A 72,089-nucleotide genomic window follows, 5' to 3' on the forward strand; every position below is an offset into this window, starting at 1 on the left:
TGCGAAAAGTTCAAGGCACTATTACACGCTAAATATGGGATATATATGACTATTTTTTCATGACAGTGTATCAGTCAATGTCTATATTCTAGCACTGAAAAATAAAAATGAACATATTTGATGTTTAACATGTGATAATGTAGGCCTAATAAGCGGATATCAATAAACTGCGCGCCCAATAGTCATTAAACAAAATGACTATAACAGTAACAAAATTAGCTCAAATTCGATGAACAACCAGACCACACTGATCCAGAGCCATGTAGTTTCACATACCAGATGAAATAAGTACATATATTTGATGATATTGTAGAGAAAATCAAAAATTTTGTTTTATCAGATGCGAAATTTAGCGACCTGTGCGATTTTCTGCGGTTTGAAAATTCTGGTTGTCTTCATCTTTAGGCGCCGCCCTGTAAAGGTTAGTGACCAAAATGGGAAATTTTTTAATTAACTTTTCAGAAAACTAGCCTATTATAGATCATGGAACGTTGAAACATAGATTGGTTAATGTCAAATGGACGAAAATGAGGTTTGAAGTTGAAAAACACTTTCGCATTTTTTCCTGCCGCATACTGTACAACCCTGCACCACCTACTGGTGAGTTTTCTTACTTATAACACAGCGCAACATTTTTTTGTCTCAAGAGCAAACTTATGTGTCTCTGAAGGTTTTTGGGCCGCTGAATCCGAATCCGGGCTCAGATTTGCTCCAACACGTCACAATTTTGAGCTATACCTCAATTTATAGGGCAAAATATGCAATTTCGGGCTTTTTTGACTGCAAGCCATTAAGCATGGAAATATTTTTTTGAGCAATCAAAAGGTTAATTGGTCAATTAACATCTAAATTACAGACTTATGCAAAATATTTCGTTTTACCTAATCAAATTTGATAGATTTAAGCATTTTATGTTAGTATGAAAACTTGCATGCAACTTTTGGAGGGTGACTTGTATGGGGAATATCGTACCCCGCATAAATCGTTTAAAACTATCAAAATCGATTGGGTCAAACGAAATATTTTGCATGAGTTGTTAATTTAGATGTTAATTGACCATTTAACCTTTTGATTGCTCAAAAACAATATTTCCATGCTTAATGGCTTGCAGTCAAAAAAGCCCAAAATCTCATATTTTGCCCAATAAATTGAGGTATAGCTTAAAATTGTGACGTGTTGGAGCAAATCTGAGCCCGGATTCAGATTCAGCGGCCCAAAATCTGTCAGAGACACATAAGTTTGCTCTTGAGACAGACTAGAAGTTAATTTCTGTTACGCTGTGAATCACACCAACAGATAACGTTCGAAGTTCGACAAGTTCTAGATTAGGGTTGCCTACACTAGACAAAAAAATATTTTACCTCCTGAATCAGTTGTTTTGGACTCCCAGAAGTGTAGGGTGTGAATAATGATTGCGTTTCCTTCCCCTAGTAAGCATCGGTGACAGCAAGCATCACGACGAGACAGTCAGTGTGTGGCTACCTCATTGAAAAGTGAAGCTATGGCGGAGCAAGTCGTCTGCATTGCGAGGTTCCGTTCGTATCATGCCAAGTAATTCTGCTGAAAAAACTTGGCCAAATGTATGCAGAAATCTTAAGCTTTGTATTTTTGCCGCTAGGTGGCACTGTAAGCGTTAAATAATTCAAATCTTTGGTATTCGTGTAGGTGACTATTTGCCAAAGAACTTTGTCAAAAACCGCAAAGTGATCCGACTCCTGTGAAAAAAAAAAAATATATATATATATATCCTAGTTAAAGTGAGGCCACCCGAGCAGAGGAGATTATCAAACTAATAACTACGAAATCACATAACCTGTTTCTATATCTTGTTTTGTTATTATTTAATTATCAAGGCATAGCTTTTCCATAACAAATTTTGTTGGACAATCTCATTTAGTTATAATCAAGCTATTGATATACATTCACTCAATTACATTTCAATAACATGTTTTGTTGAAGTACAAGTTTTGTTATTGATGTACTATTGATCAACTTATCAACAATAGCACAACAGTAACTAGTATTGAAATCAAAGCGACAATTCGATAATAATGATCTGTCCTTTTGTTTTGTTCCACTTTTGTATTCAGTTAGGAAGGAAATTTCCGACCGAATTCTCTGAAAATTCTTTAAATAATATTCGGGAAAACATTTGGAAGTTCTGGAGGAACCTTTCGATACCCTGGAGAAGTCTTAAAAAGAACTCCTGGCGCAATCTTCTTAGAAATTCCAAGGTAATACTTCTGAGCAATTAGTAGAATTCTTGGCAAATTCTTTTGAAAAACTCCAGGAGAATTCTTCGGAAAAAACTGCTGGTGAAATTCTCAAAGAAATTTTCAGAGAAATCTCAAGATGAAATTCGAGACAAATAATCACGGGGAATTCTGAAGAAATCCTTGAAGGGATTCTATTCGTAATTCTGAAGGAATTTCTAGAGAAGTCTTTGAAAATCTGTGAATGATTTCGTGGAAGAACTCTCGGAGAAATTTCTGGAAGTAGTATTTTTCGATTATTTACAGTATTGTAACTCATGTTATTGGTGGGTTTGTGCGACAAAGTGAATAATTTTATATAATAAGTATCATAATTAACTTAGTTACGATTTTGATATAATAACAAATTCTGCTTTCCGATTATTATCAATAACAAATTAATATTAAAATTTGATATTGGAATATTCTATGCAATCAGCAATATTGATTCCAACACTTCATGTCTGAGTAATGAACGTTTTACTTTTCCCATCGTGCGAACCGTAACACGCAACCGTCAATCCCTGTTCCGATGTCTCTTTTGTTGGCAGCTCTTTATCAACAACGCTCATCAACCTTACCGAGCCAGTAGTGAGTGAAGAACCTAGGACAGCGCAGCATGTTTCTATTTTTGCTCCACATTCAAAAACAGGCTAAATGCGTCCAACGTCTCACACCGACAACTCCCCCCCCCCCCCTTCGCATTCGTTGGGAAAACAACCCACACCGCCACCGGCCGCCGCGCCACCGGGATGCGACGACGCTACTACAGAAAGATGATGTGTGGAAGGTCATGCAACCACGTGCGTGTAGCTATGCGGCGGGTGGGAAAAACGGAAAAACGATGACGAGAGCGCGGCTCGAAAATTGCTGTAAACAAAAACCCGATGTGAAGCCGAGAAGAGTTGCTCTCGCTCTCCTTTCTTTTTCTTTTGAATGCCGGAAAACCAGAGAGCAAGTTTTCCACCGCCTCCGGGATAACAATGTGGAGAAAACAGTGGAAAACTGCAAAGGTTCATCCACCTCCCAACTGTGGGAATGCGGAGGAATCCAGCAAACGCGGACTTCGGCCCTTCGGGCTACCATACCGGTCGGACGCCATGCGGTTGTTCGGCAAGTGGAAAACCCGAGTCAGCTGATTGCGCTCCTGCTTGATTGCTTCGTTATCACGTGCGGAGAGCGCGCGACGACCATCAGAGTCGCGAAGAAAGGGAGAGAGCCCAACAGCCGTACCTACCTACCCGGGAGAGTGAACTTTCGGAAAAACTGTTTAGCAGAGAATGAACCCAACCATGCGTCTCCATAGCTGAGGGGGTGAAATGAAGCCTCGCACGTTTGATATTTTAAAAGGGTGATTGTATTTAGCTACACTTCAATGTCAATGCTCCGTCGTACAGTTAGTGCCTACAATCAAAGTTGCACATCGTTGCTCAGTATACACAGACATACATATACAAACACACACGGCTACGTCATCGCTATAAACTATTTTCATAACGGCTATTGCTATCATCTTCGTTTCATGATTCTTTTTTTTTCTTTCTTTTCCTTACTCGCAAATCGTCTTAAATGCTATTGACTACAACACATGATTTCTTATCTTTTTTTAACGCCCTAGAGGTGTGCGATTCTACGTCATCGTAAAACCACTACTGCACCGTGGTCCAGAAAGCAAATTTATGAAGAAATATGTAATGAGCGCAGAATACGAAATGTAAGGCTAACCGTTCCTGTAGATGCATTTGTTCTACATTGCATGCGTGATAACTGTAAACAATAATAGAACGTCAGATCACCCTATACCTGTTAAACATATCTCTCCTTATTGTACGAACCGAATCTTTGGCGAACTCCAATTTACCAGGGTTTTATCCGTCCGTGAGTCCAAGTACACAAATTCATCAACCACCTCGATTTCATCTCCGTCGATAGAAATTCGGGATGGCGGCCGCAGTGATTCCTCCCTGGAGTACTTTGCCATCATGTACTTTGTCTTCGAGACAATAATGACTAATCCGATTCACCTGGCTTCATTCTTCAGACGGATGTACGTTTCCGCCATCGTATCAAATTTGCGAGCTATAATATATAATATAATAATATATAATATAATAATATATAATATAATATATTATCAAAATCATCAGCGAAACCAACGGACTTCGTGAAAATCGTTCCACTCGTGTTTATCTCCGCTCTCCTTATTACACCCTCTAAACCAATGTTAAACTGCAAGCACGAAAGACCACCACCTTGCCGTAACCCTCTGCGAGATTTGCCCATCTCTCGATCCATCGCATCGTGGGCACGTTGTATTCGTGGCATTTCTGAACATCTGGTCCGTTGTAGCACGTTCACCCATAAATCCAGCCTGATATTGATCCACGAACTCTCTTGTGATCGCTCGATAATTTCCGCAATCCAACTTGTCGCCCTTTTTGCAGATGGGATACACGATACTTTCCATCCATTCCTCCGGCAATACTGCCTCCTCCAAAATCTTGGTAATGACCATAGTAGTGCTTCTCCATCGTATTTTAGTTGATCTGCTCCAGCGTACCTGGTGATGCGAACCTGAATGATATAGTCGCGTATTCGGCTAACAATTTCGCTAATTGCAATGTTGAACGGAACGTACCTACGTATGAAATGCTTATTCGATTGCGTGAAAAACTCTACTCATTCAATCCTAGTCGTATTATCGATGAAGCGATTTCATTTCAAATTTATTATCTGATCGAAATAAGGGATTAAATAAGGACCCATGATTCTAGTCGATGATCCAGCAATATGTATCTTGTAAGAAATGCTTTCGCGAATTGATAGCCTAAGCTACATGTTACATATTATGTACTACAGTAGACGTTTGATAACTGCAAAATTTTTAAATTTTTAAATAAATAGGCTCTTAATAAATAGATAATTGCAACGTGTAAAAGATATCAACAAACCATCAATTGACGTTCAATTCAACACCATAAATTGAGCTCTATGTACATACACTGGCCTAGTAACTGGACACTGCCCGAGCAGGTATCACTTGAAAAATAGCGGCCAGATTCAGAGTGATATCTGTCGTTTCTGTAATACGGAATGTGAAACCTCGGAACTTCTGCTTTGCAGTTGTGGTGCTTTTTACACGCGCAGGCAAAAATTCATAAATTGCTTGCAATTTAGCGAGATCTGGTCTGCAGAACCTGGGAAGGTCTTGGAGTTTATAAATTCCATTGCACCTGACTGGGAGACGACGCGTCGTGGTAGAAGCTGATTGCTTGACACATGGTAATTAGCTGGCTAGATGCGATTATCAAAACGGGGCATGCCACAAAAGTTCAGCTTATTGGACGCAGTGGCTCAATTTCCCAAACAGGGGAGCAGAAAAAAATCAATTGACGTTAAACGAACGTGAAATTATTTCAAGTGTTTATATTTGATGGGCTACAACTCGTAGCGGTTAGGCAACGCCGAATGAAGCATACACCTCCACTGGTCTCGGTCCTGGGCCAATCGCTTCCAATCACCCTGAACGTTTAGCCCTATGTCCTCAACCGCAAAAAGCCAACGTGTGCGCAGCCTGCCACGAAGCCGACGGTCTCTTCCTAGTTCTCTGCTGAACATGGTTTTAGCTTGTCGTTCCTCCGGCATACGAGCTACGTGTCCAGCCCACCGTGTTTTATTCGCTTCACTATATCCATCTTTTTATATACTTGGTACAATTCGTGGTTCATGTGACGCCGCCAGATGCTATCCTTCAGTTTACCGCCGAGTATTGTTGGTAGTACTTTACGTCCGAAGACTACAAAGGCTCTCCGAGCAGCTTCTCTCAACGTCCACGATTCATGGCCGTATGAAGCGACCGCAAGAATCAAAGTCGTACAACGCGAGTTTTGTCTTCGTTTGCAGCCTACGAGACTTCATCTGGTTTCGCAGACCGAAAAAGGCCCGATTCGCAGCTGCAATCTATCTTTTAACCTCGCGGGTAACAACATTATCGCACGTTACTAGAGTACCAAGATAAACAAATTCGTCCACAACAACAAACTTTTCACCACTTCGTCACCACTACCACAAGCAATCATGTACTTGGTCTTTGTGGTGTTAATTGTTAGTCCAATCCTCGCAGTTTCCCTTTTGAAAGGTATGAACGTCTCTTCCACGGCCCGACGGTCGATCCCGATGATGCCGATATCATCCGCGAAGCCCAGAAGCGAGCTCGTGACAATGGTTCCGTTTCTGCACACCAACTCTCCTTATCACTCCTTCCAGCGTTATGTTGAACAGTAAGTTCGAAGACGCATCGCCCTGTTTCAGCCCGTCTAAGGTTACGAACGATGACGAAATTTCATCCGCAATCCGTACACTTGATTTCGAACCGTCAAGCGTTGCACGAATCAGTCTAACCAGCTTCGCCGGAAAATATTTGTCAAGTGTTTATTAGGACTTCAGCTAAATTGAGGAGGTACGTCCCGAGCGTCTGTTCACCAAGGAGGTGCGGCTCAAACAGCGTCTGTTCTGGCATCCAGCGGCTGAATATGAAACGCTGTATCGCGCCATCGATACCTAAGGTAGTAACCCCACCAACGCGATGTAGGCAGCGCGACCCCGGTAAGGTAGCCTGTCGAAGCCTTTCAACACTACGAAAAATGAAGAAAGAAATAGAATATGCGAACGATACTCTCGGAAACCGACCCGGCAACGAAATAAGGACTATGATTGGAAACTCGGTACCTTGAACGTCAGGACCTTAAATGAACCTGGACGAGTGAGCCTTTTGGCTCGTGAATTGCAGAAAGTTCGTGTGTGCGTGGCTGCAATACACTTACACGCACTTCGTTGGCCCAAAACTGGTGAACGTGAATTCAGGGCGGTGGATCCCGTCGCCAACACATCGTTCAAATATAACATTTACCACAGCGGCAGCGATAAGGCAGAACATGGGGTCGGATTCATAGTGATCGGGAAACAGATGAAGCGAGTTATGAGGTGGAAGCCGATCAACGAACGGATCTGCGTATTGAGAATCCGGGGCTTATTCTTTAACTACAGCCTGATCAATGTCTATGCGCCGACCAACGAGAAAACCGATGATGTGAAGGATACGTTTTATGAATGTCTTGACAAGACCTATGGAGAATGCCCAAAACACGACGCTAAGATTGTCATCGGTGACGCCCTAGCGCAGATCGGAAGAGAGGACTTTTTCCGTCCAATCATCGGTACGGAGAGCCTTCACTCCGTCACTAATGACAACGGCCTGAGATTAGACAACATTGCTGCGGCCAGGGGGATGGCCATCAGTAGCACCTACTTTGCACGCAAGGATATCCGCAACCACACCTGGAGATACCCAAACGGCGATATTTGCAATCAAATCGACCATGTGCTGGTAGATGGCCGACATTTCTCGGACGTAATTGATGTTAGAACTTTTAGAGGTCCCAACATCGACTCAGATCACTATCTCGTAGGGAACCGCGCTACTTTTTTTTTTTCTCTGTTCGGGCCATAACCACTGCGACCAATATTTTGATCTATTGTGGTATACCCCGTGTCCTTTGTATAGTGCATGTCGTATTACTTTATCACCATTGAGAAGTTATAAAGTATTCGGTTTTGTTACAGTACTGTACATTTGGTTTTCCCTAGTAGATACTGGATGAATTCAGAACCGAGTCAGACATTATTATACAGCTCACGGGTATAAATCATAGAATGCTGGGTAAAGACTGCTGGAAGATAGGTAGAGTTGAACGCTCAGGTATCGTCAGGTACGAGTTTGGAGAGTTGGAGCGAGGTAGATTTGCTGGCGTAGGTATATTGTTATTGAAGAAGATTGTAAATTGTATATACCTGGAATGAATAAAGAGTGCGGCGGTTGTTGATTGAGGTATCAGTCGGCAGCCGTCTAGTTTGATGGAAGGTGACTAATATTATACTAATATTATACCAATTTTAATCAAAATTGGCTGAAATCTTGCGAAAAGCTGGAATTATACTAATGTCATCGTGTCAGACTACGTTGATTTGATCCACTTTTTTGTTTATTGATCTTTGTTCTGCCGCTTGTGTTGCGTGTAAGAGGTAGCAGTCGCGTTCGAATGAAATAAAGCAAGCTGACACCCGACCGCGACAACGAAACGAAGGCAGTGAAAAGTGTCGAATGTTTACAAGCCTGGGCCAGCGTGGCCATGGTGGACTAGTTCCAACAAAGACCATGTTTACAATCACCAACTGTACGTAGTACAGCTAACTGGTATCTGATTACCTGTATCTAATACTTATTAGCACGTTTTCAGCAGAAGGCACCAAAAACCACTGGAAGAAATCATTGTTCTTGATAGTGGGATTTTGTAACTTGTTTCAAAATACTTTTAAGGCAGAGAATTTCACTCAAATCTTTAAGCTGTCAGTGTCATTTTAACTCAAAATTTTCCAATCTTTCCGAAAAAAATACTTTTGAAACTGGAGAAACACGGAGTACATCCGAAAAGGGCTAAAACTTATTAAGTTATCAAAAAAATCAATATTAAATTAGTAATATCTTCTAAACGGTGCATCTTAGAAAAATGTTACCGAAGTACTTTTTTCTTGCAAATTTGATGTACTTTCATAAAATTAGGGCGACAAACTTTTTTGACTTTACTTAATAGCTTTTTTTGAAAACCGTAATTTTTTAAAACATTTTTTTTTCATTGTAACCTATTTTTCTCCAGAACAACCCACTGTGCACTAGGTAGCATTTTCAGTCAGCTATAACATAAGGATAATAAAAAAAATATTGACATGTCACTTTTGAGGGAAAATCTATATTTTAGTTCAAATCACAAAAACCAAACATATTTTTTTACCGTGCATATTTTCTCCATATAGCACCAACAATTGTCTAAAACTTCGCCGAAGACACCAAACCGATCGGACAAACCGTTTTCGAGATACAATTTTTTGAAGATATCATGTGCATTTTTCATAGGCCCTTCTCATAAGTAAGGCTAGATTCAAAATGGCGAACCAAGTATGCAAAACGGCGTTTTTCTCCCCCAAAGACTTGTATGCAAGGTTTCATCCAAATAAAGATATATGAAAATTACTCGTTGCTGAAATGATATGGAACCGCTCAGTAGTCATTTTCAACATAATCGCAAGGAAGGATTCTGATTGATAGGTTCCGCTTTAAACACGCTCCTTTTTCAGTCAAAATCGGATCCCTTAACGAGAACGTCAAGAAACGATACCGATATTGACCATGCATCGGAACCCTAGTCCTTTCTGTTTCAAACCAGTGTACACCGAATAAAAGATTAGGAATACTAACCCATGTTTCCTAGTTTCAAGATCCATCTCGGCCACACCTAAAACCGAGACCTTTCACTTTCAACAAGGTATAAATGTAATAAGGACCAAAGTGTTTTCCTTTGATTACTAAAATATGCTGTTCCACTAGTTGGAAGCAGTTAGGACTAGGGTTCGATTTGGTAGATCTTTCACCGCAACGCAACCCAAAAAGGCGATCTACCCACGCTACGGGCTCCGTTAAAGATCGAGCATATTTTAAACCCCCTCAACCATTCATCCCTCAGCACGGGTCCGTAGTGCTATTCTAAGCCGGCAACTACAGTCAATTTTGAACCAATTGGCACAACTTTTGGAATGTGGTGAGATATGTATAGTATCTACCTGTGTACAACATTTCAAGTCAATTGGTTCAAAATTGACTGAGTTATAGTGGAAAACAGGCGAATGTAGAAGCCACCGCCCAAATGGCGCGATACCCTAGTTAGTAAGATTCGAGCTCGGTTATCAACCGTGTCGGACTCTAGGAACCGGCGATCGATGTGTTTCAACATCCAGCGGTTTTCAGCAGACGGTACGGTAGCTGACTATCACCAGAAGCTGGACGAGTGAATAAGTGAGATCAACGAGAGCGATAATCTCAACTCTCTGTAGGAGTCTATCCACGGAGCGATGAGTACAGCAGCGCGGGAGGTGATAGGTACTGCTCCGACCTAGGAACGGGTGGTTCGACGAGGAGTGCCAGAGGGTAACGGACGAGAAGAATGTTGCCAGAAGCCGGATGCTGGTGTCGGGGACCCGGCAGAGCAGGGAGCGATATAGGGATGCAAGAGTAGCCGAAAAACGAATCCACCGTAAAAAGAAAAAAGAGCACGAGGAAAATGTGATTGCTCAGGCGCAAGAGAGTATGGAACAGAATGATATGCGGAGATTTAACGAAACTGTCAATGGCGTGCGGAGAAAAACAGCGCCTTCTCCCGTCATGTGCAACGACCGTAATGGAAACTTGCTTAGAGACAAGATAATGGTGGCTGCCAGGTGGAGAGAGCACTTCGAGGTATTGTTGAACGGTGGGAGTGGAAGAGAGACGGACAGAATTCGAATCGACGACTACGGACAAGCTGTGGAACCTCCAACGCTAGACGAGGTCAAGACAGCTAGAACAACAAGGCTGCTGGGAAGGACGAACTCCCGGCCGAGCTTCTCAAGCACGGTAGTGAGCAGCTGTATCAACTCTTACACCGTATTATATTGAAGATAAGGGAGGAGGAAGAACTGCCTGCTAGTTGGTTGGATGGTCTCATTTGCCCTCTTATCAAGAAAGGGCATCGACTGGAGTGCGCGAATTACAGAGGAATAACACTCCTCAATTCAGCGTACAAAATTTTGTCCGGAGTTCTGTTCCACAGGCTGAGGCCGATTGAGGAGTCCTTCGTCGGCGAATATCAGGTAGGATTTCGTGAAGGCCGATCAACGACAGATCAGATGTTCACCCTGCGGAAGTTCTCGATAAATTTCGGGAATACAACTTGCAGACCCATCATCTGTTTATTGTTTTCAAGGCGGTATATGATTCAATAAAGAGAAGCGAGTTGGCAGATTATGATCGAACATGAATTTCCGACGAAGCTGATTAGACTGATTTGTGCGACGCTTGACGGCTCGAAATCAAGTGTATGGGTTGCGGATGAAATTTCGTCATCGTTTGTAACCTTTGACGGACTGAAGCAGGGCGATGCTTGTGGAGTATGAACAAAGCTGAGTAGCATTCCCCATGCGTGTATTTCCCCTAGCAAGCATCAGTGACAGCCAGCACCATGACGGGGTCGTCGTCAGTGTGATGCTGCCTCATTGACGAGTGGACTGTTGGCGGAGCAAGTCGCCATCACAGTGAGGTTCCGAATTATGCCAAGTGATTCTACTGCAGTTTGCTAAGATGGCTGGGAACGGATTGTTCCAGTGAGTTGCCCGGCATTCACAATGCTCTTTCGAACTTACTGTTCAACATAGCACTGGAAGGAGCGATAAGGAGAGCTGGTGTGCACAAGAGCGGGACCATTGTTACGAAGTCGCATATGCTCCTGGGCTTCGCGGACGATATCGACATCATCGGAATCGACCGTCGGGCCGTGGAAGAGGAGTGGAGAAAAGTTTGAAGTTGTGGGTGAATTGGTTTATCTTGGTACTCTAGTGACGTGCGATAATGATGTTATCCGCGTGGTGAAAAGACGTATTGCGGCTGCGAATCGGTCTTTTTTCGGTCTGTCCAGATGAAGTCCCGCAAATGCTTAATCTATCAAATTTGATTTGATAAAACTAAATATTTTGCATGAGTCGTTAATTTACATGTTACCAATTTACCCTTTGATTGCTTAAAAGAAATTTCCATGCTTGCAATCAAAAAAGCCCAAAATCGCATATTTTGCCCTATAAATTGAAGTATAGCTCAAAATGGTTACGTGCTGGAGCAAATCTGAGCTCGGATTTGGATTTAGCAGCAGAGACACTTAAGTTTGCTCTTGAGACAGACCAATAGTTAATTTTTGTTTCGCTTAATTACTGGGAATAGATAACAATTGAAAGAAAAGATTTTAAAAGAACATAAAACATAATGTTCAAGCTCAAACACTTTTCCCCGTAAATCTACTCACTGGACCACAGTGCACTGTCAGTTGTACAAAGTTCAGATTCTCTCTCTCTCTATTCTCTCCCCACCCACCCTACACCTACTGCCACAAGGCCTTGAACAGCATCTGCCAAAAGACCTTGGTCAGCAGAATAAACACAAACAGCGTCCCAACGATGTTGATGCACAGTGCAATCACGTCCCGTTTGCTTTTCTGTGGCACCCGGCTAACGACCAGCCCGTTCGTCAGCAGCGCACTGACGATGTGCTGCCCGTCGAAGCCGAAGCAGGGTATCACATTGATGACCGAGAGACCGAGGGCAAACACCGTCACGTACTTGAGCAGCAGTTGGATGTCGTCGGCGAAACCGGGCCGAAAGATGGACGTCTTCGGAACGAATTGTGATATTCGGATCGTTCGGGTCAGGTCCGCCGGATGGCCAATGTAGATTACGTCCGGTTTGCGGTCCCTCCGGATTTGCAGAATGGTCGTGAAATTGTTGATCATCGGTTTAAAACAATGGCCTTCGGAGCAGATGGGCTTCTGATGGCAGTACCCAAAAGAGTTTTCAACCACCTTTCGGATGTTGAGACACATGTGCTGCGGAAGGGCCACGTCCTCTTCGTTCACATCGACCATGTACTCGAAGCAGTTGGAGGCCGTGTTGTCCACGCTGCAGCACTCAATGAGGCCATCGTTTTTGTGTGATATAGGGACCGATTCGTCATTCAGGTGGACAAAGTCTGGGGAAATGCAGTACGATGGCTGGGAATGGAGTGATTCCAGCAGGCAGTCGTACCAGGATGCCTCGTTGCGGACTTCGCAACTGTTGATTGCGGTAATGATGTCTCCTGGAAAGGTAGAAACGAACACACACAAAAAAGTACAGATAAAATGACTCACCCCAATCTATCTAAAAATGAGAAATGTAATGGGATATGTTTGCACTGATCGATAGCATTTTTTATTTTCTATGTTTTTAAACTTATTTTTAATCATTCTTGTGCAAAGCATGTGGCCTATTTTGGTACCCCAAGACAGCCCGGAATAACTCCGGAACCATGTGGACCAGGCACCCATGTCCCCAGAATACTAAACTAGAAGAATTTTCGGGAAGTTGTGAAAATTTTCATCAATATCTATGGAAAATCAAAAAAGTTATGACCATTCTTGTGCTTTTCCGATGGTGAAAAATGTACGTTGGCTGGATGAAGGGTCCTTCCCACGACTTTGAACGACTATTTCTATACCACGAAAGCGTTTCCGAAAAAAGATCTAGAACAAAAGTTGTTCCAAATTGGCCAAATTTTTCGAAATCAACAAAAATGTTTTTAGTTGTAAATCAATAATATTTTGATTGTTTATCAATAGTTCACTATTGAAACAAGTAGTTGGTAGTTGGGTTTACCTAATGAGATTAAGATTATATTCTGAAAAGTATTGCATCATATTCATCTAATTCCGTTTGTCTTGAGTTCGTCGAAAATCGATGGTGCTCTAGAGCAATCATGGGAAGTAGAGGGTTAACACCTCTGAAGGTGTCTTACTGCATCACTGATTCTAACGAATCATTGACTTTTTGCCTTTCAATGATTGTTTGCCTCCCATTTTTAAAGTGATAAAAAACTGTCAATGCTACAGAAACGCAGCAGAAAAAGTATCATCGCAATCACTGCGAGTGAGCATATATAGAATGATACTTTTTCATACGAATATTCGCTTTGGTGGCAGAGAATTATCACTTTGAAATTTTGAGGCTCATATCCAACATGGCTACCGATGCTGATGATGCCGTAAAAAGCCTTAATCTAGGTATTTTGTGTCTTATTACTCCCTATCATCACGGAACGGAAGTACAACTTAGTGCAAATCGTATATTCAAAAAGCGGAAATTTTTATCCTTGAAACCCCCTTATGATTTTTTTCGTACTTGAGCATTAAATTTCAACCGTGTAATTAGACGACTAGTCAAGTGGTATATATGTTTTGAATCGTCAGTTGGTCACAGTCAACTTTTTCTTAAGCGATAGTCTTGATTTTTTAAATATTGAATAAAAATGTATGGAATATTTTCACTAATGTTGATGGAAATCTCTTTTAAAAATAGAAGTAATCATTCATTAAATGCATTGCCTCTGGAGCAGTGAAGCCGACCTTCTGAAAGCTATGATTCCTGTAGCCAAACCTCCTTTTTCCGCAAGTAATTTTGATAAGTGATCCAGTATGAGGAGAAACGTTACTTTTCCTTACGGAATAATTTTGTGCGCGGATTTGCTAACTGTACACGACGAATCGGAACCGTCGTTCCCGAAATCGTAGTTCGATTGAAAAGCGAGACAGCAGTCAAGCTGATTGGTTTGACAAAGGAGCAACAACAACCAAATTGAATCTAAGTAATAAAAGAATAATTATTCCAGTTAAATTTACGCTAATGACTGTGTTCAGATTCAAATGGATTCCATAATCAAGAACACCTATAATGAAACATTTCATGTGTATTATGAAAGTGATAAAAAACGTTCATGTCCACAAAATCAGTGTGCATTGGGGACTTCGAAAGTGATTATTCTATTTGCAGTTCTCTGTAGGACAGTGAAGCAGAGAATTTTTGATTCTTTCCACTCATACCCCCAAAAGAAACCCCGTAAGAAGAAAGAGTGTTTTCCCGCTCATTAGCCTTCGTAGTCGCGACTTTCAAACAGTCTTCTCGGTTTCGGACCGCATTATTGGAGATTACCTGTTATTACTCTTTGCTTCAAAGCTATACCACTTTCAAAACGTCGACAACAACAACCACCAATGAAAACATCAACAAGGTAGACACAATGGAGTAACAATATTGTGTTGGTGAGAAGCGAAAATATTATTGGTTAAACCACCACCTATAATAAAGCAAATGGCCCCGTCTTCAGCAAGAGGCTACAGTGACTTAACCTTACTAGCACTAGACAACGAACAGCCGGGCGCGATGACGTCATTTTTTTTTAATCCAGCTTGCCTTATCAATGTTTAGGGAATTGATCCTGACTCCAAACAATCCCATTGACCAATCCAAATTCCTGTGTGGTAGTGGTTTGTGTTCAGATTTCCCGTGTTAATCTATCTGTAAGAACTTTGTAAACATCTTTTGTTCTCACGTATATGGATAGGCTTGCATTAGGTTTCGTGAGACATTTTTTGGACAACTCAATTAAAAATAGAAAGCGATACCATCTACGCGACAACTGACAACTAGACACTGAACCGATGGTCCACTGGAGATTTCCCGTTCGTCGACAATGAGCCATTTTACGAGACGTTTCGGATCAGCTGATCGCTCATTTCATGAATGAAAATTTGACAGGAGGTTGCGCCCAAGCCCGTGAGTGTTAATATCAATATCAACACTGTTGTCGTTTCGTAAAATAGACTATTCTCCGACATTAGCGGGAATTGAGCTCACATCGCACTGACGCTATAATGTCCACGTAGGTCACAAAACCAAAACTATTACATCATAGCTATTTTCCATTTTGACTGGTTTTCATTAGTCCTCAATAAAAACAATAAAAATTTTGTGACGAGAACAATTTTAAACGAATGACCAATCCATTTTTTTTACCAGTGCTGATAGGTTGTAGTGTATTTTGTTTCTATTTATTAGCGCATTTGCCCTAAAGAAGGCTCCACCTATCCTTGAGGAAAGGAACAGCTGCGTTTTTTTGCTCCTTTCCAAGAATAACATGAAAAATCATACATTGCGGCGTTTCCTCAAGTGCGGCTATTCCTTTCCAAGAGGATTTGCCGCGTGGAGTTTCGTGTAAATGCGCTTTAGTATACATTAAAAACAACGACCGCCCTGTGTTTCATATTCAGCACACCAGCAAACCAGTCAATATGTAATGCATGCTCCCGTTGATGACGTCACGCAAAAATGCGTTGTACTCTATCTACAGTAGACGTTAGCTCGGTGCAAACGCTTTAATTGCAATGCTTTTTAACTGAAAGTCCGCTAAGTGTAACAAATTTGCAGTTATTGCACCGCTATCCGTCAAAATGAAATGTCAACAGCGATGCGATGTGTTTCGCATACACTTTTGCTGCAATGCGATGATTTTCAAATGCACATTGGCTACAATCTGCAGCAACTGACAGTTCTTTGACGTCTGTCAGTTGTTGCAGTTGTCGAATTTCATTCGGTAAGTGAAACGTAAACATGTTGCAGTTATCGAACGTCTGCTGTATTATTTTGTTTTCGTTCGCATATGCGTTTTCATATAAATTTGCCTAATGTTTTATTTTGAAAATCATACTGGAGTTTTGATAGAAAGCTTACCATGAATTTTCCTCTGCGAGAGAAAATATCGCCAGCAAATCTGGCGTTCGATTCGAATAGGTCGTAAGTTTGCTGTGATTCCAATGCAGATTCGACCTATTCAAAGCGAACGCCAGAAATAGAAAATAGAACAAAAATGAACCGAACGTTCACTTGTGACGTCATCTTGCAAATCCAAAAATTATTTTTTACATCTTTACGCACCTTTATTTTAGTACCTTGTTTTTGTATACCAGCTGGACTAAAATGGTGTATAAAAATTCAAAATTTTCCGTGTAAAATGCGTGATTTCAACCGCTAGGAGGCGCTTCGATCAGCGTTGAAAATTTGCCACTTTCTGATACTGAACATGTACTTCCTTTCTTTGATCGCAGCTTTCGCAAATACAATCGTCTGCCAGTTTCATTTTAAATAACCAGTAGCGTGAAAAATCGTGACCAGAGAGTAGCCTATTGAGAGTGCGTACTTCCTTGTTATTTAGATCTAACTTAAAGTGCCAGGGTCTATGAGGGATAGTGTTCTGTATCTGAAAGTACTTGCGGCCCTTTCCAAGCTCTGACGAGTAGTCCAGATACCATTGCTGAGCATCCTCCTCGCTGCGACGTTGGAAGTACCAAACCGCGTCATGAAGCAGTATTTTGTTGATGCAGATGATGTCTCCTTCCAGGGCCTGTTTGGCCAGTTGATCCGCCATTTCATTACCTCGCACTCCCGTGTGTCCTGGTATCCATTGGATAGACGTCATCGTTGCGGCCGCCAGGACCAAGATTTGGTTGATCAGGTAATCTCGCACTTTTTTGTCCATTTGATCCAGAATGAACTCGCAGCCAACCCTGGAATCCGTCATTATGACTCCGTTGGATATACCATTACGATTGATGTACTGTAGCGCTATGAAGATTGCTTGGATCTCCGCCGACATGATACAGACGAAGTTAGACAGTTTCAAGCTGAGTCTGGTGTTGCTTGGCTCATGCTGGCTCATGGAAAACCCCAATTCCGCATTCCATACCATTGCTTGACGCATCTGTATAAATAATAGGACGATTTCGATATTTTCCGTGGATCAGAGACAGTGTAAGCTGCCTCAGCACCCTGATGTTGGTCTGTTTTTTGGGCCACAGTTCCTCATTCAGTGTTGTTGAGATGTCCACTGATCCTGATAACGGAGTCGCTGAAACTGCACATGTCATGTCCTGGAATATTTCTGCATGTTGTGCTGCTATTTGCTCGATGTAGGTGTACCTCTTCGATTCGTCCAACACGTCGCAGTTGTTGATCTGCTTCCATACAGGAGTTTTCCGGTAATAGTGCTTGACCACCTGCTTCCCAACTACCTTCAGCCGCCTGAATTGAAGCGGAGGCTGTGCAGCTATGGCCTGTAAAGTGTTTCTAGGTGTTGTTTTGGTGCAACCTGTGATTCTTCGTAGGCAGGCGTTATTGATAACATCAATTCGCTCCAAATTAGTTTTGCACGCAGAGCTGTATATACTAGAACCATATTCGATGAAGCCCCGAAAGAAAGCATTGTAGGCCATACCAAGTGTCGCTGGGTGACTGCCATACTTGGTACCGCTAATGACCTTGAGCATATTTAGGCGATCGGCCGCCTGCTTGGAGAGGTCCCTTAAGTGGGCGCCGAACCTTAGCGATCTATCTATCAATAGACCCAAGTATTTATGGAAGTTGACTGTTTCTATCACATCCGTGCCAATATGGATATTCAGAACCTTCGGAGAGTTCAAGAACAATATAGCCTTAGTCTTCTGCGCGTTGATGGTGAAATTCAGCTCATCTGCTGCCTCCACAAAACGTTCCATGAACTGGTTACCTCGTTCGTTGATTTCTTCTAGGTCTCGTCCCTCAATCATCACGGCGAAGTCGTCCGCATACTGAACGAGTTCGACACCTTCTACCCGGATACTATGGAGATTGGCAGTATAAATATTAAAGAGCGTCGGTGACAGTATGTCTCCTTGTGGAAGGCCTTGGCTAACATGTCGTGTTAGCGTATCAGCTCCGACCTGCAACTGTATTTTCCTGTCTGCCAGAAAAACTAGCACCCAACTAGGAAATTCTGGTGGAAGTCCAAACGATAACATGCATTTCTCTAACTTATCCAGTTTGATTGCGTTGAACGCATTGGAGAGATCGATGAAGATTATCGCTGCAAGGTTCTTCTCCCGTTTAGCTAGGAATAATTTGTTCGTGACGTATTCCAAGCAGCCAACTGTTGACATTCCCTTCCTGAACCCAAAAGATAACCTCGGAAGAATGTTTCTTATTTCGATGTGTTGTTGCAGTTTTTCTAGCACGGCGGCATTCAAAATCTTCATCCCACAGTTTAGCATAGACAGAGGCCTAACTCCTTCTATTGATTCGGGGTCCTTCCCCGGTTTGGGAATTGCGACAACCTTGATGGATTTGAGATTTTCCGGGACAACGCCTGATCTCCAGATATGGTTCATGTCCATGATAATGGAGTCTCTCACTTCAGCGTTTAATAGTTTCAAGGAACTATATGCGATCCCGTCTGGACCTGGGGCTGAATGAGAAGACTTTTTCGACAAAAATCGGATCCAAAAGCTGCTTGTTAAAATGTCATAGTTAGGAAGATAAGAAGGTATGGGAGCAATGTTAGTTTCAAACGGGAAGTATTTGTTCAAAAACTGCTGCGCCATTTGCAAATCATCGTGTACTAGTACATTCTCCCTTTTCTTCTTCTTTCCGGTGAGTTTGCCTAATTGATTCCAGATGGTCTTTGCTGGAGTCCGAGGATCGAAGCTGGCAACGAATTCCTCAAACCGTTTCCGTGAAGATTCCTGTTTTTTCCTTTTGAAAATCGTTTCCTTTTTCCTCAGATCCAGTAGTGATTCCAAATCTCCACTGCGGTTGAATCGAGTTCTTGCTTCATTCTTCTCGTTCCATGCTAGTTCCACCTCGTCGCTCCACCAAAATTTAGGCACGTGCTTGTCCGGCTGTTTGGCTTTTTTGCTGATGATTTTCGATTGCCCCTGTAGATCGGAATAGCTAACAACTTCATACACACTGATTTTGCTGAATTCCTCTGAAATCTTGGTTTTATTGATGAAATATCCGTTCGGTCGTCGCTGGGCCAGCTGTACAACGGTTTCAATAGCAAGATGTCGACTACCTATTCCATAATTTAGAACCTTCATTCTAGCATCGTCAAACAGCCCTGGAGATACCAGAACAAGGTCGATTGCAGAAGGCGACTTGTTGAGTTCAACCGGTACGAACGTCATCTGCCCCTCGTTCAAAAGAATGTAGGCTTCGTCGTTTATAAGGTCGAATAGAGCTGCTCCTTTGTTATCTTGGTGCCGAGGGTCCCATGCGGAATGGTGCGCATTGAAGTCACCTCCCACAAGAACCTTTCGGTAACCTCGTACAGCTTGCAGTAGGGATTCCACTCCTTGTTTCAGGGCAAAATGGGAAATATTGGGTGCTGCATAGACCGACATCACAACAATATCGTGGGCTACTATCAATCGTGCGACGGCTTGAATTTTTGGTAAGTTCGGTAACGTTATCCCTCTAGATTTTAATTTTTTGTTGATTAGGATGCCAGCGCCTCCATAACCGTCGTCTCTCGAGTCGAGGAAAGTGAAAAACCCTGGCACACTATATTTGCTACTCTCTAATTCTATCTTACTCCAAGTTTCTGATAAAAGGACTACATTATAATTCTCAATGATCAATGCTCTGGTTAATTCTTCTTTATTTTTCTCAAAACTTTGAATGTTAAGCTGGAAAATCTTTATCTCTTCTGTTGGCATTTACTTACGATTGCTATTTCATTTGCGAATTAGATCCGGACTACGACTGCGATCCCTTCGATGCTGCGAAGCATGTTTCCTTCCGCTGCTCGACATGAACATATCTTCGTCCACCGGCTCCGTCGAACCCAAGGTGGGAGCTTGGTCGCCACCAAGTTGCTGCTGCAGTTGCACCTTACGTTGCTCTTCCATACGTTGAGCCCAACGCTCGAAATCCGTCACTTTAAACGTGTTGAACAGTGCTACACCATTCTGCTCCTTCTCTTTGTCTCCATCCACTTTCTTCTTCTTCTTCTCCGCGTACACTTGCACCTGATCCGCGATGTTTACCTCCGTATTCGTACGCTTCGGCTTCTGGGGGCGATACTGCTGAACATTTTTCGTCTTGTACTGACCAGCCGACATCTCTGCGAATGTGTTGGGTAGCGGTGGGAAACACTCGGCGTTTTCCAGCAGTTCATATCGGTTCTCGGTGAGAATTGGGAATTGCTCCTTTGCTTCCATGAACGTTAGCGTGGACTTGGCCATGATCGTCCTGATGTTCCTTTGCCGTTTTTTCTCTGCACACTCCTCGTCCGACGTTCGGTGATTTGAGTTGTCCTTGCAGTAAAGACATTTCGCCTTGTTGGGACAGTCTCCGAATTCCAGTCCTTCATGTTGTTGCGTGCAGTTCGGGCATCTTTTGCGCGATCTGCAGTTGTCGGTTGCGTGATTGTACCTGAGGCAGTTCAGGCACAACACCGGCTTCGTGATGAACGGCCGAACCGTATTGATGCAGCAAAAGAGCCGCACCTCTGGCGGAAGGGTACTCGCACGGAATGTGACGCTGATCCTGTGTGCCTCGATCTTCTTACCCGATTCATAGCGATGCAGCCGATTGATTGCCAAGATTGGATAGCAACTCGAAATGTTTTCCTGGATTTCTTCAATGGTCATGTCCGTCGGAACGCCGGCGACGACTCCAGACACTGACACGAAACTACGTGGGATGTAGGCCTTGTAATTGTTATTGCGCAGCATCTTGTCAGCTTGCATTTTGTTGGCAGTCAGACAGCTCCTCAGAAAGACAAGCACCTTGTTTCTTCCCAATGCTCGCATGTTCGTGATGTTCTGCTTGTACTCGTCGATTTTCGATAGCACTTTCCCGAGAGATAACTTGTTGATGCGGAGACGGCCCTCATCGTCATCAAGCAACTGCACGATCACACGGAAAGGCGAGGCGTCATTTTGGTTGTATTCGTATGTCTGGTACACTTTGTTAGTATTGGTTGCTTTCGAGTCGGGTTTCCCTCCCGAGGCGATGCCCGGTGGGTCCGGCGCCATCTTGGCTCCTTCGCTGAACTCCGATGAAAAAGGTCCTTCTTTCTTTCTAATCACTTGAATTTCAGAACAAATCACTGATATGGGTCACTACTGAATATTGATCCGATCGTAAACACGATCAAACGCGCTTTTTCCGTAAAAAGTCTCTCAAAAACGCAAAACAAAAATTCGCCACGTGCCAAAAACGCTCCGTCCGCAGTGAGAAGACACAATCGAATGTGTTTTTCCTCGGAACACCCGGTTTCACTCTTCTGCTCCGAGTCGGCAGGGTAACGCGCTGAAAATCAAGCAATATTTTGTTTACCAGCTGTTAACTTACAATTGGCTTCTTTAGCGGTGTTGAGATAATTCCATATTCTGAATCTGCATGCAAAACTGAGCCGAAATCCAAATTTTCATGAATTTTGGTGCCCGGGAACCTATTTAAAAATCAATTTGAAGTTTGTATGGGAGCGATTTGTTGAATCACCCCTCGTCGCATTTTGTACTGGGTGGAACTGTCAAACAGTTACCCAGCTGTCAAAAGGTGATTTCAAAAAATATCTTTGAAATTGTTTTTAGGTACCAAAACAAAGTTCTAAAAATCTGAAAAAAAATCCTAGTGGCTCAGAAAAAGGTGCTCTTTCGCATAAAATCAAAAAATCGAAACATTTTTCTTAATTTAAAAACCCAATTTATTTAACCAAAACTCTTACCTGCATAAACGTCTCCATTCATGCCAATTAATGCTCACATCGGTACAGGGGAACTATAATGCTCAAATTTAAGGAAATTGGTTTGATGCTTCTATTTTTCAACTTTTTCTGCTTTATTGCAAACAAAGAAATCTCGCATTGAAGGCGTGCATTTTTGCAAAATAAATTGGCACGCACACAGTTGATGTTCAGCCATATCAGGTGTGGTCCAGTGAAAGTCAAACAATATATTGTTTCAATGTGTTTGTGAGAGCGTAGCAGTCCCACTGCTGAGATGTAGAGCAAAAAATAATATGTAAAACATTTGACGTAGTGTTAAACCTTGCCAGATAGTAAGCTTACTTTTTTTAAATTTCATGCAGTTGAGTTTCAGAAATGTGAACAATGAGCAACAATTAAACGACAATCTGTTACATATTTCCTACAAGTGGTGATGTTGCGTCAATATTAGATGTATTTGAATGTCGAGGAAAATACAAAGTGAAATAATAAGTGAACTATAACACAAATAATCACAATATGGCTTAAATCATGTTTACAGTTACAACTACATGGTAAAGTGTTTTCGATTATGCGGGTAATGATAATAGTTTAAATTTAATTTACCAAATTAGGATGATAGCAAAGAAAGGAAGTACATGTTCAGTATCAGAAAGTGGCAAATTTTCAACGCTGATCGAAGCGCCTCCTAGCGGTTGAAATCACGCATTTTACACGGAAAATTTTGAATTTTTATACACCATTTTAGTCCAGCTGGTATACAAAAACAAGGTACTAAGATAAAGGTGCGTAAAGATGTAAAAAATAATTTTTGGATTTGCAAGATGACGTCACAAGTGAACGTTCGGTTCATTTTTGTTCTATTTTCTATTTCTGGCGTTCGCTTTGAATAGGTCGAATCTGCATTGGAATCACAGCAAACTTACGACCTATTCGAATCGAACGCCAGATTTGCTGGCGATATTTTCTCTCGCAGAGGAAAATTCATGGTAAGCTTTCTATCAAAACTCCAGTATGATTTTCAAAATAAAACATTAGGCAAATTTATATGAAAACGCATATGCGAACGAAAACAAAATAATACAGCAGACGTTCGATAACTGCAACATGTTTACGTTTCACTTACCGAATGAAATTCGACAACTGCAACAACTGACAGACGTCAAAGAACTGTCAGTTGCTGCAGATTGTAGCCAATGTGCATTTGAAAATCATCGCATTGCAGCAAAAGTGTATGCGAAACACATCGCATCGCTGTTGACATTTCATTTTGACGGATAGCGGTGCAATAACTGCAAATTTGTTACACTTAGCGGACTTTCAGTTAAAAAGCATTGCAATTAAAGCGTTTGCACCGAGCTAACGTCTACTGTAGATAGAGTACAACGCATTTTTGCGTGACGTCATCAACGGGAGCATGCATTACATATTGACTGGTTTGCTGGTGTGCTGAATATGAAACACAGGGCGGTCGTTGTTTTTAATGTATACTAAAGCGCATTTACACGAAACTCCACGCGGCAAATCCTCTTGGAAAGGAATAGCCGCACTTGAGGAAACGCCGCAATGTATGATTTTTCATGTTATTCTTGGAAAGGAGCAAAAAAACGCAGCTGTTCCTTTCCTCAAGGATAGGTGGAGCCTTCTTTAGGGCAAATGCGCTAATAAATAGAAACAAAATACACTACAACCTATCAGCACTGGTAAAAAAAATGGATTGGTCATTCGTTTAAAATTGTTCTCGTCACAAAATTTTTATTGTTTTTATTGAGGACTAATGAAAACCAGTCAAAAGGGAAAATAGCTATGATGTAATAGTTTTGGTTTTGTGACCTACGTGGACATTATAGCGTCAGTGCGATGTGAGCTCAATTCCCGCTAATGTCGGAGAATAGTCTATTTTACGAAACGACAACAGTGTTGATATTGATATTAACACTCACGGGCTTGGGCGCAACCTCCTGTCAAATTTTCATTCATGAAATGAGCGATCAGCTGATCCGAAACGTCTCGTAAAATGGCTCATTGTCGACGAACGGGAAATCTCCAGTGGACCATCGGTTCAGTGTCTAGTTGTCAGTTGTCGCGTAGATGGTATCGCTTTCTATTTTTAATTGAGTTGTCCAAAAAATGTCTCACGAAACCTAATGCAAGCCTATCCATATACGTGAGAACAAAAGATGTTTACAAAGTTCTTACAGATAGATTAACACGGGAAATCTGAACACAAACCACTACCACACAGGAATTTGGATTGGTCAATGGGATTGTTTGGAGTCAGGATCAATTCCCTAAACATTGATAAGGCAAGCTGGATTAAAAAAAAATGACGTCATCGCGCCCGGCTGTTCGTTGTCTAGTGCTAGTAAGGTTAAGTCACTGTAGCCTCTTGCTGAAGACGGGGCCATTTGCTTTATTATAGGTGGTGGTTTAACCAATAATATTTTCGCTTCTCACCAACACAATATTGTTACTCCATTGTGTCTACCTTGTTGATGTTTTCATTGGTGGTTGTTGTTGTCGACGTTTTGAAAGTGGTATAGCTTTGAAGCAAAGAGTAATAACAGGTAATCTCCAATAATGCGGTCCGAAACCGAGAAGACTGTTTGAAAGTCGCGACTACGAAGGCTAATGAGCGGGAAAACACTCTTTCTTCTTACGGGGTTTCTTTTGGGGGTATGAGTGGAAAGAATCAAAAATTCTCTGCTTCACTGTCCTACAGAGAACTGCAAATAGAATAATCACTTTCGAAGTCCCCAATGCACACTGATTTTGTGGACATGAACGTTTTTTATCACTTTCATAATACACATGAAATGTTTCATTATAGGTGTTCTTGATTATGGAATCCATTTGAATCTGAACACAGTCATTAGCGTAAATTTAACTGGAATAATTATTCTTTTATTACTTAGATTCAATTTGGTTGTTGTTGCTCCTTTGTCAAACCAATCAGCTTGACTGCTGTCTCGCTTTTCAATCGAACTACGATTTCGGGAACGACGGTTCCGATTCGTCGTGTACAGTTAGCAAATCCGCGCACAAAATTATTCCGTAAGGAAAAGTAACGTTTCTCCTCATACTGGATCACTTATCAAAATTACTTGCGGAAAAAGGAGGTTTGGCTACAGGAATCATAGCTTTCAGAAGGTCGGCTTCACTGCTCCAGAGGCAATGCATTTAATGAATGATTACTTCTATTTTTAAAAGAGATTTCCATCAACATTAGTGAAAATATTCCATACATTTTTATTCAATATTTAAAAAATCAAGACTATCGCTTAAGAAAAAGTTGACTGTGACCAACTGACGATTCAAAACATATATACCACTTGACTAGTCGTCTAATTACACGGTTGAAATTTAATGCTCAAGTACGAAAAAAATCATAAGGGGGTTTCAAGGATAAAAATTTCCGCTTTTTGAATATACGATTTGCACTAAGTTGTACTTCCGTTCCGTGCTCAGACCCAATAAGTGTATGGTGAATTGTTCCGTATGCCAACCAGCATTGACCGGAGATGAACAAACTCTATCGTAGTAGAGGCTTCCGCTGCCTGCAATAACAGCTTCCCCAAATTGCTCCACTGGTAATCGTCGGAAATGTTGTTGTGCCAAAATGCTGCATTCCGTCTAAGTGGCATACTCGCGGAGAAACTTGACGGATACACGAGACTGTTTGACGAGTTGTTTCGTGCAGTTTGTGTTTTTCGGAAGTGGAGATGGAAAGGAGATGGACAGATCATGCCATCAGGAAGCCTTTTCGATCTGGCACATTTGATAGGGATTTCTCCTTAGTTTCTTAACCATATTTTGAGTTTGAAGAGATAGTCTCGCTTCGCTGTGTTGTGAAGTGTCGTATGGCAGCAACAAGACATCCATCAGAATGCTGGCATCAAAATCGAGATAGTTAGGGTAAGATTTCTTTATTTTTCAATTAGATGATATGCGGATTCCAACCGATATATTTAATTCTTGCAGGCATTTTCTCTAAGAAAATGTTCTATGCATACATTTTCTTAGAGAAAATATCACTTCTTAGTGCAAGTGGCTTCTCAGGAGTTAAGATTAGCCGAAGGAAGAGGCTTCCACGCCGTATGTAAAACCAAGATTAGAAATGCTGGGCTACGGCTAGTCTCCGGAAACTACTTGAAACGGTTAGTCTCCGGAAGCACCTCACCGTTCTGAGTGATTCAATTCCTCACGCTGCAGCAGAACATCCGACAGAATCGTTCGTAGGGAAGCCAGGATTTTAGCACAACAGAGTACGCTCCAGCACCTGCTCCAGCAGTTCCTTTTTTGTCTTCATGGTTGGGATAATCATACCTAAGCCACTGTAGTTCATCACAAGTGTATAAAGTGTATTTTTCTTCAATAATTTCATCGATTTGAGGCTGAATCAGACTTGATTGTTGTTATATTTGTTGTTATAATTAGTGCGCTATACTTTTTCAATAAATGTTTAGTTTCCTTAATTAATAACACTAGTTTACAGCATTTTTGAACTCGGTAAGCTGATGATCATTTTTGGTGTAGAATGATGTCCTGAGTTCGAAAACGTGAAGGAAAAAAATTACAGTAGAGCGGAAATTTTTTCGATTTTCCATACAAGGTTGATGATTTGAAATCGATTTTTGTTCTATTTTTAAGCAAAGTCGCTCACTTCAAACATCTCATTCTCCGTAATCAATGCTCCGATTGAGCTGAAATTTTTACTGTAACTCGCCTATATATGATATGTCAAATAAACGTCGAGAAATAATTTTTAAGCTGTTTTTTTCTTATTGAAAAAAATACATCTCTTTAAAAATTTTTGGGAATTTTGCTAAAATTTGAGAAGATCGTCCCTAAAACTGGCCAATATCTTGAATTTCATCAATCTGAGGCTAAACCTGTATTCAGATGATCGAATGGTATTGTATTCAACTTTTAATTTATGGAAAAAGATTTAAAATTGGTTGAACAAAACGCAATATATTTGAATTTTAGTAAATTACATATTTTGAAAAGTTGCAAAACTCGATATTGAGCTAAAACTCAAAAACTGTTCTACTTAAAATGTTTTGAAGGTCGGTTTCGAAATCAGCACTAAATTGTGCTTCAAAAATTTTGGTCGTTGACAGAAGTTCACGACTTTCATTTTATTTTGTAAACTTGTGTAATAACATAGGGGAACTTACGTATTCTCGGCAGTTTTGTTCTATTCGTCAGGCGGAGTTTTTTAAAACCTGTAGGACTCAGAGTTGACCTCAAATCCTTCCCAACCAAGCTGAGTTATATGCCCAAATTTCAGGCAATTCGTCCCACAAAAACCCCCCATGACGAAGAGAACAAACCTGCCGATAATACCCATCGTCACCATATTACATTTCATTTGCTGTTGCAATTATGATTTTTTATAGGTTTTATTTTTCACCTGCGTGAAAGAAATACATTTCTTTAAACTCACCTCAATTCTAACCAAACTTAAACTAAACATATGAAGAATTTATCGTAGCAATAGAAGATTGCGACGATTTTTGACGAAAATTTGATATGATTTTCGTTGACATCTGATCCATTGTTTCAATATTGGAAATTTGATGCAACTCATTTGTGCTATAGAGGTAATCACGTTCAAATGTATGCGTGCCTTTTTTGTAGATGTAGTTGTGAAACTGCGAGGAAAATATTCGCACTCTTGCCCCGGACGTTAGTTTTATCATTATGTACCTGTTTTACCCAATTCGATTGGGTAATATTTGCATATGCAATCTCAATAGCCTTTCAATCGGCGTGCACTTTTGTGTGAGCAAATTGGATCACCCGAATTGAGTCTATTCAAAAAAAGTTTGTTAGATACGCACTTCGGAATCTCCCCTGGAATGATCCTTTAAATCTTCCTTCGTACGATAGTCGATGTCGTTTGCTTGGACTGGATACTCTTGAACGTAGACGCTTCAATGCTCAGGCGATATTCATAGCGAAAGTTTTACAAGGCAAGGTAGACTCTTCCGTAATACTTAACGAAATTAACTTATATGCACCGGAGCGACAACTTCGGCAACGAGACTTTCTACAGCTCGGTTCATGGAACGCCCAGTATGCTCAACACGATCCAATAAGATTCATATGTGCTTCTTTCAATAGGGTTTTTGAAATATTTGACTTTAACTTATCTATCGACTCATTTCGAAATAGGCTTAATAATAATAGTCATTAAGGTTTTTAAATGTAACTGTGAAATGTATTTTGTTTTTAATTTTAAATTAGTGTTAATTTAGTTCATTAAGACTAAAAAATGTCAGATGAATGTAAATGTGAATAAATGTAAATGTAAATGTAAATGTAAATGAGGAAAAAATCGCGCTAGTGTTCGTGTGTTGAAATGTCACTTATCTCTATACCAAAATAATTCTCAAAAGTTTATCTAGTAAGAGTCCTAGATACTTAACTTCGTCCGACCAATTTATTGGAGTTCCCCTCATAGTGACAACATGTCTACTTGAGGGTTTCAAATAAAGAGCTCTTGGCTTATGTGGAAATATGATAAGCTGAGTTGGAAGATTTCTCCAAAGGCTTCCAACTTTGGAGAAATCCTTCTTTTTTGCAAATAAAAACAAAAAATATCGAAACTTTTTTACAATCTACTACAAATGAGACGCTAACTCCGCCCCTTGGCTGAGATACCCGTGTCATCTGCAAATAACGATTTTTGACATCCCTAAGGCAAAGCTTTAACAGATAATCTATCTGACTTGGAGTTTTGATAGTTTACCTGAAGTGTTCGAATAAAATTGATAATACCACAAAATAAAGTTTTTTTTTATATAAAATGAGAAAATCTAGTGATCGGATAACCAAGAGGTGGCTCCTAGGATTATGTGGGGAGGACCCACTAAAACTCATACTTCTTCTCCCTTACGTTTGCGGTATGCCCGTTAGGGATAACTTCGAGGGCACCGTACATGAATACTCTCTATTAGTTAGCGTTTCACCAGCTACCGCCTTAAGCTGCCCTATCTCACCTAGAAGCTTGGGTCCTGGCTAATACTAAGTCTGCCCGTTGAACTCAAGCTCTCGAATGGGGAGGGGGAGCCAAACTCTACTTGCTGTTGGTCGGACCACCATTTACTCTGTAGTTCAAGTACAATTTGGAAGACCGTGGAAGTAACGGAATCCCACCTGTCCGCCCCCCCTGTACACATCCTTTCAACAATGTTTTCCTGAGTGATATCTCTACCGCATATCTCCTGCATACTCGACCTTTGCTCCACGAAGCGTGGACATTCAAAAAGCATATGCTCTGCGGTCTCGTCACAGTCTGCGCATTCTGGCCATGCTGGGAAGTTATTGTGCGCTCAGTTCAAAGTTGGATTACCCCGACTGTTTTTGAAACTGTTCAGAACAGTAATTGATCAGCAAAGTGGTTTAAGAACATCATTATTTCAAACGTATAGGTTTTCAGAATGACAAACATTAGCAATTATCCTGGAAATTATATAAATTGCATTTATTAAACCTTACTTTAGTAGAACATTTAAAACATTTATAATAGCGGAAAAAAATAATTTCATGAATTTGTTGATTCACAGATAAAAATAATGAGATTTACACGTCTTGTAAACTTCAATTTAGTCATGTAAACTTAGTGTTATGATGGTTTACATGATATATCGTGTAAATTTGTGTTATATGCCATGTAAATACTTAGAGTCATGCTGAATTACATGACATTTAATGGAAGTTTACATGATATTTTATGACTTTTACATGATCTGTCATGTAAACTTCTGTGATATCCCACGCTCCAATCATGTGCATCATATGTCACAGAATTTTACACTCTTTTTTCGATCTGTGTTGACTTCCGCGTCAAAAATCTGGCGGCTTGGCTGCCGGCAAAAGCTGATCAGGGCGACCGGTTAACTGTCCTTGTTCCACCAATTGAATGTTTTGTGTTTCGTATTTTTCTTGAAAATTGCTCAAAATTGTCCTAACTGCTAATATTAAAGGACCATGTAAAGAACAGACAAACAGACGTATCACTTGGAATAAAGTGCGATTGAAACCGTCGTCAAGTATAATTGCCCAATGCTAATTATGTTGTGTTTCGCAAATCGACTGAGTAGATGGCGGTAATGAGCAAACGTCAAACAGGAGCAGAAACGATACAAGCACCATGAACGAAAGATTTTCGAACAACAGTATATTTGAATAGTCCGTTAAAAACCAAAACGATCGGAAGTGGGTACATTCAGACGTCTATTTGTCTGTGATTAAAGTATAGCTCAGAATGTTTCGAAAAACTGTATCGAATACTGTAAAGCGATCCGATGTATGTGGAAAAAGATACACTCTTAGAATGTCTGGCCAAAAATTGAGATTTTATTATTGATGTTATTCTTTTCCATGTTTTACACTCAGACGATCAGTAGGTTATAACTTTTGTTACAATACTTGGATCGCTTTGCAACCTTCGGCAAAGTTTTTCAGGGCATCTGAGCCTATATTTTTACATAATCGGTTACATACTTTCAGAAAAACTTGATTTTTTTGATTAGGGAAATGCAAAAACGTTAGTTTCCCCATACAGGCATCCAGTGTTGAAATAGTAGTTTACGCAACAAGGTGCAGAATGAAGATTTTTACAGCACGAGTTGTACACTTATCCAACGAGGCTTGCCGAGTTGGATAAGTACGACGAGTGCTGTAAAAATCGAGTTCTGCACCGAGATGCGTACAACGTTTTTTGCAATTTCATAAATTACCACTTGAGGATACTTTTACATCAAACTGCACACTGATGTTCATAGCCATGTTTAAGAAAGTCTGATCATAGCAGGTTATACTCAAGTATACTGTGCAGTTGTCACAATTTTTCAAACCTGCGTCCAGAAAGCATCAAGAAGTTGATCAAAACTGAAAACAGTGCTGTAATGGTTCATTACGCAACGCTATTCAGTGCTGTAATGAACCATTATCGCACTGATAATTTAGTGTGGGAAAGTAGGCCTTTTCCTGTCAGACTTGCGTGAGGTAAAACAGCCTATTACGATGAGAAATTGCAAAAAAATCATTTCGTCATATCTAAATTCAATCACCTACAGCTCATTTTAGAAGCTGAACCAGAGAATATGGTATATGAAAAACTTGTGCAGCTAGACCAGTTCTACAAGAAAGTCACGGAAAAATTGCTATTTTTCGAATATTTAAGGTAAATGTCACGGACTATCTTCGAAAAATCCCAATGATATTCACGGTGAATATCATTTGGCATTTTTCGAAGGTAGTCCGTGACATTTACCTTAAATATTCGAAAAACAGCAGTTTTTCCGTGACTTTCTTGCAGAATTGGTCTAGCCGCACAAGTTTTTCATACACCATATTCTCAGGTTCAGCTTCTAAAATGAGCTGTTGGTGGTTGAATTTAGATATGATGGGAACACTCACTTTCAAAGAGTTACACTCACTTGCTATTTTTTCAGCACAGAAGCGTGCAATCAAGAAACGATATATGGACGACTTTTGCATTGTGGTTTTGTCTAAAACTTTGCCGAATAGAGTAGGGGTCGCACACGCATGCCAAAGTCGTGACAGAGTTGTAAAAGCGACTCTCCACGAGGTGAGTGTAATTCACATTCACTTCGTGGAGAGTTGCCTTCGCAGCTCCCTCACGACTTCGGTATGCGTGTGCGACCCCTACTCTATTCGGCAAAGTTTCAGACAAAACCACAATGCAAAAGTCGTCCATACATCGTTTCTTGATTGCACGCTTCTGAGCAGAGAAAATATCAAGTGAGTGTAACTCTTTGCAAGTGAGTGTTCCCATCCTTGCCATGGACATTTCCCAAGTTTTTAGTTTCATCCGAAGAGCACACTCAGGAACTCCACAGAAAGGTTCAGGGAATACAAAGCTTGATTCCGCACCCTGTCTAGCTAAATTGTCGGCGTTTTCATTTCCCAGAATTCCACAATGACCGGGCACCCAGTATGAAGTTACCTCGTTCCTACTGGCCAATTGCTTCAGAGAAATAATGCATTCCCACACTAGCATTGATTGACAAGTGAAAGCTTTTAGCGCATTTAGAGAGGCCTGGCTGTTCGAAAAAATACAGATCTTGGCAACCCTACACGCTAAGGTCAGTTTACCTATAAATAGGTAATCAATTTACCCATATTTGGGTTTTGCATTCAAAACGCATAATTTGGGTAAAGTATACCAAGAAAAAACGGTAAAATTTACTTATAATAGCAGTAAAGCTAATTTACCCAAATATGGGTAACCGAGCTTTACCCATATTTGGCTGAAAAATAAAAGTGTTCGTCAAATCCAGTCAAATCAGAATGATCATCAATTCGGCGAGCATTTCGGAGCAGAAACTTCACAAAAAAAATTAATTCGAATAATATTGAAAGGTAAGCATATTAAATAAATGATAATGAATTATTGTTCAATTAATTCCTGTAACTAATTTATCATTTCAGAAGACAATGATGCAAAAGACTCCGCCGAGGCCGATTCCGGCTCCAGATCTCCTGACTAGCGCACACAGTCAAAAGCCCGGGTTCGCTACGCTGGATTTCCGGTGCAGCATTCCTTATTATTTACAATTTCAGGTCCCAATTGTAATCATGGAAATCGTTGTACGAGGTCGTAAATCGCCTATGGAATTGTCACATCGAGCGTGTCCCTCAATAGTTCTTCCAGTCATCCAAGGATCCACTGAGTCAATGGCCCAGGTTTACCTCGATGCAACCTCCTCTTCAAAGCACCACTTGCGTTTTCGACTTCTCCCCAGATTGAGGATCTCTCACTGGAACCAACCTCAGAACGCCTGGGCAATAAATTCACGCTGGTTGCCGTCCGGGAGCACCAATGCGCAAACAACTTCCTGGAGTAAAATAGATTCTAAGTAAACTAGATGTAGCTATCAAATAAAGTTTTTTTTTACGAAATATACATTAATAAATCAATTAAGCAATTAAGTTTCATCCTGGGTTCCATCTATTTTTCCGATTCAGTTTTTTGAATAATGAAACAAAATTTCATTACGCAAATGTGGGTAAAATTTACTCATATTTTTCCCCTGCACAAGTACCCATATTTGGGTACTGCCAGTTAATCCATAAATGGGTAAAGCCACTTTACCCATAAAATGAGGTTGTGCACTTTTCGGCGATTATGAGTATACTTTACTCACATTTAGGTAAACTGACCTTAGCGTGTATACTTTCTTTTCAAACAAATGTTGGCACACTCGAGAATGGCTTGAACTTCCGCTTGAAATACAGTGGGACTGCATCCCATTGGTATAGCCTTACTGATACCGGGGCCAAAAACACCAGCTCCAGTGTTTTCTCCCATCTTGGACCCATCAGTATAAAATACAATAGAACCTGGACGTAAACTTGGCCCACCAGCATCCAGAACATCATAGTTGGTCTTCGTTATCATCCAATCTTCTACTGTTTTTATGTCCATGTTTAATTAATTTAATTTAATTAATTTATTGTAATGTATAAACTGCAGGGCACTTTTTGCCGCTTGTAGTTTAACAAATTGATGCAATGGCAGTATATTGAGAAGGGCATCCAAAGCAACTGATGGAGTGCTGTTCATTGCTCCTGTCATAGATATACAAGCAAGTCTTTGTAGCTTACTTAGCTTCTTTTGACAGGTTATCTCATTTGTTTTGGGCCACCAAACATCCGGTGTTTGCTACTTTCAGTAAAAATGAAATGGCAAACTCACGTGTCATGCCTCGAGCATGTGTGCTTGTCAACAACGCAATCGTTGCTACACTCATCTCTGAGCTAACTACTAGAGATGTATGTGCTATCACAATAGATGTATCTGTTGGAAACCTCAACAGGAAATACGTTTATTGTTCGGTTTATTTACCGCATGATGAACCATCCCCTACGGATGCTTTCAAGCAAGTCATTGCATACTGCACTTCAAAAGGCCTTCCGCATATTGTTGGTAGTGATGCTAAAGCTCACCATATAATCTGGGGCAGCTCAGACATCAATTTGAGAGGCTCCAGTTTGATGGAATACTTAAGTAGTACAGATCTTGGATTACTTAACATAGGCAACCGCCCAACCTTCATGGTATCTGGTAGAGAGGAAGTGTTAGACATAACGCTTTGCTCTAGCAGAATTAGTCATGAGCTGACCAATTGGCATGTGTCAGATGAAGAATCTTTATCTGACCATCGTTACATCTTGTTTGAACATGTGAATGTTACTTCGCAAACTTTGCGTTTCAGGAATCCCCGGTCAACCAACTGGGATCTCTTTACCGATTTGGTTGCAGCCAAATTTCATGGATACTCACCATCAATTGACACTCCAAGTGATTTAGATGATGCCGTTGATACTACAACGGCCTTCATCATGGAAGCTTTTGAAGAAGCCTGTCCACTGCGGTCTGTGAAGACCACAAGAGGAACCCCTTGGTGGAACTCCGATCTGGCGAAGCTCAGGAAACAATGTAGAAAGAGTTGGAACAGACGACGTTCGGCTGGATCGGAGGCTTTCAGGTCGGCTCGCAAGGCCTACCAAAAAGCTCTTCGGTCTGCTGAACGATCCGGCTGGAAAAACCTTTGTACAAATGTTTCCAGTCTGAGTGAAGCCAGTCGATTGAACAAAATCCTTGCAAAATCTAAGGATTTTCAAGTGAACGAACTTCGTTTGCCAAATGGTGATTTCACTTCCTCTGATGAGGAAGTTTTGGAATGTTTATTCAGTACACACTTCCCCGGATGTGTGGATATTACATCTTCGGATGAACCTGATGTCTTTTCTTGTAGTTATGATTCTTTAGCTTCGGCTCGGAGTATCATAACTTTAGAATCGATTGAATGGGCACTTAATAGCTTTGCTCCTTTCAAATCTCCTGGGGCAGATGGGATTTATCCTATTTTGCTTCAGAAGAGATTTGATCATTTCAAACATGTTTTGAAACAACTACTTGTTTGCAGTTTTGCTACAGGGTATATTCCCAAATCCTGGCGGGATATTACTGTGAAGTTTATTCCGAAAGTGGGTCGCGCCACAGACAAACAGACATATTACTTAGAAGAAAATTGCTTCAAAAACATCGTTTGGCATCTCACTAGCACCCTCTGTAATGCTCAATCCGAAGCATTCATTTGCAGGTGTTGTTTCCCTCGGCTCGATGTAACAATTTTGCAGGTGACGACTCCCCCGTGGCGTCATCCATTCATAAAACATGAATGAAGGTTCATGATTGAGTCATTTTATGTAAACATTGATCGGCGTCGCGTTCATTTCTCTTCAAAACTGAGAGGTGATGTAGGCACAGCAGCGCCACAATGACACATGCGAGCACAGTCCGAACCACACGTTATTTTCAAAATGACCGTTAAATCGTGCGATGATTTAGATTTGAGTAGTATGTCTGTTTGTCTGTGGTCGCGCGTCGTATGAAGAAGCAAAGAGCTTCAGACCTATCAGTTTGACCTCTTTTCTTCTGAAATGCTTAGAACGCATAGTCGATCATCACATCCGTGATGTTCATCTGGCCAATGTGCCTCTTCATGTGAACCAACATGCTTACCAATCTGGAAAGTCCACTGTGACTCTTTTACACAAAGTTGTTTACGATATTGAGAAGGCATTCGCTCAAAAGCAATCCTGCTTGGGTGTTTTCTTAGATATCGAGGGTGCCTTTGACAACGTGCCTTTCGATGCCATATTGGAAGCCGCACGGGGTCATGGTATATCTCCAATGATTTCCAATTGGATTCACCAAATGCTCAAAAACCGACATCTCTTCTCGACATTGCGTCAAGCGGCGATTAGGAAATTGAGTGTTTGTGGATGCCCCCAAGGGGGAGTCTTATCCCCACTTTTATGGAATCTCGTAGCAGATACGCTATTGAGGCAACTCAATAATAGCGGTTTTCCTACTTATGGTTTTGCCGACGACTACCTAACATTGTTAGTCGGTATGTGCATCAGCACCCTTTTCGACCTGATGCAAAACGCTCTTCAGGTAGTTGAGGGTTGGTGTCGCCAATATGGCCTTTCGGTAAATCCGAGTAAAACATCTATTGTTCTTTTCACGGAAAAGCGAAACCGTAATGGTGTTCGACCTTTACGTCTCTTTGATTCTGAAATCAATGTGACTGAACAGGTAAAGTACGTTGGAGTCATTCTTGATTCCAAGCTTTCCTGGACACCTCATGTTGAGTTCAGAATCAAGAAAGCTTGTATGGCCTTCGGGCAATGCCGGCGAACCTTTGGTACAACTTGGGGTCTAAAACCCAAGTATATCAAATGGATCTACACAACTGTTGTTCGGCCAATATTGGCCTATGGATGTCTTGTGTGGTGGCAAAAGGGCGAAGTGAGAACGGTCCAATCAAAGTTAGGCCATCTCCAAAGGATGTGCTTAATGGCGATGTCTGGAGCGTTCTCTTCAACTCCTACGGCAGCGCTCGAAGTGCTCTTTGACGTTGCCCCACTACACATTCATCTCAAACAAGAAGCACTTTCTTGCACTTACCGCCTATGGGTACTCGGTTTACTAGAGGATACTCCTGTGAGCCGCAGTTCAACACACACCTCGTTGTTTCCACTTTTGGTGAATTGGGACAAAGTTGTCCTTGCTCCAAGTGATCTTACAATTGCTTGTAATTTTCCATATAGGACATTTTCCACGAAATTCCCTTCCCGGGAAGAGTGGACATCTGGTTATCTGGAGAGAAGTATTTCAGACGGCATCGTATGTTACACTGATGGCTCCCTTCTCGAAGGTCGAGCAGGAGCTGGTGTTTATTCTCGTGAGCTAAGGCTGTATCAGTCTTATTCACTTGGCAGACACTGCACCGTTTTTCAGGCCGAAATCTTTGCTCTTATGTGCTGAGTGCAATCAGCACTTCAGCAGCACGTAATGGGCAAAGTAATATACTTCTGTTCAGATAGCCAGGCTGCTATTAAAGCACTTGCTTCGGCCAACTCCAGGTCGAAGATAGTTATCGCTTGTCGAACTCAAATCGAGGATCTGAATTCAGCAAACGCTGTTCACCTTGTATGGGTGCCTGGCCATTCTTCCATCGCTGGAAATGAATTGGCTGATGAGTTAGCTCGCACTGGAGCATCACATGACTTCATTGGCCCTGAGCCAGCTATTCCGGTATCCAAGTGTTGGGTGAAGCTTCAGATTGACACCTGGACTGCCACTCAGCACAAACAATACTGGAATAGTTTGGAGTCATGTCGTCAAACAAAATTGTATTGTACTGAGCCATCTCTAGGGGTGGCAAAGTATCTAACAAATCTGTCAAAACAGAATTGCAGCATGCTGGTCAAAGCATTGACTGGCCACTGCCGACTCAGCTATCACATGGCGAATATTCAGCAAGCTGATTCATTTGCCTGTGATAGCTGTGAATCCGATTATGGAACTTCGTATCATTTAATATGTAACTGTCCAGTTTTTGCGCAATTGCGTTTCCGAGTACTCGGGAAACACTTATTAAGTGAAACTGACTTCAGAAACCTGAATCTTCAGGACGTTCTGTTGTTCTTGACCCGCTGTGGTAAAGAGCTATAGGCTCTCTTTACGCTTTATGCATCATCACAGTGCCCTTCTCAGGGCGCTGTTCGAACCCATTGTGGCACGCTTATGCGTTATTACAGTGCCCTTTTCAGGACGCTATGTGAACCCATTGTGGTACGCTTTTGCGAGTATGACGATCCTATTCCCTTACCTGTCCTTTCCCATGCCCTATCCTTTTTTCCTTCCCTTCTCCGTCAGGTAAATGATGAATAGGCTCGTGTTCATGGCGATGGCACAAATTTCCCGAATGGAGGAGAACGTGCCTCTAGAGCCGACCTACTGATACCTGATATCTCATTTGTTTTGGGCCACCAAACAAGTGAAGCATAAGTAATCTTAGGCCGGACTATTGCAGCATAGATCCAGTGAATCATGTTAGGTCTAAGACCCCAGGTTTTTCCTAAGGCTTTGCTGCAGACCCAAAGGGCATTGGTACCCTTGGTTAAACATTGTTTAAATGAGAATTCCAATTCAGTCTTTGGTCCAAAGTTACCCCAAGATGTTTAACTTCTTCTGAGAACTGAATTTGAACTCCATCTAAAGAAGGTTCAGTAAAATTTATTTTTAACCTTCTAGTAAAAGGTACAATTACAGTTTTTGAAGGGTTTACGTTTAATCCCTCCTCTTGGCACCATTTGATGGTAACATTCAACGCAGATTGTAGCCGGTTAGATATCGTGTCGTCATATTTTCCACGTATCAGAATAGCTACATCATCTGCGTATCCAATAACCTCAAAGCCTTGATTGACGAGTTTTTTAAGGAGTTCATCCACTACCAAAGACCACAATAAGGGCGAGAGCACTCCTCCTTGAGGACAGCCCTTCACAGATCTTACTGATAGTTGCGCACCTCCAAGAACGGAAGAGATCTCTCGATCTCTAAGCATCGATGTCGAGAAAAATAACCACGGCTATATCCTTGGCTTGGAACGATTTCTCAATTTTGCTGTCTAGTGACTGTAGCGCTGTTATAGTAGATTTGCCTGTTTGATAAGCAAATTGAAATTTGCTTAGATGCATTTCTACTAAGCTGGTAGACTTGACAAAGTCATCCACTATTTTATCCATGGTCTTTAATAGAACATAAGAAAGGCTTATGGGTCTGAAGGCTTTTGGAGTTGTTTTGTCCCGTTTGCCAGCTTTTGGGATAAAAACAACACGAACCTTCCGCCACGCCTTAGGTATGTAAGCTGAAGTAATACTGGCTCTGAATATTTCGGTTAAGAGCGTACAAATCGCCTTTTTTCCATGTTGAAGTAAAGTTGTGAAAATTCCATCTTTCCCGGCAGATTTGCAAGGTTGAAAAGAACTTAATGCCCATTCGACCCTCGACGGTGTGAAGATTTCACAAGCTTTTTGATAGGCATTGGTCGACCACGTATGTCTAGCCTTATCCGAGTCCTGTTCTTCATCCGAATAAGGAATCGATCCTGGGAAGTGAGTTTTCATCATTACTTCCAATGTTTCAGAAGAATCAACAGTAAAACTGCCATCTTCTTTTTTAAGACTTCCAAGACCATTCGAATGGTCTTTCGAAAGGACTTTATGAAGCCTGGCAGCCGTAGTCTGATCGGTGAGGCAAGTAAAGTTTTAATATTTCTGTCCCAGTAAACCGACGTGAGATATCATTATAGAGGAGATGAATATCACACCAATGTTTACCACTTTCTCACCTTGCTTGCAAAACAACTGAACTTCTATAAACTAGTAGACAGAATGAACTCCGTCGCTATGGATGCTCTCTTTTTGAGGCGAGATTTTTAGGGCGTTGCTTAGAATCAATGAATCAAATCTGTCGCTACGGCAGCTCCCTCCAAAGACGAACGTTTTGTCTCGTTTTGGGTCTAATATATTGAATCCTGCAGTTTCCTTGTAAGATTTGATTGAATTTGAAATCAATCAATCCATCACTAAAGCTGTTTTTTTTTACTTTTTTATGCAAATAATCGTATCTGTCGCTACGGCAGCTCCCTTCTGGACAAAGCTTTCTATTCTGTTAAACCCACTGAACAGAATCAAAGCAGCATTCATTTTAGTAAGAAAATATGCATTTCAAAAAGTTCTATATTCATCGCAGAAAAACACTGCTGAAATAATAAAAGTAGTTAAATCAATCTAATCGAAGCATAACTCACCTTCTTCCAGTCCTCGTGCTCCCAGCAGCGGAGAGTTGTTCTTGATGTGGGTCACCATCACGGATTCATTCACCCGGTAAATCGCCGACAGCATCACCGGAGTTGTGACGAACAGCAAATACGTGAAAGCACCCAGCAGCAGATTGTGCCAAATCCCGGCACATAGCACCTTCAGCCTCTTCCACGTCTTCAGCGCATTTAGCTGGTCCGAGTCCAGCTGAGTGTAGGCCATCGGAATGATCAACATTACGTGGAATCCAAATCCCTTGATTGGAACATCCTCGAGCACTGCGGCCAATCCGTGGCCCAACTCGTGCACTACACTGTTGATTCCCAAGGCCGCGATGTAGTATCCAATTTCATTCAGTGGCAGATTAACTCCCGGAATGAGTAAATCCAACGATACGGATTCGGCCACTGCCTTGGAAACCCCTGCGGCACCATCCGAGCTCGCCTTGCCGGAACTCTTGGTATGGAAAGCGGACACGATGATTAGTAGTGACGCAACTGGCATGAGCAACACCGACAAGTAAACTCCTAAGCTAAAATTTAGATCCAGCAGTTTTGGATAAGCCGTACTCCATTTGACAATGGATCGATTGAGAGCCGTCGTGTGCCACTGTAACCGGAGGAATTTCACCGACAAACCCGTCCCCTTTAGGAACGCCTCATAAGGATAGCGCATACAGCTCTGGAAATGTATTCGATTAATTTATATTAAACGATAATATAAGTCGCAAGCATACCTTGAAAAAGTTATCGAAAAACAATAGGACTCCATAGATGACCACCACCACGCCCAGGAGCAGTAAAAAATCCATCGTCTATAAAATGCTCCAATTTCCCTACACAAACCTTTAGCCCTTTTAACACATAATTCGCCAACCAGCCGGCCGTGCAGTGATGCAATGCGGTTTTCACTATAGATTCGGGACGAAAATGATGCACTGTGGTAATGTTTTCCTGTTGACCGGTTTCTTCTTTCTCACCAATCGCACCGCCAGGATAATTTTTGATTATTTTTTTTTCTATATGCATGCACTGCTACTGACTGGCATTGCACTGACTGACTGACGAACCGAGATCAAAACAAAAAAGTTTTCATTGATCCGGCTTCTCGAGCTGGTGTTGGTGTGTGTTGTGATTAGATCGACGGTTAGCTATGTCACTAACACATTCGCAGACGTTTTACGCAGTCGAAGAATATTGGCAATATCCTTATAGTTTTGATATTGACTCAAATTGTTTATTGAGTTTGTGGTATTTCAATAATTAAATTAAAGTAGGGTATTGTACCTTTTGGGCAGGTGTACCTATTTTGGGCACTTGCCGCTATAATTAACCCTCTAATACCCAAATTTTTGATTTTGATCTAAATATCATTTTTCGTCATCTAAAATCGATTTAAACATGTTTTGGAAGACGATTCTTTTTAATTCTCGATTTCGTGAATTTCAGTTTTTGATTTTTCTAATTTTTATTTTTAATCATTCTCACAGTTTTATATTTTTCCTGGAAGCCTATTTAGGGTACGGATTTTTTGAGATGAAAACATTTTGAGATTTTATGATTATTGCTGAAATAATTTTATTTCAAATTTTTTTCATAGAAAATTTTATTTTCCGTGTAATTTTAAGAAACATAATTTACGAGTGTATTCGATTCCCTTAAACTTCAAAACTAGGATAGAATGATTTGGGAAAAATCTAACATATGTTAATTGTAACGATTTAATACAAAATAAACAATGACTTCTAGAAGATGACTAAAACATCATTTTTTCAATGATTTTTAAAAAATGTAAATACGTTTTCAAATACACCAAAAACCATTTTGAGATGTACAGGGTGCGGCAGGAAAAAATGCGAAAAGTTCAAGGCACTATTACACGCTAAATATGGGATATATATGACTATTTTTTCATGAAAGTGTATCAGTCAATGTCTATATTCTAGCACTGAAAAATAAAAATAAACATATTTGATGTTTAACATGTGATAATGTAGGCCTAATAAGCGGATATCAATAAACTGCGCGCCCAATGGTCATTAAACAAAATTACTATAACAGTAACAAAATTAGCTCAAATTCGATGAACAACCAGACCACACTGATCCAGAGTCATGTAGTTTCACATACCTGATGAAATAAGTACATATATTTGATGATATTGTAGAGAAAATCAAAAATTTTGGTTTTATCAGATGCGAAACTTAGCGACCTGTGTGATTTTCTGCGGTTTGAAAATTCTGGTTGTCTTCATCTTCAGACGCCGCCCTGTAAAGGTTAGTGACCAAAATGGGATTTTTTTTAATTAACTTTTCAGAAAACTAGCCTATTATAGATCATGGAATGTTGAAACATAGATTGGTTAATGTAAAATGGACGAAAATGAGGTTTGAAGTTGAAAAACACTTTCGCATTTTTTCCTGCCGCATACTGTACAAAACAGTCCTTAATATCAGCCAAAAATATAAAAATTTTGATTTTCCACGAAACAAAAATTACAAAAATGCTCAAACTATACCCCGTCTAAAGGCGGGGTTGGGTATTAGAGGGTTAAGTCAATTTCAAACCGATTGATTTGAATTTTTGTACAGAGTTAGATACTGCACGTGCCTAACTCTATATAAAATTTCAAATTAATCGGTTTGAAATTGACTTAGTTATAGCGGCAATTGCCCAAAATAGGTACACCTGCCCAAATGGTACAAGACCCTAACACATTTTATACAGTTTACCATTTATTTAATATGTTTATTATACGAACGAGGTTCCCGGTCCTTCTGCTGTTAGTAGAAAGAAAATCGTGTTAAGTACTGTTCCTTTGAATTCCACTAAGAATTTGCATCCTTTGACAGATACGTATTACGACCTCAACTGTAAGGTCGTCTTCAGTGTCTTGTACTTGGCTCGACTTGAGGCGAGATAAGAACTTTATAAACAACGATCGATCCTTGGCTGTTTTATAAACTAATTCAATCAGCAATACATCCGTATCCAACGATTTTGTGGAAATCGCTATTTCCGCCCATGACGGTCGAGGGCTACCCGGAGATAAACGAAACTGTGCGATATCAATTATCTCCCACATTTCGAATGCACCGAAGATGAGCTGACGGACGCCGCAACAGTGAACGACAGGGAGACAAAGCACGATACCGTTTGCACAATCTGATGGCAAAAATAAAGCAAGCTACAAAGCGCGTATTTGGTAGCTACCGGATCCGACGGCAGCTGCGATACAACTCTAAACTCCTTTTCATTGCAAACCAGGCGTACACTTCAATTCGTTTAAGCAAAGTTGAAGTACTGATAAGCTTGCCTTTTCGTTTTTTTATTCTTAACCACTTAATATATTTTACAGCTCCTTTTGTCCACTAGGGCACTACGTGAGCGATTCCAATTGGCGGCTGCACTTACACTTTGTACAGCGCCTAATTGTATTCTATTACATTCTTATTCTACTATATCGAACTGTTTTTGCCTTTGTGCTGCTTTCACTTTTCTACCCTTTCCTTGGGGGCTGTTCATAAACCACGTAGACCAAATTTTGGCCATCTTAGACCCTCCCCTCCCCCTCGTACACTTTTGTCCATACAAAAATTTTGAAATTTGTATGGAGCGTAGACTTTGGCCAGACCCCCCCTCCCCCCAAAAAGGCTACGTGGTTTATGAACGGCCCCTTGGAAGAATGATGAGCACGATGATGAAATGATGTGTGGCTGTTGTTCCTTTTCCAGTCCGATTGGGGGTCGTCCATTATGGGTTGCCGTTCGCTGATATCCAATTATCCGGGTCCGTTTGAGCTATGAGAGCTCAGAAGAGGGTCAAGTGCCAGCTGCTCTCGGGGGGAAGAGCAACTGACGAAGTGCCGGGGCTGGGATCGAACCCATGACCAGCTGCTTTTTCGTTGTAACAATTCTTTTTTTTTCTTCTTGTACTTTTTTTCTGTTTTAACTATTCCTTCTACGATTCCTTTTTCCTTACTTCTTTTATTTTTATTTTCTTCTTGCTTTTCTTCTTCTCAGTATATTGTCCCAACTGAGACAAAGTTTCCCAACGGTCTTAAAAAAAATTTAAAACAATATTAGTGTCTGGCGGCGGTCATACGTTCGAAAGGCATACCGTCGCAGTGACACTCGCAAGGTAAATCAAAAGAAAATATGTTCCCGCCCAAAACAAAAGCACGTGGGTTTTGCGAAGTGACAAATGAGGGGGTCAGAAGCAGAGGGGTGTAAGTAACCAAAACCTGATTTTGAAATAATGGACGTAAACTTTGACATCTTATAAAAAAAATCAACAACAATCGAAAAAGATGATGATTAACCTGGGCTTGTTAGGGGAATATCTGTAAATAAAAGAAAATCGCGTTAAGTACTGTTCCTTTGAATTCCACTAAGAATTTGCATCCTTTGACAGATACGTATTTCAACCACAGACAAACAGACATACTACTCAAATCTAAATCATCGCACGATTTAACGGTCATTTTGAAAATAACGTGTGGTTCGGACTGTGCTCGCATGTGTCATGGTGGCGCTGCTGTGCCTACATCACCTCTCAGTTTTGAAGAGAAATGAACGCGACGCCGATCAATGTTTACATAAAATCACAGACAAACAGACATATTACTTAGAAGAAAATTGCTTCAAAAACATCGTTTGGCATCTCACTAGCACCCTCTGTAATGCTCAATCCGAAGCATTCATTTGCAGGTGTTGTTTCCCTCGGCTCGATGTAACAATTTTGCAGGTGACGACTCCCCCGTGGCGTCATCCATTCATAAAACATGAATGAAGGTTCATGATTGAGTCATTTTATGTAAACATTGATCGGCGTCGCGTTCATTTCTCTTCAAAACTGAGAGGTGATGTAGGCACAGCAGCGCCACCATGACACATGCGAGCATAGTCCGAACCACACGTTATTTTCAAAATGACCGTTAAATCGTGCGATGATTTAGATTTGAGTAGTATGTCTGTTTGTCTGTGATAAAATGACTCAATCATGAACCTTCATTCATGTTTTATGAATGGATGACGCCACGGGGGAGTCGTCACCTGCAAAATTGTTACATCGAGCCGAGGGAAACAACACCTGCAAATGAATGCTTCGGATTGAGCATTACAGAGGGTGCTAGTGAGATGCCAAACGATGTTTTTGAAGCAATTTTCTTCTAAGTAATATGTCTGTTTGTCTGTGATATAATGTTGTTTTAAGTTAACGATGCAGCAAGATGACTTCAAATCAATATTATTTGTTGCTTATTGAAAATACAGGTTAAATCAGAAAAGCTTATGAAGTCTACTTTGATATTGAAGGTCTAACTCGATGTAACCCTGATATGACAAAAAGGCCACCTAGTATAATTTTTTGTTTGTTTGTAATGCAAACTAAAAAATACATTTCAAACCAATTTGATAAAAACATGTAAAACTAAGGAAAATGTGTACTACTAACACATGTTTTTTGTTATGGACAAGACTGCTGGAGTATCAAGCTGGCCGCCACAATGGCCGTCTTTCATTCTTCTCGATTTTCTTGAGCAGTAATCAAGGAATCCATCGAACAAGTTGATCAGAAATTGTTTCTTGCTGCTTGATTACTTAGTGAACACTGAGTAGCATTTTCAGACTAAAGCTAACACTGGTATCTATAAACTTGTGCTTGAGAAAATACTTTTTTTGGAAAGTGACCGCTGGTGTTCTTCACCTTAAGCCAAGAAATGAGTCAATTTTTAAAACTGTTTTTACTTATTCGTTTATTTGGAAGCCTCGTTATTTCATTTGGAAATAATCATGTCAGATGTAACGAATGACACAAAGGTGTACCAGACAGTGTTACCCTTTTCAACCCGATAGTTTTTAAATTATACAAAATTGTGTTGATTTGTATATCGAGTCCTGAAGATGGTCCAATAGCCGGAACAAAATGTGGACAATAATAAGTAATTAATCAACATTATTTGTTAGACTGCAAACCAATTTTTTCCAAGAAATCTACTTTGAAAACTTCAACGAATTTGGCCATTTTACGCGCACCTATTCATCATACCAAAAATTAAACTGAACGTTCAAGACTTGAACCAGATCTGACGTAATCACGCATTTTCATTGAGGTATACTGCGTACATGAATCCATAGTGCACATCCTGCGTAATATTTTTGTGTGTATGCATTCGTATGTTTTCAAAATAATAGGAACCATTTCTCCTGTTTGTATTACTTTGATGTTTGATTACTATTGATAAAAAATATGAAGAAAAACTAAATAACACAATACTTGTGTGAATTACATCAATCTAAATACTGACGAAAATTATGATGTATTGTAATTTTCCATTGCTCACCCGTGAAGAACTGTTGTTTTCTTCGAAGAACTTGTGTGCCGGAAATTGAACTACAAGAAAAACCGTTGAAAATGCTTTGACATCCATGTGCACAACAGAACACGTGCTCGATGAACAAATTGAGATTTGAAATTATGAAAAGAAATCCACGTACTCCGGTGAGACTCGAACTCACGACTCCCAATTCGCTAGACGGGCGCTTCTATTCCTTCAAGCTACGGAGTCACTCGACTATCTCCGTCGCCAGCAGGCCTAGAACTGAACTCGATTCCACAATCGCACATGGTTATCTTCTTTTCACAATCCAAACCCCCTTCGGATGGGATTAGATGAACATCTAACACATTGTCTGTTGTGCACATGTATGTCAAAGCGAGAGAGGAAGTTATTTTTAATTGTTGAGAGCTTCGGGCACTGCCTCCCAATCACTTATTGGTATGGCAATTAGTGTGCAGTCGGACTCTCGACGGGTCGGTCCTCGGCCGACCGAATACGGTAAGGGTGACCGTAGCACCTTACAAATGTCAATTTCTTGATTTTGCTTTGGCTGACCAAGCCACAATGTGTTAGATGTTCATCTAATCCCATCCGAAGGGGGTTTGGATTGTGAAAAGAAGATAACCATGTGCGATTGTGGAATCGAGTTCAGTTCTAGGCCTGCTGGCGACGGAGATAGTCGAGTGACTCCGTAGCTTGAAGGAATAGAAGCGCCCGTCTAGCGAATTGGGAGTCGTGAGTTCGAGTCTCACCGGAGTACGTGGATTTCTTTTCATAATTTCAAATCTCAATTTGTTCATCGAGCACGTGTTCTGTTGTGCACATGGATGTCAAAGCATTTTCAACAGTGTAATTTCCCACATGGCTTGGTCAGCCAAAGCAAAATCAAGAAATTGACATTTTTACAAGAAAAAATTTTTAAACCATCACTGCCAACAAGTACTTGGAAGAATAAATAACTAATTGAAACTAAGTAAAGTTATTACTTTGCAAACTACCTTCGGCACGTGCCGTGGTCCCATAACGTAAGACATGATTCAAAGCATATACAAAGAGATCATATATGGACATCGACTCGTGATAAAGTATAATATGTTGATTTTTTTAGAAGTAATATTCTGTTATTCTGTTATAATCAACGCACCCCCGGGCCGTGGCCAATCTGCGTTGTTTCGCTGGGCGATACGTCTACCAGTAGACTTGTATCTGCCCTATGCTAAACCGATTAGCATATCAAGTCCTTTCCACTGATGAGTAGGCTCGAATGTCCCGCCCCTCCCTATAACTCATAGGGGGAAATAAGGAGTTTCCAGTTTCAAGTACAGTCATGACCCGCTGGTTGGGGGCTTAATAGTTGTGTGACTTTTTAGTTGGGGCCCCGTTAGTTGAGCTGTCAGCCAACTAAAAAGTACCTGGATGTCATAATTCAATGTCAAACTGAAAATGACAACCAATCTGTAAATCCGAGGGGCGAGCTAATGCGTTTTTGGTTTCTTAAACTTTACTGATAATCGAAAAGAATTTCTATTTCATATTTCTTAAAAAAAAAAAGAATATGTACAATTACTTCGAAACAAATGCAAAACATCGGCAATCTTTATTTTGTCGATCATTGAAAGCGTTTTGTGATTTGTTTTGGGTCCGGGTGGTTTCATAAACATCTATATTTTCACTTCACCGACTAAAAATGGGTGAAAATAATTATTTCTCGCATTGGCCATATATGTATCTTGCAAAACGTATCAGTTTTGCTCTAAATGTGAAACAAATTGAAAAATTTTCCTTTTTGCTTCCAACCTAAACATGATTTTAAAAAAACAATGCGCACGCCCCTTGTGCTACTGTCACTTCATCCAACTAGCGAATCGAATTCGTTGGTTGGGTGGAGGTTGTGGCTCAACGAGCGGGTTCCGACTGTATTGTATTGATTATGACACCAACTCTTTCTATTCCTTGGGAAAAAAAATCACTAGACTTGGATTATCAGACTACTATTAATAATGAACATAATTAAGATACAAGTCTACATACACAATTGTAAAAGCAGTGTTAGATACTTTAAAGTGAATTGAAAAATGCGAATAAGATAAATTGTAAACTATTTCGCGGCGACGCGAATGCTTCAATAGTGTCATAAATAAGGCGCAAACAAACAAATAATTGATATTGAAGTATGCATATTGCATTATCTATTAGCAAAGTAGTAGAAAGAGTTGGGTGCCTGATTATACAATTGTTGTACTTGTCTTGTGTGTTTCGGACAAGTCCCGTTTGTGTTGGCCATTAGGACACTTCTTGCTTCAAAACGGTCGTTTCTGGAATGGAAAGAGAATAATTGGCCGCACAACTCCGCAAATGAGCGGCCGCACATATTAGTATAATGTTGCAATGATTGAAAATAATAGAGTATAATTGTTAATCTATATGAATACTGCTACTAGTTCAGGTTTCTCACCCTCCACGATTCTCTAGATACTGTTATAGCGTGTTTGTTGTAAGTTTGTTAATAAGTGAAGCCTCCAGTAATTCAAAATTTAATGTAGCGAAGATCTTGAGTGGATAGCATTCATTGATAATGATAGTGATTATTTTAATATGGCTTAACAAAAATTACTATTCAAATATTTTAAATCGGATTCGCCAATAAAATTATTGTTCATAAAATAATTAACCATGCAAATAATAACATGATATAAGAGCTCTCGTGTTTCAATCAATGCTGTCATACTATCTACCAAATCTTACAAAGAGGATTAAGGAAGTTATATAGATATTGGTTATATGAACTACTACTATTTACTATACATCTTCAAATGGATAGTGTAACTACAGAAAACTACAGAAGAGTTAGCGGTAGTTGTATTATTGAAGTGATATACCCAATGCACAGACAAACAGACATATTACTTAGAAGAAAATTGCTTCAAAAACATCGTTTGGCATCTCACTAGCACCCTCTGTAATGCTCAATCCGAAGCATTCATTTGCAGGTGTTGTTTCCCTCGGCTCGATGTAACAATTTTGCAGGTGACGACTCCCCCGTGGCGTCATCCATTCATAAAACATGAATGAAGGTTCATGATTGAGTCATTTTATGTAAACATTGATCGGCGTCGCGTTCATTTCTCTTCAAAACTGAGAGGTGATGTAGGCACAGCAGCGCCACCATGACACATGCGAGCACAGTCCGAACCACACGTTATTTTCAAAATGACCGTTAAATCGTGCGATGATTTAGATTTGAGTAGTATGTCTGTTTGTCTGTGCCCAATGGGTGCCCCCGAAATAAAAATCCATTAATTTGATTCAACTAGGAGTTCGTTCATAAATCACATATACTTCATGAGGAGAGGCAAAGTTGTAACTTCATGCAATTTTGCTTTTGCATAGTCTATATGTTTATGAATGGACTCTAATATATGGATTTGCAGCATAGCTGAGCCTTTCCGTCATAAGACTGACGAAAACCAATAGTTTGTAATGAAATTGTCCGCGTGGATTCAATTGCTCGACATGGCCCTATGTCTCACATACGATTATGCTAATGACTCATTATAAGATTAAAATCTGATACTCATCTCATGTTTGTCTTCAAAACCTTGTCATATTTAGAAAATGTATGCTTTTAAGGTTTAGCTCTTAAGCTATCTTAATAATTTTACTATTTACTGACTAGATAGCCAAGGTTAGAATTCACAGAGAATGAGATCATTTATAGTACTACAGCACCATAGGAGATCACTCACACTGCGTTTACATAGAACGGCATTTTGTTCTACTAGTAACAAACAGATGCTACTGATCTCCCTTAGCATAGATCCGCAGCCTAATGCACGCGCCCTGTCGGATTTCATAAGCCTCGGAGATTATTACCACCTTCAATGGTATTCCCATATACTATCCCACATTATTGTCCCATCAAGGGTCTGACTGGGCTCATAACCCCCCTCAGTGGTAATATTCTCACCAGCTTGGAATTATATTTTCCCGGTACATAAGTGATTTCGACAACATACCGTAACACTATGCCGTAGTATAATTAAAATCACTATATCAGAGGATTGAATTATTTGATTTTAAAATTCACCATTGATTCTACATTCAGTTCAACCAATCAACACTGCAAAGCACAATGGTCATATGACGAAAATCAATGCTTCCTGAAAGATATAAACCAAGCCCAGGGTTGATTTTTTAGAAGTAATATTAATAAAATATTACACTTACACCCCTTTGCCTCCAAACAAATCTCATCCATGGTTAAGCGTCATTTTTTCGTTCAATGTGAAAACATGCTAAAACATTTTTAAAAATTACGGGTCTTCAGCAACAAACAAAGTTGATCTCGTAGAATCACGTAGGATATATATCTCAATTTTGAATTTTTGGTCACTTACACCCCTCTGCCTCTAACCCCCTCAAATGTTTTTGAATGTATTTGTGATGATCAGTAAGAGTGGCTCAGTGGAATGAGTGTGCTTGTTGTCAAACCTCATGTAATGAAATAAAATACTTTTAGAATCTGGTGACGCTGTTAGTATTAGTAACTATCGCGCTTATATCAGAAGTCAGAGGCGGATAAGCGCCATATTCGGATTTTTCTGGAGAAGCATAATGTGGCTTCGTGGTCGTGCGGCTAAGGTCACCAAGCCTTTAGTCGCATCGTGCTGAGGAGCGCGGGTTCGATTCCCGCCGTAGCTGTCAGGAAAAGTTTTCGGCTAGTGGAGCGGATCTGGTGTGATGGTTAGAACACTTGACTATCACGCCGAGGACCTGGGATCGAATCCCACTCCCGACAAACTCGCAAAATGTGAGTTCTTCCTTCGGAAGGAAAGTAAAGCGTGGGTCCCGAGATGAACTAGCCTAGGGCTAAAAATCTCGTTAATACAGATAAAAAAAAAAGTTTTCGGCTGTGCCACTGGTCGTTGCATGCTAGTCCGTTGTCTAGTGTCGTGCTTCCTTCAAAGAGTAAAAAGCTCACTGGAAGCATTAAAAACGTGTCCGTGTCTTAAAAAATACATCGTGCGGCAGTTTCTGGTTCGACCGGGACTCCAAAACGTCACCCTCAGCATGGTTTCACTGTAGAGTAAAGTGGGGCAAAAGTTCGAGTGGGGCAAAAGTTTCTTTTGAAGTTTTTGAACTCAATTCAAACTTTTTCTTTCGGGTGTCAAGGTTGTTCAAAACCTATTAGAATAAGAGTCTTTCACTCCAAAAATTACAAAAATTGATTAATATTTCGAAAAGTTATGACAAAATGTTGGTTTTTGATCGAAAAATTGTAATTTGCGATGGTACTTTCAACGCATGAAATGGAATTGTAATGAATTCGAATTCGGTCTTTTATTTTGGGGCGTAACTAGGTATATTTTGAAGATTCTTTGGCATGTATAACTTTTTGCAAAAAAGATTTGGAAATCATATTTTACACATAGTGGGGCAAAAGTTCGAATTGTGGGGCAAGAGTTCGAGTCATGTGGCAACTCTACGTAAAAACCTAAAATTGTGCAAAATGTACATATTATCTCTAAAAATTATGGAATTAATGGAAAAATTCGATCGAAGTTGAAAAAAAAAATTTGGTTTATCTGAATTTGGCGGAAAACTACTTATTTTTTATGTAGTAAGTTTTACCCTGATTTGGGTAAAATCCAGATCGAACTTTGAAGTGTATTCCAGTTTCAACATCCAATATTAATTGGTTTCAGGCATTCCTATTACTAAGGTGTCAAAATATTGTGTTACGATTAGCTAAACTCAATAAACACTAGATTCGAACTTTTGCCCCAGCGGTGGGGCAAGAGTTCGAATTGGACGCACACTTACAAAACGTGTTGCAACTCAAAATTGAAAAGACATTTGATGTTACTTTGTTCAGCAGAATTTTAGCGCATGGATGGTAGAATCACCAAACGGTATTTATTTATTTTTATCTGCTTTGGTTTTTCGAAAAATATTGAATTTTCAACTAAGGTCGAACTTTTGCCCCACCTTACTCTAATAACTAATTTCATATTTTCCTATAAAACATTTGAAAAAAAGTACAATGTAACATTTTTTAATTCCTAATGTACCATCAAATGGGGTAACTTGCAACACTTTTCGATTTTGCAGCAAAATCATTGAACATCTAAACATTTGAAACAAACTACCGTCAATGTACCAGTAGCCGCTCGTGTTCCAATAGCCGCTCATCGTCATAATAAATATGTTCATTGGCATAAATATGTACGATTGTCTTCATCCGGATATTATTTGGCACCTATATTTTGAATATCCGTGGAAAAAAGATTGTATTTTAGCAAGGAACCTTCTTTTCTACGCTCGTGAGCGGCTATTGGAACACGAGCGGCTACTGGTACACTGAGGGTAGAGTAAGGTGGGGCAAAAGTTCGACCTTAGTTGAAAATTCAATATTTTTCGAAAAACCAAAGCAGATAAAAATAAATAAATACCGTTTGGTGATTCTACCATCCATGCGCTAAAATTCTGCTGAACAAAGTAACATCAAATGTCTTTTCAATTTTGAGTTGCAACACGTTTTGTAAGTGTGCGTCCAATTCGAACTCTTGCCCCACCGCTGGGGCAAAAGTTCGAATCTAGTGTTTATTGAGTTTAGCTAATCGTAACACAATATTTTGACACCTGAGCGATTCCACGAACAAGTGGGAAATTTTTCCAGTTTTTATTTTTTGTATTTTTTGATTTGCATGGAACCTTGCATACAAGTTTTTGGGGAACAAAAACGCCGTTTTGCATACTTGGTTCGCCATTTTGAATCTAGCCTTACTTATGAGAAGGGCCTATGAAAAATGCACATGATATCTTCAAAAAATTGTATCTCGAAAACGGTTTGTCCGATCGGTTTGGTGTCTTCGGCGAAGTTTTAGACAATTGTTGGTGCTATATGGAGAAAATATGCACGGTAAAAAATATGTTTGGTTTTTGTGATTTGAACTAAAATATAGATTTTCCCTCAAAAGTGACATGTCAATATTTTTTTTATTATCCTTATGTTATAGCTGACTGAAAATGCTACCTAGTGCACAGTGGGTTGTTCTGGAGAAAAAATAGGTTACAATGAAAAAAAATGTTTTAAGGACAAGGTATTTGGAGTACATAGCTCAAAATTTCTAGAGCACCGTTTTTTAGAACCGTTGAACGGATTTGGATGAAAATACATCACGCTAATTGTTCAATGGTTGTCAACAGCGTGATGCATTTTAATCCAAATCCGTTCAACGGTTCTAAAAAACGGTGCTCTAGAAATTTTGAGCAATGTACTCCAAATACCTTGTCCTTAAAAAATTACGGTTTTCAAAAAAAGCTTTTAAGTAAAGTCAAAAAAGTTTGTCGCCCTAATTTTATGAAAGTACATCAAATTTGCAAGAAAAAAGTACTTCGGTAACATTTTTCTAAGATGCACCGTTTAGAAGATATTACTAATTTAATATTGATTTTTTTGATAACTTAATAAGTTTTAGCCCTTTTCGAATGTACTCCGTGTTTCTCCAGTTTCAAAAGTATTTTTTTCGGAAAGATTAGAAAATTTTGAGTTAAAATGACACTGACAGCTTAAAGATTTGAGTGAAATTCTCTGCCTTAAAAGTATTTTGAAAAACAAGTTACAAAATCCCACTATCAGGAACAATGATTTCTTCCAGTGGTATTGTGTTTAAAATGTGCATTCAACTCTTGCATATCGCAAGCTCCTCAATTAGCAAGATTCAAAAGAGCGAATAAGGCTTATTTTTCAGGGGTGGTATTTGTGCGCAATAAAAAATAACATTATACTTTGTACATCAGTTTATTTTTATTCCTGTATTTTTATCAAATTATTGTTTACACAACTTTCTTAACAATATCGAATATTTTGGCATCATTGTCAGGGCAGTTTGAATAAAGCTTTGCCTTTATTGTATTATCGTCGCACCACCAAATCGAAGTCGTCGCTAGAAGCACATGCGAAGTTGCAGCTGCGAAGTAAATTTGAATCTATTTTTTCTGTTGCGCATCATTAAGCTAATTAAGAGCAACAATATGCACTAATCCAAATTGAGTTGCGACATTTCTAAGTAGGTTAAAAAATCAATTTTCGCACGTTCAGTCACTTCGTATTTCGACCAAAAGCATAATATTTTCTGATAGAGGAAGAAATGAGTGGAATTTTTGAGTTCCTTGAATTGTTTTTGCATTATTATATTGATTATTTAGCTGCAAAGACATATTTTCGTATTCTTCTGTAGTAGAATAACAAAATGACAACTTTGTAAGTTCTTCTTCTTTTCGTTTGTTTGCCCAATTAAACAACTCTCTTGCAGTCTTTATCGGGTGTTCGCGTTCTTTGGCTAAACTTGCTCTGGTAGCCATGCGTTTTATCGTACCTCCAATAGCATCGCATGGACCTTTTCCGTGCGATGTTGCGAAGAAATGCCATTCAGCGTCAATACCATACTTTTGTAACCGTTCGTAAACTATTCTTGAGGATTTGGTTAAAGCACGGTGGCTTAAGCGCCACTCTCAAAGAGAGACCACCGGTCGTGTTGAAATTTGCCCGACTTCGCAAGAGACTATTTCACTCAGGGACGGTTTTGAACGGTTCTTGGTAAACGGCAGAATTTCTTCGAACGCAAATTAACTCCAACTCTTTCACAGGCTAAAAGATACTTAGGGAAAACCGAAGGGATTCTTACTCATCCGAGCGAAGTAACGGGACTAAAACGTAACGTAAGGTAGTGAGTATGTTTATTCAATTAAGCGATGTGAAACGTAACGGAACTAAACGAAATTTCAAACTTTCTACTATTTATTCTAGGAATTCATTCGTGTTGGACGGAAGGTTTTCATACGGAATGGAAAAGAGCAAAACATGGCCATGTACAAAAGCTCTCACGTACCTGCGCAGGTTTTTCGACGATACGATGCTCGTTGACGGGGGACGTAGCTCGAAGATGGCGACGACTTCGACGTTCGGAGAGGGCGGTCAACAATGGTGTTCGCCGGCGTGACCGTGCTGCGATTTGGCGCGCAGCGACGACGAAGGACCCGTGTGCGGTATGGCCGAATTACCGGTGCGGAGGGAGTGGCGGCTGGTTGGAAGCTTCCGATTGTTCTACTCGAGAGGGAAACGGCCGATGCCGCTTGTACCCGGGAGGATCCTCCTCCGGTCGATAGAAAAGCGCTGGGCGCTTTTTTCGTAGTTCGTTCCGTAATGCAATAAAAATCAGCAGAAATCGCGAAATATCGGACCTCGGTCCACTTCTACAACGAATTCAATTTACACCGTAATTAACTTAATCGACTTCAACTCAAAGTAAACTCAAACTCAACTCAACTGAAACTTTAGATTGGATTAGCTCAACTCGCGCACTTCTGCTTGCCAGCCGTACTCGTAGCGAATTGACCGAGTTAGAATATCTCTTGCGCCTCGAAACTGTGCCGCTTTTTAAAAGTCCCACTATTGAAATTGCTAACTATTATTCCAAATCGCGCCAACTAATTCGGCATGGCGATTTTCATGCATGGCGACAAAATTGCAGCGCGACTGTAATCCGCCAAAAAGTATGTAAGCGCCATACGCATCATGCTATAAAAGCGCTTAACTCGGAAGCTTTAACACATACTATGACATACACGAGCATAAGTAACAGGCATAGACCGATTTTACAAACAAATGAAATATTTCAATATCGTTAACGTAAATACAAAACAAAAATTTAAATAACTTTTAGTCTATTTATTTATTTTTCTTTTCGATTTTGACTAAAAAACGCAAAACGTTACACTTTGACTTAAACTTACAAAGGCTAGAAAAGTTTTTTCGGTTTTTATACTGTGAAGCAGCACCATCTGACATAAAATAAATTTTTTCATGTTTTTATTTTGATCAATTTGTAAAAAGTTCATCATTTTATCAAAAAAACAAATTAACAGCGACTGAATCATGTCTTAGTTCTTCTGAAATTATAATGAAGCTAAAATGTTTAATTTGCCTATTTTCAGTATAATATATTACGAAAGGATGGATTGTGGCCTGTTGCACGTTCCAATGGTGTGATTGAACTTCATCCTGCAAAACGAAGCTGTAATTTTCAGAAAAGTCACAAATAGCCAAAAATTCACCATCTTGCAAGTTCTGTTTTGTAGTTTTCAAAAAATTGGATTGTTCGGTTTTCACAAAATCATGCGGAATCAAACTTTCTAATTTTGAGCTGAAAAATGTAACAAAGTCATCGGTTTGCTTTACAATAGTTTCTAAATCACATCTGTCAGTGGTAACCCATTGTTCGAATGAAAGCTTTTCAACAAAGTTTTCTTCCAGTTGTTTCAATAAACTGTCTTCTAAAACTGAGGTATCTGGGCAGTTTTTACATCTTCGTAGATGGCAATGAGTTGTCTTATTTTCGCAAAGTAATCTATTCGTTAATGTTTTTAGATCATTCAAGACATTGTATTTTTTTAAGCTATGTAGAATTAAATTGACATTTTCATGCGTAGTGCAAACGCAAACATTATGTGTTCCTGTGATAGTCAATAGTTTACATTGCCTTGGCCGGAGGCTTGCAAATGATGAAAACCCTATTTTTACATTGACGTACATTTCATTAAAGCGATTAAAAGCTTCTCTTAATGTCATCATTAACAATCTTTTCTGAACAGGCAATCTCTTATTTCCTGTCTTTACGCTAACAACATCTCTTTGGCCTGGCATTGCACGGCTTATATCATCGTCCTCAAAAAAATTCAAAACCAGTTCTTTTATTTCATTACTCAAAGCTTTTCCAGAGCTTGAACCTTGAGATGAATCTAATACATTATTTTTTTCCTTTCTTGCATCTGATGCCATATTTCTACTAGTTTTAAATTCGTCTACAATTTTTTGTACTGACCATGATTTTGGTAACAATGATAAAATTGATAGTTTTTCTTGCCTTGTGGCTGAATTTAAAAATTTAATTTTCATATTTTCTATGACTTCATTAAACTCGTTTGCTTTTTCTGTTTTAGCGTCTAATTTAAAAAGATTTCTTCGTACACCTTCGACGATTTCAGCGCACTTTTTTTCAGGATAGTGAACATGTTTAACCTTACCTAAATCTATAGGCGAAACACGAATAGCTGCTGTTCCTCGGTTGAATATTTTGACGTCTACAGGCATCGTGAAGTCTTCATTTGATTGAATTGTGCTTAGCGTTGACGCTGATGGTATCGTGACCAAACTTTCATAGCTTTGCGAATCAGGTACAACAGGTATGGTCTGAACAGTTGGCATCCTTGAGCCATCGGCTACGCTTTGTTCTTCGTTTTGGGTGAGGTGAGCTCTTGAATCAATATGTAGACGGCAAGACGAACAAATACGAAAATCCTTGGTGTTCAGTGTGGATACCTTGGAAAATCCAATTGACTTTAGTTTTTGGATGATACCATCCGTGAGATATCGCAGCTCTTTCGAACACTGAATGTCTTTGAATGGACGAATACATCTGATTTTACTCATTTTGTAATCTGTAACATAGAAAATATTTTCCAATTGTTAGTTTTGAACGAAAATATCACAACACATATAATTAAAATGTGTATTTAAAACTTACCTTTGCACCAAAACGTGTTACACTTTCCTTTACAATTATTATGTTATCAAACAACACTGGATCTAGTTCAAAAACACTGGATTATTAGCTGAAATTACTATGAAATCACTATGCTTCTAGCAACCTTTCTGCATTTACTGTTTGGTTTTCCCTAGTAGATACTGGATGAATTCAGAACCGAGTCAGACATTATTATACAGCTCACGGGTATAAATCATAGAATGCTGGGTAAAGACTGCTGGAAGATAGGTAGAGTTGAACGCTCAGGTATCGTCAGGTACGAGTTTGGAGAGTTGGAGCGAGGTAGATTTGCTGGCGTAGGTATATTGTTATTGAAGAAGATTGTAAATTGTATATACCTGGAATGAATAAAGAGTGCGGCGGTTGTTGATTGAGGTATCAGTCGGCAGCCGTCTAGTTTGATGGAAGGTGACTAATATTATACTAATATTATACCAATTTTAATCAAAATTGGCTGAAATCTTGCGAAAAGCTGGAATTATACTAATGTCATCGTGTCAGACTACGTTGATTTGATCAACTTTTTTGTTTATTGATCTTTGTTCTGCCGCTTGTGTTGTGTGTAAGAGGTAGCAGTCGCGTTCGAATGAAATAAAGCAAGCTGACACCCGACCGCGACAACGAAACGAAGGCAGTGAAAAGTGTCGAATGTTTACAAGCCTGGGCCAGCGTGGCCATGGTGGACTAGTTCCAACAAAGACTATGTTTACAATCACCAACTGTACGTAGTACAGCTAACTGGTATCTGATTACCTGTATCTAATACTTATTAGCACGTTTTCAGCAGAAGGCACCAAAAACCACTGGAAGAAATCATTGTTCTTGATAGTGGGATTTTGTAACTTGATTCAAAATACTTTTAAGGCAGAGAATTTCACTCAAATCTTTAAGCTGTCAGTGTCATTTTAACCCTCCTTTGGCATTAGGGTCATTTTTGACCCAAACCGTACACTAAGTCAGCGAGCTGCTGCCAACGTGATGCAACAGGAAGGTTAACTCAAAATTTTCCAATCTTTCCGAAAAAAATACTTTTGAAACTGGAGAAACACGGAGTACATCCGAAAAGGGCTAAAACTTATTAAGTTATCAAAAAAATCAATATTAAATTAGTAATATCTTCTAAACGGTGCATCTTAGAAAAATGTTACCGAAGTACTTTTTTCTTGCAAATTTGATGTACTTTCATAAAATTAGGGCGACAAACTTTTTTGACTTTACTTAATAGCTTTTTTTGAAAACCGTAATTTTTTAAAACATTTTTTTTTCATTGTAACCTATTTTTCTCCAGAACAACCCACTGTGCACTAGGTAGCATTTTCAGTCAGCTATAACATAAGGATAATAAAAAAAATATTGACATGTCACTTTTGAGGGAAAATCTATATTTTAGTTCAAATCACAAAAACCAAACATATTTTTTTACCGTGCATATTTTCTCCATATAGCACCAACAATTGTCTAAAACTTCGCCGAAGACACCAAACCGATCGGACAAACCGTTTTCGAGATACAATTTTTTGAAGATATCATGTGCATTTTTCATAGGCCCTTCTCATAAGTAAGGCTAGATTCAAAATGGCGAACCAAGTATGCAAAACGGCGTTTTTCTCCCCTAAAGACTTGTATGCAAGGTTTCATCCAAATAAAGATATATGAAAATTACTCGTTGCTGAAATGATATGGAACCGCTCACCTTAGTAATAGGAATGCCTGAAACCAATTAATATTGGATGTTGAAACTGGAATACACTTCAAAGTTCGATCTGGATTTTACCCAAATCAGGGTAAAACTTACTACATAAAAAATAAGTAGTTTTCCGCCAAATTCAGATAAACCAAATTTTTTTTTCAACTTCGATCGAATTTTTCCATTAATTCCATAATTTTTAGAGATAATATGTACATTTTGCACAATTTTAGGTTTTTACGTAGAGTTGCCACATGACTCGAACTCTTGCCCCACAATTCGAACTTTTGCCCCACTATGTGTAAAATATGATTTCCAAATCTTTTTTGCAAAAAGTTGTACATGCCAAAGCATCTTCAAAATATACCTAGTTACGCCCCAAAATAAAAGACCGAATTCGAATTCATTACAATTCCATTTCATGCGTTGAAAGTACCATCGCAAATTACAATTTTTCGATCAAAAACCAACATTTTGTCATAACTTTTCGAAATATTAATCAATTTTTGTAATTTTTGGAGTGAAAGACTCTTATTCTAAGGTATGCGCACAGAAAAATCTGGCCAAAGAAAATCAAGCAGTAATAATTAATTCCAACTTATTCCCAAACCAAAAGCAATTCATCGTAAAAAAGCATTAATTTACTTTAAACCAACATCAAGACATTGCTGATTTGACTTGTTATATCCGTCATCTCGAGTTTTGAGCTTGAGTCCTTCCGTAAAGTTTTGCACAGTACCTTCGACCGCATGCCAAGAAATTTTTACCACCTTTGTGTCAATATCAATCTTATTTTTCGATGAAAGCTGTCGTTCTTGACATTTTTTGAAGGTTCCAATTCACGGTTACTCAATATTTTTCAATTGGGTTGAGTTTTGAAGTGTATGAGATTTTACGTTTTTTGGAAAAATGCAGTACAATTTCTACATAGTTTTCTGCATACAAACGCAAGCATTCTCCGCCAAAAACAGGGGGCAAAAATCAATTCAATTCAATACACAATATCTAAGCTTTTGAATAAGGGGTGCCAGCAATTTTTCCCGACATTTCCCGTAGTGAAAAAGATGATTTGCTGTAATGTATTTCTTAAAGTTCGGTTTTTCAAACCACAAATTCATATTGTTGACCAAACTATGTATTTCCTGCCAAACTTCGATTTTTTCTTGCTCTTAAGTTGATCTGCAACCTTTCCAGGTTGTAATGATGTATAGAACCGAATACTTGAAAGCTAACTTAGATCTGCGGGGACGGTCGCTTTAATGTACATTGTCAGATTTTCAGCACGTTTGTGCAAAAACTTTTCGAGGACTTCTTGTTCCCTTGACTCTATTTTAAACACAATGTCAAAATATATCCCGAAGTAAATATTTTTCGATTCCTTACACAATAAGCTTTCATTTGCGCCAGAGATTGCCACGATTCGTTGAAAATAGAGAAATTTCTATCCAAAATGCGGTGGCTAGATTTTGCTGTGTGCATACCTTAATAGGTTTTGAACAACCTTGACACCCGAAAGAAAAAGTTTGAATTGAGTTCAAAAACTTCAAAAGAAACTTTTGCCCCACTTTACTCTATAAAGCATCGTGTACACTAATTACCCCGAGAGAGTAGAATAGTATGCAGCACTTGATTTACCAAAATATGTTGCCACCTAATCAGGAGGTGCGAAATACATGCTTGTTTCAAGTCACCTCATCTGTGGGGTAACTTGCAACACAAGACATGTAGCTAAGTTAGCTACCGTTCAAATGCACTTACATTCTAGTATTTGATCTTATTATGAGTTGTTGGTGTAATGCATGAAAAATGCATTAAGGACAAACGTCTTGAAATCCCGTTTGAACAGTGCATCAGAACTTCAGACGCACAAATCTCAAGAAGCAAGCTTCAAACAACAGTGCATATTATTATTTTTATGTTCTTGCTCACTTGTAATAAGCTTATAATAAGAAGATCAGGTGCGCTGGTTTTGTTTACGAAGAGATTTGTGCTTTCAAAATCGTGAGTAGGTGCCAAAGTCGGCCATTGTAGCGGCCATTTTGGGATTCTTACAAGTCTGTCCTTAAAAAGATGTTTACTAACCAACTGAAATATGATTTTTTATGAATGGTTGGTAGCTATTACAAGCGAGAGTATATCGTTTCACAACAAGTGCCACGTCCCTCAAACTCCCATAGACTAAAATGATCTTTCAACAAGGTGAGACAACATGAAAATATTTCAATCCATTGGTTGAAGGCGACGTGCAAAAAATAAAAATATTTAGTCGATATTTGAAAACAAGTTCGTTACGTTAATAAAAAATATCTATTTCAATTATTTATATCAGAGATATCGTGACATGAAAACAATTAATAGAAAGATTCGTTAATTTCAACTCTTGCAAGTTATCCCATAGTGGTTGTCGAATATATTGATTTTTTACATTGCTTCCCTAATAAACCAACACCATACACGGACCGTAATGTAGACGGTTCAACAATACCGCATACTTTTCGAACTGTATCCCGAATGGATGGTTAAGCAAATCTTATGGTTATCGTTTATGCGGGTTATTCGAAAAGTTTATCAAACTTTTATCGTTCAGCTAAACTTACTATTAGATACCCTAATACTTATGACACACATGTGATACAAGAATCATTGTACAATTGCGCTTGAAATGAGTGCCATACTGAAAATTCTCTCAGTTCAAGTCAGTCTTGTTAGAATTTTCTTGACACTGCGTACCGTTGTACACGAATCACACTCGTTTCACATGTCTGTCCGGGGTATAACTGTACGCACGGTCATCAGACTTATCGCATTCACCATAGCAAAGAGATACAGCACGATTTTCATGCTTGTTCTTGTGGCATAAAAAGAGCAAACTGTGTAGTTCAACAATAATACCCCGGACAGACATGTGATACGAGTGTGATTCCTGTACAACGGTACGCAGTGTCAAGAAAATTCTAACAAGACTGACTTGAACTGAGAGAATTTCCAGTATGGCACTCATTTCAAGCGCAATTGTACAGTGATTCTTGTATCACATGTGTGTCATAAGTAAAAACAAAGAAACTAAACTTTTTTTTTTCCACTAAAACGATCTTTGGTAAAAACAATCTTGATTATCGAAATAGTGGAGCACACAAGGTGGTGTTATTGTCTTTGAAAAAAAAGGTTGGCATTTTTACCTACGGTGTCCTGCTGTGTGCGCCACTTAAATATATCAGGCCAAACATTTCAATAGGTCCTATCTGCATTTGAGAGGATCTATTTGTTCACTTTCTCTTTCAATTATTGCAATGTAATAGTACACTTTTCAACTATTTTTGCAGTACAAATCAAAAGACGATTGTTTTAACCATCGTTCAATGCAAGGAGACAATCACAATACAAATAAACAGCTGAGATATTAACGAAAGTGAGGGAAACCAAAGAGAGCCTCTCTTCTGCAGATAGGACCTTCAGACATGTTTGGCCTGATATGTTATTACGACTGTTCAGAGGGCATCATAACAATGTAAATCACATACAATTTTTACGTCGCGAACCGTAGCATCGTAGCATCAAGTGTAGGGTACCGGCGGCGGCTCGGGTGATAGGAATTTTTTTTCTCAGCATTTTGATTCGGTCGTGTTTATGGCTTCGGCGAGGGCTTCGGTTAAAGTTTACCGGTTCTCGGGGGCCATCGGTTCTTGTTTTGTGTAAGTGCGTCTATTCCAGCGCCGGAAACGCAATGACTGGACATTATTGGGCTGGACCGGAGCGAAAAATCGGTTGTCCCCCATTTCCCGGAAAACCATTTCCCGGAAAACCGTTTCCCGGAAAGACGTTTCCCGGAAATTCATTTCCCGGAATGGACTATTTCCCGGAAATCCATTTCCCGGAATGTACCATTTCCCGGAATGTACCGTTTCCCGGAATGTACCATTTCCCGGAATGCACCATTTCCCGGAAAAAAATATTTAAAATTAATTTTCCGTTTGTGTTCTGTAAATAATGGCAGTGAATTATAATTGTAGAATGTTTGACAGTATTGATATTCAAAGAACAGTTATCGATAAGAAGGACACAAAATCATTTACTGCAGAATACATAAGGGACCGTAATTTTTTACAATTATTGTAATTCTCACAAATAGTAAATTTCTCCTTATTTCAAAGGCTATTCATTTGAATTTTTTGTTTAAATAGTTGTCGGCATCAAACCACCGACGAAATAAAACTGCTAAGTTTTCATCACATATTTTCCTTTCTTCCAAGCATAGGCTGTTCCTTCTAGTTAAATTGCTAAAATAGTTGTTGACATTAAGCTGCTGATAATTTCATAGGATATTTTGGTTGTATACTATTTCGCCGAAAACTATTTCGCGGAATTTTTCTGCGCAGTGTAACATTTACCGGAATGAACCATTTCGCCGAATACCATTTTGCAGAATGACTTTTCGCGGAATGTACTCTTTCACGGAATACCATTTCGCGGAATACTATTTTGCGGAATTTAATATTTTACAAACGATAGAAGAATCAACAGTGTAATTTCCGCATGGCTTGGTCAAGAAATTAACATTTGACAATAAAAAAATGACAAATTATTTTCTCTGCTTAACTTTAACTCTGCTTAACTTTAACTCTGCTTAACATTAGCTCTCCGATTATACTAATTGATTGTAAATCTAATACCTTCCTGAATAAAAATTTGCCTTGTTTGATTCGGAATCTGTTCTCAAGAATTTCGAATGTTCCTTCTTTCAAATAAGGCTGTTCTTTCCAGCAAAATTATAGTTTGGCAACCGAATTGCTAAATGTTCCATCATTTGTCTTCTTCATCAAAGGCTGTATATGTGTTGTTAAGCTTGCGGCGATGAAATTCGATACTCTATAGAAGATTTCACATTCTTTTGATAATAGACTGTTCTTTCAAGTTACACTGTTGAAAATTTTGGGCAGTGATCAAACTGTTAATCAAATTAACATTTTTCCTTCTATTAAGAATGGGCTGTTCTTTGGAGTAACAGTATTAGTGTGTTTTTTGGTGGCCAGGCTGCTGACCCTACCTTCAGAAATGTATGTATCCTTCTCTAAATCGAGATTTTTTTTTCTAGTTGCACAGTTATGTTGTTTATTAGTGGTCCACTGCTAACTCCGTAGGAGGTTTGTCCTTCTTTTTTAATGTGTTCTCCTTTCAAATAACACTTGCTGCCCGACTAAAAAATTGTAACAAAAATATAACATAATCCTTACCAGTGCTGAAAATTTCATTTCGTCATATCTAAATTCAATTACCTACAGCTCATTTCAGAAGCTGGACCTGAGAATATGGTATATGAAAAACTTTTGCGGCTAGACCAGTTCTGCAAGAAAGTCACGTAAAAACGGCTATTTTTCTAATATTTAAGGTAAATGTCACGGACTACCTTCGAAAAATGCCAATGATATTCACGGTGAATTCCTAACAAATCATGATATTTATAACTCATTGTGATATAATCACGTTCAACATCCTTGATGTTTTCAAAATACTATAACTCAATTATATCACATTATGTTGTTTCATAACTCATTGTATTATAATTTAGTTTTGAATCTTCGACATTTGGGAAATAATGTAACAAAATTATATCAAATAATGATAGAAACCAGTAATCCGGAGGCTAAAATTCATATCACATAATGTTATAATTTTGATATGATTATAACAAAATAGGATATAATCTTGATTATACCAGTGTACTTTTTGTTACATTTTAGTTATTTTAACATCATCCTGCAGCTAGCTGAAACATAATAAGTAAGAGAAAAATATTATAGCATCATAACACAATATGATACAAACTTGATATAATTTTCTAGTCGGGTGGTGACCAAACTGATATCTACATTTAAAAATTTTCCTTCTTTAAAGAATAGGTCGTTAACTTATAAGTTGCAGTGCTACAGTATTATTTAGTAAGCCAGGAACTAACTCATTCTTATGAGATTTTTCTTTCTTTTACTAATAGGCAGATCTTTCAATTCAATTGGTCTAACATCTATTCAGTCTAGTGATTAATCGCCTCATGTCAATTGAGCCTAAACTCTCAGCATCATAATTTTCGCACTGAGCCTACTTCTCAGCTTCTACACGTTCGCCCTCAAATGTTGCTTTTTGTAAACCAAGTGACCGCGTAACCCTTAAGTCAAGTAACACTTCTTAGGGATAACTTTATCGGCTTTCTCTTCTTTTTGATGTTCCAACTAGCTTGTACTGTTGTAACAGAAATCAAAACAAATCTCATTTTTGTATCAGAGGATTTCCTACCTATCAAACATACGCTGGTTTTTTACAGATATGCAATTAATCAGATATAAGATATCAGCCCTTCTTCTCAACAAAGGCTGTTCTTTGATAAATATTATGCGTTATGCTGATTTTAGAATAACAACTGCTGAATTAATATTATCGAAGAATTTTCCTTCTTTCATACATAAGCTGTTCTTTCGAAGTATACCCTTACAAAAATTTAATTGTTGATATGAAACATTCCATATTTCATTTGCTGTTTTGAGTTTTGAAACTTAGATCTCATCATGATGTGGTCTCTCGATCAGTTAAATTTTTGTATCATATTAACGATTTTCCGCAAAACTGTACATTCCACCAAATGTCAATCTGCGAAATATAACACCGCAAAAAGGAATTCCGCGAAATGGTTTTCGGGAAATGTTATACAATCGATATTTTCCCTTCTTTTACACCTGGGCTGTTCTTCCTAGTTATCTTTCAAAATAGTTGTCGGCATTAACCTGTCCATGTTTTCATCAAATATTGCGCCTTCTTTTAAACCTAGGCTGTTCTTTCTAGTTACTCTGTTAGAATAGTTGTTGGCATTAAGCTAGCAATATTTCCATATGATGTATTCCCTTCTTTTACGCATATGCCGTTCTTTCGTGTTTATCGGGATGATCAAACTGCTAACTATTTCATCGAATATTTTCTCTTCTTTTAAACATAGGCTGTTCTTTAAAGTTTTATTGCTATAATAGTTATTTGAAACAAACTTTAGTTTTCAAAGAAGAGGAACGCAATACTTTTGACGAATTCTAAGGCTACCAACAAGGAGTCTTTGATATTCGTAAGATCAAAAAACTGGAAAAGAGACAATGGCAATGTTCTTGTCCCTCCGATTAGCTATGGAGGCATACCGTAATTTAGAGCTTTCAATTATTCATAATACTCGTCATAAAAAACTAATACAAATTGAGAGTAGTATATAATTTTATTATTTTTATACAAAGGAATCTTTACAAAATAATGAGAGTAATAGAAATGTTGTTTTTTGATATTGAATATGTTTTCCGGGAAATGGTCATTCCGGGAAATGGTTTTCCGGGAAATGGTACATTCCGGGAAATGGTTTTCCGGGAAATGGTACATTCCGGGAAATGGCTTTCCGGGAAACGGGTTTCCGGGAAATGGTTTTCCGGGAAACGACGTACAATCCGAAAAATCAGGTGAGGATGAGTGCGGTTCACGGTTGCAAAAATTCCGAAGCTTCCAACGAACGTGAGTTCGTTGTTTTTGTCTTTTCACCACACCGTTTCTGACGTTGAAGCCCCTGTCCTTCACGGAGGCAATTGAAAAGAGAATAAAAATTCTCTCTTCGCTCACACCGGGGAGACGGCGAGGTTCAAAAGCAACATTTTTCCTGTGACCGGCACTCAAACGACAAAAATTCACCACGTTTGCTTATGGGCGAGTCGCATTCATGCGGCCGGTGTTGAAATGAATGGTGCAGTCATTACCTCCACAATGTAGTTGAATTTTTCTGCGTTCACTTTCAAGTATCTCACAGCGGAGCTGAAAATGAATGTCAAAAGCATTCAGTTCAGCAGAAATTCATTCAATTGAATGAGATTTTTTCAACCCTGGTGCGGTTATTATTTGTTTTTTCCTGAAGTGTCGGGCGGAACATCTTCGGAAGTGCTGGATGGTGATCAGGAGAACGATTACCCCACACCCTATGAAAATTGATCGTGCTCGTTATGACTAATCCACACGGCCACCGACACTAATGGCGGTAAGCTCCACAGCGTACTAGACGCTAATCTCGTATTATCCTCGATTTTCTTAAGCACCAATCGATATTATCCTTGATTTTAATCTGAGATTTTTTATGTTGTTGGATGATTACCCAGAGGAATTGCTGGAGGAAAACCTGGATAAATTCCTGAAGGAATACTCGAAGGAATCCGCAGAATTTCCTGCAGAAATCATTGAAGAAATTCCCTGAGGAATCCCAAGATAAATTCCTGGCGAAAACTTCGAAGCAATTCCTGAAGGTATCACGAATAAATTCTTGGAGAAATTTCCAATGGAATTTCTGGAAGAGTTCCGGGAGAAACTCCTGGAAGAATTCTCGGAGGAGCTCTAGGAGGGATTCCCGGAGCAATTTCCGAACGATTTCCTGGGAGAATTCCCGAAGGAATTCCTGGAGTAATCTACGAAGTCATTCCTGGAGGAATCCCGAATGAAATCCTGGAAGAGTTCCCGGAAAAATCCCCAGAGGAATTCTGGTGGAATCCATACAGAAATTCCTAATGGGTTTCCTGGAGAAATCCGCTTACCTCCTGTTCGCGAAGAAATACATTACACCAGCGAAATGTAGTGCATAAAAAGTACCGAAGTGCGATGATGTGGCAGTAATTATATTTAGGGTCAAGTGGGGTAAAATGCCATTTTTCAAATTTTCATCGCTTTCAATGATAATTAGCCTCATTTGTTAGGCTTTCAAAGTGATAACAGCAACTAGACAATATTTGCTCGATACTGTAGTGTCTACCTAAGGGTTGTGTACATAGGATATCTACCTACATGAAATACTATTCATTGGACCACACAGCAGAGACTGCACAAGCCTTGGACTTGTCAACATCTTTAACATTCTGCTTTTGAAGGATATAAAAGATACTCCAGCAAAAATATTCACTAAACTATTTCATTTTCATCGATTTTTAGCGATGTTAAAAACTGATTCGTAAAACGGAAGTGGTGCAAAAAAACCATCTGCCATGGGGTAAGATGCCACTTTATGAAAACATTCAAAAATTACGTCCATCAGTTTTCGGGCATTTTCGACTCCTTTCCCCCCTATCCACTGTCCCGCTTTTTTCGTATACTCAATCAAATGTAATGTTACTCCCCTCCCCGCAAAACGATGGTCGTCATATTTGAATGACCCCTAACATGGAAAGCGTAGACATCAACAACCACGCGTCTCCATGTGCGCCTCACTCTCGTTGGAAACACTTGGCTGATAATAAAATCACCAGAAAAACTTAATTGCAAGCACGAAAAACCGGAAGTTGCCAATTTTCATTGGGAAATCAAAAGATTGATCGTGGGTTTGGTGGCCTAGCTTCTAGAAGAATGTTCGATGCAAACATATCTTGGCACCATTCACCTATAGTAATGATCAAGTCCCATTCAGGAATGATTTTATGAGTTGGGCCGTTTTACCCCATATTGGCATTTTGGGCTTTGTTCCCCTATCTACATTTGGATCTGAGCGAATCGTCAGCTTTCACCTACATGCCCCAAAACCGGTTATCGAGTCGACGAACTGCACAAAAATCACAATTCTTATTTCTCCCCGATGTCCAGCCAATTATTCTTCCGCTGCGCCGAACAACATTGGCTGGCAATCGGTTTGCTTCCATTTATCCGAAAAAATGCAACTTCCTGTTCCTTCCTTGTTGGTGATTGCTGGTTAAATGCGGTGCAGCAGTATACACACAAATTGCATCAAAATAAAAACAATGTGCGATCAGTTCTGGAGCAACATTTGTAAAGGACCCAAGAGGTCTTGTGTCTTTTTTCGAAAACACTCCGTAGGGCCTAACAGCAGCCCGCCCACGCAAATGAACACCGTTATCCGAAAGATCGATGTTTGCTCTATCTGATAACGGTCTTAGTTTTTGTGAATAAGCTGATGGGGGCTCAGGAGCGACGTCTGAAGTCATTGTTTACCAATGCTTGTATGCCCTTTTCAAATGTTGCTCCAGAGTTGTTTTTATTCACATTCCTCTCTATACGACAATTCTTTCACGCACACATTTTCCCACTTTTATGTTGCGTATGAAGTGGCTGCGTTCTGACACTTTAATACCGACTTTGGTGCTTACCGAACGGGGCATTAAGGACAAACGTCTTGACATCCCGCTTCAACAGTGCATCAAAACTTCAAACGCACAAATCTCAAGAAGCAAGCTTCACACAATAGTGCATTTTATTATTCTGTTCTTCCTCACTTGCAATAAGCTTAAAATAAGAAGATCAGGTGCGCTGCTTTTGTTTACAAAGAGATTTGTGCCCTCGAAATCGTGAGTAGGTGCCAAAGTCGGCCATTGTGGCGGCCATTTTGGGTTTCTAACAAGTCTGTCCTTAAAATTAATCTCGGATTTGGTAAATCCTAGATTAAAACGGGGCTAATACACGTTGGTGCTTATCACCATAAAAGATACTGTGTGGCTAAATATTGTAGGAATTTCTTTCACAATTCACAAAATTTAATAACAAGTTTTTCAATTATTTTCTTCTTGTTTTATTCAACTATTTTTCCTCCACCATAAACAAACGTCCATCAGTCAACAAGGGATGCCAGGTGAAATTTTCAAATATCTTCACAAGGCACGTTAAAATGGCACGTTATGTCACCCCATATTGTGGCTTTAGAATAAAATACTATTGGAAGTCAAAATTTATGCCATGTTCTCACTTAGGTCTATATGAAGGAATATACCGTGAAGTCATCCAGCAATAATGCATGCTTCTCTCCAGAATTTCCATGGCAATTTTAAGGGGGTTTCCCGAAAGTTCCTTAACAAGTTCCTCGGATTTATTTTCACGAGTTCTACAAAAAAAACCAGGAATTTCTCTAGGAATTCCATCGGAAATTCTCCCAAGACGGCCTCGCGAATACCTTCAGAAGAACCCTGGGAATTCATCGTGGAGTTTCTCGGGAATTCCCCCAAGTGGTCCTCGAGAATTCTCCCAGGAGTTCCTCGTGAATTCCTGGAGAGGATCCTCAGCAAATCCTCATGCTTGTCCTTGTGCAGATCCTCGGCAGTTCCTCCAAAAGATCCTCAGGAATTCCTCCAGGAGATCCTCAAAAATTGTGCCAGAAATTTCTCGAAACATCTTCCAGAAGTTCCACCGGAATTCTTTCATAAGTTTCCCGAGAATTTCTTCAGGGGTTGAGTTTCCCGAGAATTCTCCCAGCAATTCTTCTACAAGTTCCTCCAGGAGTTCCTCGGAAAATTCTGCAGGAGTTCCTCGGCAATTCCTCCAGGACTTCATCGGGAATTCCTCCAGGAGTTCTTCGGGAATTTCTCAAGGAGCTCTTAGGCAAGCTCTTAGAAAATTCCTCCACGAGATCTTCGGGAACTTCTCTAGGAATTCATCGGGAATTCCTCTAGGAGCTCTTAGGAATTCCATCAGGAGATTCTCGTGAACTCCTTCAGAGCATCTTCAAAAAATTCTTCAGGAATTTCTCGAGAACTCATCCAGGAGATCCTCGGAGATCCTCCAGGAAGTGCTCGGCAGTTCTTACAGAAGTTCCATGGAAAATTCTGTAGGAGTTCCTCGGGAATTTTCCGGAAGTTTATCGGGAATTCCATGACAATTCTTCCAGGAGTCCCTCGGAAATTTCTACAGGATTTCTCGGGAATTCCTCTAGGAGTTCATCGGGAATTCGTCTAGGAGGTCGAATCGAATCGAAATTGAATCGAATCAAGAATTCTCCCATGAGTTTCGAGAATTCCTGCAGGAGAACCTCGAGAGTTCCTCCAGGAGATTCTCGTAAATTCCTCCAGGAATTGCTCGGGAATTATTCCAGGAGATTCTCGGAAATTCCTCCCGGAGCTTCTCGGCAATTCTTCCAGGAGTTCCACGAGAGATCCTCCAGGAGATCCTCGAGAACTCCTTCAGACGATCATCGAAAAATCCTCCAGCAGTTTCTCGGAAATTCCCTCAGGAAATCCATGGAGGAAATCGACGAAAATTTCTCCAAAAGATCCTCAACAATTCCTCCAGGAGTTCCTTTAGAATTCATCCAAGGATCCTCAGGAATTCCTTCAAGTGATCCTCCGTAATTTCTACAGGAAATCCGCGGTAAATTCCTTCCAGGAGTTCTTCGGGAATTCTTGCAGGAGTTCCTCGGGAACTTCTCCAGAAGTTCATCGACAATTCCTTCAAGAATTCGTCAAAAAGTTTCTCGGAAAAACCTCCAGGAGTTCCTTGGGAGCTCCTCTTGGGATTCCTCGGGAATATTCTGAGGAGTTACATGTTTCTCGGAAATCCATCCAAGAATTCCAGGAGCATTTCTTCATAGATTTTCTAGGTATTTTCCGGCAGTTCCTCGATATTTACTCTTGGTTCCTAGAAAACCTACTCCAGGAGTTTCCTGG

The 72,089-nt window shown here is 39.7% G+C and overlaps 1 protein-coding gene across 3 annotated transcripts; it reads right to left on the reverse strand.

Annotated features, from left to right (window-relative positions):
* Positions 1 to 3,586: 3,586 nt before the first annotated feature.
* LOC115262555 (membrane-bound transcription factor site-2 protease-like) lies at positions 3,587 to 41,091 on the reverse strand. Of its 3 annotated transcripts, none has more exons than XR_009998507.1 (4): positions 40,757 to 41,091; positions 40,011 to 40,701; positions 4,414 to 13,020; positions 3,587 to 4,331 (listed from the first exon to the last, which is right to left on the reverse strand). XR_009998507.1 is itself a non-coding variant. In XM_062855193.1 (3 exons), exons 1-3 carry the CDS (start codon positions 40,829 to 40,831, stop codon positions 12,269 to 12,271), a joined length of 1,518 nt encoding a protein of 505 aa, XP_062711177.1. In that variant the 5' UTR covers positions 40,832 to 41,091; the 3' UTR covers positions 3,587 to 12,268. The 3 variants fall into 3 exon arrangements, 1 of the variants encoding a protein (XP_062711177.1); XR_009998508.1 differs by having other exon boundaries at positions 3,587 to 4,019; positions 4,088 to 13,020; XM_062855193.1 differs by having other exon boundaries at positions 3,587 to 13,020.
* Positions 41,092 to 72,089: the final 30,998 nt, after the last annotated feature.

The sequence above is a fragment of the Aedes albopictus genome, chromosome 3 (assembly GCF_035046485.1).
Source record: "Aedes albopictus strain Foshan chromosome 3, AalbF5, whole genome shotgun sequence".
In the NCBI taxonomy this organism is placed as follows: Eukaryota; Metazoa; Arthropoda; class Insecta; order Diptera; family Culicidae; genus Aedes; species Aedes albopictus.

What these genes read in the sequence shown, in the direction of transcription:
- LOC115262555 (XM_062855193.1), bottom strand. Translation starts at nt 40,831, where the DNA reads ATGGATTTTTTACTGCTCCTGGGCGTGGTGGTGGTCATCTATGGAGTC. An exon ending in TTTTCGATAACTTTTTCAAG is followed by an intron (nt 40,702 to 40,756) that starts GTATGCTTGCGA and finishes ATACATTTCCAG; the next exon opens with AGCTGTATGCGCTATCCTTA. An exon ending in AGCACGAGGACTGGAAGAAG is followed by an intron (nt 13,021 to 40,010) that starts GTGAGTTATGCT and finishes CTACCTTTCCAG; the next exon opens with GAGACATCATTACCGCAATC.